Below are 72,089 nucleotides of genomic sequence, written 5' to 3' on the forward strand. Positions count from 1 at the left end.
GTGATGGGACAAGAAAAGTTTAAAATAAGTCTAAATATTGCATTTAGCTTAGGTCGAACCATAAGTATGTCCCGCACTCCCGCCCCCTCTCAATTCAAATAGACTGACCACTTAGCACTTTATTAGCAGATCAAGTCGAGCTAGTTTAGTTTGGAAATTGATTGCTCAAACTCTACCCAAGCAAGTCGAGTTAGCCAAGATTAATTAGCTCTTAGAAAGACTATGTGATTTGACTTAAAAAATTGCATGACCTTCGTTATACAATCAACATTGAATTGCAATAAATAGTCAAAATCACACCATAAGCCAATTTTAACCTCTATCAAACAAACAACTAACCTAACCCATTTTTCAATAAGTTTAACTTTAATTAATACATTTGCACCAAAAAAGACTTTAATTAATACATAATAAATTGGAATTATAAGGCTAATTTGACAACTTTACAAAATAATTCTTGGTTATATATATTTTAAAATTTAAATGTCAATTGTAATTTCTACTTAATAATTTAATAAGTTGCAACTAATCATACCAGTCAGTTGTGAGTTGTGACTTCTACTTACAAGTTTCGTTCAACAATAGATAAGGCATGCACATGTTAAATAGTGTTATTGTTACTTTTGTTATGACAAACAGTTGTTAGATGTATCATACTAAATCCAATAGAAATTTATTTAATACGAATGAATGAAAATACTACAAGAACGAGCATATTACATAGAAGAATCTCTAATCTTATTATTTGTGAAAAAACTAAACTCACTAAAGAAGATAAAAACGGTAGACATAAAGTGTGTAAAACTAATGAAATGCTAATAAATGAAAAAAAGCAGTGAAGAAGCAGTAGTGATGCACGTAAACTAGTGCTTTCTTAAGGTGTTCAGGTATGTGATAAGATGATCCATCATTCCCTGAAAATAAGCATCAGCAGTACTCCTTCTTGCCTCGCCATATCCAATCCCATACCCAAAATGTTCAACCGATGATGACACAACATTTTCAAAGGACGATGACCCAAGATTTTCGTACATTGCCGACCCAAGATGTCTAGCATTAGGCGACGACGAAACAACATTTTCAAAGCTCGATGACCCAAGATTTTCGTACATCCCCGACCCAAGATGATGCCCATTCGATTCCGTGGCAATAAGCTGTCTTAATGACGAAGATCTTTGATTTCCATGAGACCCCGAACCAAGATGTCCATGTGTGTCCGAGGCAACTTGTCCATTGGTTGAAGAGCCAAGATTTTCCTGCGACGCCGAGCCAAGCTGTCCATATGAGGCATAATGTTCAACGGGCGGCGACGTATCAAGATTATTTCCTAGCACCACGGGGTCAAGTTGTCGTCCAACATTTGATAAGTCACAATTCCCAAACACCGCGGCATTAAGATCAATCGAAGGCGAGCCTCCTAAGCCATTATTATTACTTCCTAATGTTGCGGACCCATCATTATTTCCAAACGAAGGCGAGCCATGATTACCAAATGTTATTGGTGAGCCACTTCCAAATAACGGTAGCGCTGCCGATGCCGATGCCGATGCCGAGCCATCGTGTTCGAATGGTGCTGTGCCTGGAGCATTTTGAGCCAAATCATTGAAATAATGTTCTCGACGACGTATTACCTTTGGCGGCCTTTCGTGTGTAATCATCGGATTATCCTCCGGAGTATCTCTCTTACGGCCTGTTTGGTCAGTCGTCATCGGCGGTTTTCCGGAATCGTTCGCGTTATACATTGTTATGATGTTCAAGGGTTCGTTCTTGGAAAAATAATCTTGATTGAGTAGGAGAAAGATTGAAAAGTAAAGCTTGAGTTTTAAGTTGTAAGAAAAGAATGCACAAAATTAAGGGATTTAATTTGGTTTGGTTAGTTGTTTAACTGAAGAATAGAGTAGTATATATAATCTTGATTCTTGATTTGTTAGAATTTGGGAGTTTAATCCTTAGGATTGACCGTTGACTATTGTTGGCTTATACTTGTAGATATTTTATTTGAGAGCGTAATCCGTTAGCAGTTAGTTAGGCCGTTAGTTAGGTTGTTAGGATGAACAAATTAATTAACTTTTTCAAGATCTTACATGATTAGTTAATTTATGATTTAAAAATTAAGGTAAAATAATTAATTACTCAAAATTTCATCATCATTTACATATGTACAAATCAAACAAAAAAATGTATTTAGAGCTCTCCTCGACATTGGTATTGAGTGTATAAGATTGTAAGGTAATTACATTTCAATTATACAGTATTTTATAATTAAATTGAAGTTTGTATGTGTATAGTACTCCGATTGGATACTTGAGATAATGAGTTAATTGAACCAAATAACAACTACACTATAGCAATATGGAGTACATATTCAACGAAATAGTAGCCACTTCATAGAAATGATAGATAGGTATGGTTTCATCAATAGATTTTGAAAGAGGTAAAACTCTACTTGTTTTTCAATTTGATCAATAATTGAGGGCTCACAAAATGTCATTAACCAACAACGTTCCATAATATTATAAGTAAAGATGAGAAGAGATCACCACTAATAAGACTCTCTCTATTACATCTGATCTTCTCGATCTCTTACTTTTACTAATATCTTCATATATTTCTCTCTACTATATTATTTTTAATTCTTTTTTTTTTCTTACCATGTGGACCCCATATGGTTACTATTCATCTTTAAAAATGCTCATCTTATGAGCAATTTTCATTTTGCTCATAAGCATTTTAGCTTTTGCTCATTAATGTAAGTCATTTTTGTTTTAATTTCACCCAAAGTTTTTCTCATGAGCATTTTTGTGATCATATTTAATACAAAACTCATCTGATCCCCACCATATTGTTAATGCCATAATTAACGAACTCATTCATCACTTTCGTGACTGATTTTCATAGTTACGTTTTATATTGATCAGTAAAATAAAATATAGAGAGCATACAAGAATGCAAAATATTGAATCAAATGATTTAATAACATATATATTTGATACAAAGCTCAATTCCACGGTACTATCAATGCCTTAATGAACTGAAATTTAGTGATTGATTTTCCATAGTTAGTCTATTTTCTTGGATTTATGAAGGGAGAAAGATTAATGACTTGATTGCATTAATACCAAAGATTACACGACTTATATAGACTAGCAAAATAACTAACAACAACTAGAATAATGGAAGCATTACTGACATAATGCATGTAAACATGACCCACTATGGCACTACCTACCAAATTATCTCAACAAACAATAGACTAAGTCAGACTAACCATAACACTTAAAAATAGGAAATACGTTAACTAACACTATTTTGAAGTACTACAACCAACATATTTTATTTCGATAGTAACAACTAACAAGTAAAATATATCGACAACAAACAAGAATACAAGTATATAATACTGTATCCAATACTCCAATAGTAAAAACGTCTTTACTACGTACAAATGGAATACTACACAAGGAAAATTAAGATGCCGAAATAAGTAATTATTACACTCAAACATATTCTAATTCTGACGAACTGATTAGTGCTAGACGTGCACAATATTATGTATATATCCTAATTACGGACAATATTATATGTATGTAATGAGTCTAACACAAACCAACAACATTTATACAACTAATTAACACGCTAAGAAAAAAATTAACACATTAAGAAAGTATTGGATAAACGGATACCACTGAGAATCGCATGCACGTAAATTATGACTCTGAGTCATCGTTCAAACCCAAAAAATCAAATAACTGTTTCTCAAACAAATCCTCTTGATTAGTCTGATTATTAATTGCCGGGACCGGGACTTGATCACCAATCGCAGCAGACGGGACTTGATCTCCAATCGCAGCAGACGGGACTTGATCTCTAGGTAACGCGGAGGCATCATGTCCAGCAGCAGAGCCTTGATATCCGATAAACGAAGAGGCCACGTCTTGTTCTAACGGCGGTTGTCCAACCAACGTTGAGTCTTTATTCCCAAGTAACGGCACTACGCCTTGATCAATCGAAGCTGAACCATTATATCCAGTCAATGGCGTCGACGAGCCTTGATTTTCCAGCGAAGCCAAGTTTTGTCCAAGCGAAGCCAAGTTATTATATCCAGTAAACGCCGACGAGTCTTGATTTCCAAGCAAGCCTTGTTCAACTGAAGGCGGGGCATTATAATATCCAATGTCTTGATTTCCAGGCAACGGCGGAAAGCCATGCTGATGTCCAAACAACGCTGAGCCTTTGGCCAACCATTCGTCTAACTTATCAAACACATCACTATCATCATTAGTCTCATTATTGCTTGCCAAGCGTTGTCCAACCGGAAACGGGACTACTTGCTGTTCAACCGGCACTGAGACTTGACCATGTGACGCGGCCAAGCCTTGTCCATATACAACTTGTCCATGTGACGCCAAGGCTTGTTGAAACGGGGGAAGCAAGCCTTGTGCAATCCAATTTGACCCTTGATTTTCAACAACTGTCGTAGTCAACCCAAATTGATCAGTCCAAGTTGACCCTTGATTTGCAATTGGCGTCGTCGTCAAGCCTTGTCCAACCAATGCCGAGCCATACTGTCCAACCGGAGCCGAGCCATATTGTCCAATCAACGGCAAGCCTTGACTAACAGACACCGAGCCATATTGTCCAACCGAGGTGGGGTCTTGTGGTCGCCTAAACGACGGATAGCCAAGTTCTCCATGATCAAGTCCATGTTCCTTCAAAATTTGTTGAACTTCATCTATTCGGTTGCTTAAAGGTATTGGTGGTGGTGGCGGCATCGGCTGGGGCTGTGGCTGTGGTAGCGGCTGTGATTGCGATTGCGGCGGCTGCACGGTATACTGTTGAACCTTGGCCATAAACTCTTCTTGAGTATGTGCTCGGACAATAATACCCCTTTGCTTTGGCGGCCTTTCTTCACCATCATCATCATCTTCCTGAGTATTACCTTTTCTCTTACGCCCTGTTTGATCAATCGTCGGCGCCCTCGGCGGTTTTCCAGGATCGTTAGACATTATGATGTTCAACGGAGAATGGCGGGTGTACTTTTCTTGGAAATCTTGAATGTTATTTTGTTGGAATTAAAGAAATGAAGCGAAGTTATAAGCAACAGAAAATAAGGGTTTTAGTTAGTTGTGTGTAAGTGGAGTGATTAGTAAAATGGATTCTTGGTTTGTTATAATTTGCGAGTTTTAATTCTATCAGTTAGTTTGTTAATTAGTTAGTTAGGCGGTTAGGGTGTTGTACCTCCACTGCAAATTACAATAATTTGGGCAATGTACTTATGCTCGAGTCTATTTTCATTTGCCACAATCGAAATTTTTTACGTAATACATACATTTAACCCAAAATTGGATAATTTTAAGTGATAAATACGGAGTGTATGCGTTGCTTTTCATTTACCGATATTATTTTATACATTTAATTCAGAGTTGGATAATTTTAAGCGATAAATATAAAGTGTGTTGCTTTAGACATATTTTTAAAAGACAAAAAATTGACTTATAAGCTTATCCTTAAAAAGATTGAATTAGTCCCGCTTAATTTTGGTCTTTGAGAAGAACATTATGTGATTTTTGTATTGTATTTAAATTTTAAGCCTGGCTTAATTAATCAACTCAACAGTTAACATAGGCCACATTTTTTATTTAAAGAGTGCGTGACTTTCAATTTGATTACATTTAGTTTAAATTTACTCCGGCCCATAATATATATTTAAGAAAGTTATAGTAAAATAAGAAATCAAAATGGTTTAATAGTCAAATACAAGTAAAAATGCCGCCAAAGTAATTATGCTTTAATAATATCGGCTACTCTTTGTCTTCAAAATAAATAAATAAATAAATAAATATTGGAGAGAGTTTTGTATTACAAATTTACAAGTGTACGTTTTAGAAAACATGGACTTTGGCCTACTCGTGCCCAAAGTTTGACATGCTCAAACAAGTATAGCCTTTTATCCCAGTAAATTGGTAATATTCAAGTCTAGTTGAGAAAATTTTAGTGCAATTTTAGCCCATTATTTTTAACAAGTCGAGACCAAATGAAATATATATATATATATATATATATATATATATATATATATATATATATATATATATATATATATATATATATATATATATATATATCCGGTGAGAATAGGCCCGTATGTGAGAATTTATACTTATATGAGAACAGATTTTAAATTTAGAACATGTGAGTAAAAATTTAGAACATATGAGTAATAATTTAGAACATCTGATTTAAGAATTAGAACACGTGAGTAAAAATTTAGAACATCATACTTAACTTTCTGTAGCATAGCGTTTAGAACAAAATGCCTAGAAATTTAGAACCTAGACTCAATGATTCTTAACAGTACATATGTAAAGTTCTTAGAAGAATAAACTTAGCTTTTCAAAATATAGTTTTAATTGGAACATGATACTCAAATTTTAAGACCTTGAACTCAAAAACAAATTTGAACATATATGTAATATTTTTTAGAACATATGCAACATATTTTAGAACATATGTAACAGTTTTTAGAACATACGTAAATTTTTTAGAACATAATTCGTTAATATTAAACACGAATTGAAATTCGATTTTTACAACGAATTGATTCGAAATCAGTTTATTCTTGATTTCCAAGGTAACAAAAACATATAAATTGTTGTTTCTTATATTCAATTAAAATTCCTTGAAATTTCAAACTCTATAATTTTCCCAATTTGATTGATTTGGATGAAAAAAAATTTTGATTTCACATATTAAACTGTCAATTAAGCTTGGTTTACCTTTGATAAAGCTTCACAACTTGAATTCTTGACAACAATTTTTCAAAAGTTGATAAAAAAAACACATGGAATTCTTGAGCATGTGGTGATGGTGGTCGTCGTGGAGAGGAGAGAGAGTGTTGGCCATGATGTCGGGGGGAAGAGAAAGAGTGATGGTGGTGGAGGTGATGGCATAAAGGCTATGGAACAGGCAGTGGTGGTGATAGAGGAACTAGAGATTGGATAGTGTTGGTGAGGAGAGGAGAGAGAATGTTGAGGTTGAAGATTATGGGTTTAATTTATTTTCAGAATATCTACCTTAACATATTAGAATATAGATGTGTTCTCACATATAAAGTTTTCTCACATAAGAGATGTGTTCTCACATGAGCCTCTATATATATATATAACAATTTTAACAAGTCGAGACCAAATGAAATATATTTTAGTGCAATTTTAGCCCATTATTTTTCATAGTTAAATTTTTTTATCGATTAGCAAATTAAAATATAGAGAGCATAAATACAAGTACGTAAAATATTGAATCAAAATGATTTAATAACATACTTAATAAAAAGCTCATTTCCGCCGTACTATCAATACCTTAAAAAATTGAAATTCAGTGATTGATTTTGCGTAGTTAATTAGTCCATTATTTCCATAGTAATGAGTAAAATAGAGAGCAAACAAACTACGGAGTACTATATAATATTGAATCCAATACAATAGTATGTCTTTACTGATCTGTACTACGTACAAATGGAATATACTACAAATTAAAATGAAACTTAAAGTGCCCAAATTAAATGAGCAAATTACATAAAAGAATCTGTATACACTCTTACTAGCTCTTGCTTGAAAACTTAAAGAGTATTATTACATACTCATTGCATGTTATAATTCTGACGAACTAAACTGATTATTGCTAGACCCTAGACACAGTATTATGTAAATAATATTTTTCCATAATTAGCATTGTCTATATCCTAACTAAGAACAATACAATATTATTTACATAATATTGTGTCCAACACAAACCAACTACGTTTAAACAACGAACTAAATGACACATTAAGAAAGTCTCGGATAATAGGATACCAGTGAGCATCTATCGCATGCACGTAAATTATGACTTTGAGTCGTCATTCAAACCCAAAAAATCAAATAATGGTTTATCATCAAACACATCATCTTGATTATTAATTGCCGGGACTTGATCTCCGATCACAGCAGGCGGGACTTGATATCCAATTGCGGCCGGGACTTGTTCTCTAGGTAACGTGGAGGCATCATGTCCAGCACCGTACCAGAGCCTTGATATCCGACAAGCGAAGAGGCCAGGTCTTGTTCTAACGGCGGTTGTCCAACCAACGTTGAGTCTTGATTCCCAAGTAACGGCACTTCGCCTTGATCAACCGAAGCTTAGCCATTATATCCAGTCAAGTTTTGTCCAAGCGAAGCCGAGTTATTATATCTAGTAAACGCCGACGAGTCTTGATTTCCAAACAAAGACAAGTCTTGTCCAAGTGATGTCGATGCATACTGTCCACTAACCGCTGAATCTTGGTTTCCAAGCAAACGTTGTTCAACTGAAGGCGGGGCAGTATATCCAATGTCTTGATTTCCAGGCCACGACGAAAAGCCATGATGTCCTGACAAATTATAATGAATAATTCTCTGTAATTCTCATTAATCACAATGGCCACATACAATATTTATATATTAGGTATACTTGGAGGGCAAAACCAAATAACCTAAAATAACTCACAATATTCTCTAGGATATACTTTCACAATATTTACAATTATCTTGTTTCCTAAAATATATCCTAATACCCCCCTCAAGTTAGAGCATACGGGTCACAAATGCCCAACTTGCGAAGTAGAAACTCGAACTTAGCTTTTCCCAAAGCCTTTGTAAAAATATCAGCCAACTGTACCGTCGTAGGAACATATGAAGGTATAATCGTCCCATCTGTAATCGCATCCCGAACAAAATGACAATCTGACTCAATACGTTTTGTTCGTTCATGAAACACTGGATTCTGTGCAATGTATAACGCGGACTGACTATCACAATAAAGGTGCATCTCATTCTCATGTCGAACACCTAAGTCACCAAGTAGTCGCTTCAACCACTTTAATTCACAAGTCGTTGCACTCATACAACGATATTCTGCTTCCGATGAAGAAAGAGCTACAGTAGGCTGCTTCTTAGTTTTCCATGACACTGGAGACAAACCAAGAAGCACAAACCAACCACTCAAGGATCGTCTAGAGAGAGGACAACCTGCCCAATCTGAATCACACCAACCTTCCAACTGTAAAGCACTATCAGATCTCAATAAAATTCCCTGTCCCGGACTCTTCTTCAAATATCTAACAACTCGCAGAGCTGCTTCCCAATGATCAATCCTGGGATTTTGCATAAACTGTGATAAAATATGTACAGAATATGCTAAATCGGGTCTCGTAACAGACAAATAAATCAGTCGACCTATGAGGCGACGATATTTCGCAATATCATGAAAATACTCTCCCTGAGATAGTGCTAACTTGTGATTTTGTTCCATAGGGAACTCTGCAGGCTTAGCATCAAGTAAACCTGCTTCAGTAATAATATCCAATGTATACTCTGGCAAATAAAAATTCCCTGTTTATTCCGGGCTACCTCTAGCCCCAAAAAATATTTCAACACTCCAAGATCTTTCATCTTGAAACAATCTCCCAGATATGATTTAAAACTGAGCATAGCATTTTTATCATTGCCTGCAACAATTAAATCCTCGACGTATACTAACACATTAAGCTGCATTTTACCTTTTGTCAGAGTAAACAAAGAATAATCATAATATGACTGTTTAAAGCCATAAGTTTTCAAAGCTGTAGCAAGCTTTGCAAACCAGCATCGAGGAGCTTGTTTAAGCCCGTACAATGGTTTCTGCATCCTGCAAACTTTGTCAGAATTATCTTTCTCAAAAGCAGGGGGAATTTTCATATATACCTCTTCTTCCAAATCACCATGAAGAAATGCATTATGAACGTCCATTTGATACCATACAACTGTCCACTTTATAAACGGGCCCATATACCATGATACCATTTGATGCATTATGCTCTGATACCATGATAAACGGGCCCGGGCCACACCCGCCACAACTGTCCACTTTATACGACCAAGGAGGTTCCACCTCAAAACCATATGGCAATGAGGGGAGTAGCCCCTTAGCCTTATAAAGTGGATACGACTTTCTTCTTTCTTCAATGTGGGGCAACACTTTCACTCACATGTGGGTTTGCTCATGGGCTCAACATTCCCCCTTACATGTGAGTTGTCCATAATCTAGCCCAAATTACAACACAACCCAACCTGGGCTCTGATACTATGACAAATTATAATGAATTATTCTCTATAATTCTCATTAATCACAATGGCCACATACAATATTTATATATTAGGTATACTTGGAGGACAAGACTAAATAACCTAAAATAACTCACAATATTCTCTAGGATATACTTTCACAATATTCACAATTATCTTGTTTCCTAAAATATATCCTAATATGTCCATATGACGCTGAGCCTTGCAATTGATTTCCAAGCGGCGCCGAGGCATGGTGATATCCAACCGACTGCGACTTCGAGCCTTGTTGATTAGGAAATGAACCCCGAACTGTATTCCGCAGCATAAGGGTTGGATCAATATCTGAAAGATTATCAAGGCTAGCTCCAAGTTGTTAAATTATTAAGTGGTACTGATCAGTAGGCAGCAGATGCGGCTGCGGTTCACCCGGATACATTTCAACTACGTTCTTGAAATCTGCATCAAATTCATTATAAGTATTGCTCGGATCGGGAGTAGTGTCCGGATTTTTTCTCTTTCGCCCCGTTTTGTTATTCGTTGCCGCCGGTTTTAGGGGATCATTGTTAGACATTATTATGATATTCGACCAGTTGATCAAGAGATGGAGATTTCAATAATAATGGCGATCCAACGTACTTTCTTGTTAGAGTAGTAGAAAGATTGGAATATTATTTTGTAGGAATGAATGACACCAAGTTTAGTTAGTTTTGTGTAAGTGGAGTGGAGAGTAGAATTCTAAGCTATATGATTGATATATATAGAGAGAGTATTGGTCAGTTAGAATAGATCGATTCTTGATTTGTTAGAATTTTGGACTCTATAATCCTATCGTTGACCGTTGACTATTATTGTTTCCCTAAAGATAGTTAGTTAGTTAGGTGGTTAGGTTGAGCGGGAAATAAATTGGGACAATGGCGCCATGAAGCAAGTTGAGCGGGAGCATTTTCATTAGGCGTCAAAGTAGCATTAATTATGGGGTAATTCCCACCCACTTCTTCACAATTAAAAAACCCAAAAGCTGCTCCACTAAATTGTGCTTTAATAAAATTATTTTTGACAAAGAACTTCAATTTGTAGTTTAAGTAATCAAATATCATTAATAGGTTACTAGAAATTCTATCTACACTATCGTTGGACACTAAATAAATAAATATATGTGGTTAAATAACTTTCAAACTGACTAAATACGGACATTTTTTCACAACAAATGTAAATTTATTATTTCTTCATGATTATATTACAAAAATTCATTATAAATGCATAAATATTATTTAGTTAAAAAAAGAAAAAAAAAAAAGAATATTATTATTATGCAAATATAAATATCGTATTTTAAACCAAATATAGATACTACTTCTTGTAAGTAGATGTCTAGCAAATCTTCGTTTTTCTATTAATATTTTTGTACAACTTTATTAGCATTATTACTAGTATGATAGACCTTAATATTAATATTGGATAATTGATTATCATTAGACACTTAATTTATTAATCTTGCTATATACAAACACTAACTTTCGAACAATTGGTTTACCAAAAAATGAGATAATGAAAAAAAAAATAGTTACAATTTTCTACCTCTGTATTCTATTTTTAGTTGAAAAATAAAATAAAAATCTAAAAAAAAAAAAAACAAAAACAAAAGTGAGTATAAGTGGAGAGGAGAGAGAATAAGAAAATATTAATTTATGATATGAGGGGATCATTATTAGGGAGGAAAATAGTAAAATGTTATTAAAAATTTCCAAAAAAAAAAGAAAATAGAGCAAATAATAAAATACAACTTCAAAAGGGAAGTGGAGCAAGTAACAAAATATAGAGGGAGTAAGGACTAACAATTGAAATACTAATTACAGGGCTAAACTCAAATAGTAAAGGGTTAAAATCAAGTAGTTAGTGAAAGATTAAAAAAATGTACTCCGTAATAGTGGAGGGTTAAAAAAAATAACAACTAAAATAATAAAATTAGTTTTCAATTACTAATAAATATAGCATTTTATCAAAAAAATAATTACAAAGTAATGAAGTAAAGTTTTATAACATATATATAATAAACAATAAAATTATTAATACTTTATTTACTTCTTGTAAGGAGATCTACTTTAACTAATCATCGCTATACTATATTTTTTTCCATCTTCATTAGCATTAATAATATAGTCTTATTCATTAAAATTAATATTAGATTATTGATTATTATTAGCACTTCAATTAATTAATCTTGTAATATAAAAATAATGACTCTCGGTCAATTGTTTTACAAAAAAGTAAAATCATGCAAAAATAAATTTTTACAAAGTAACTAAAGAGAAAGTAAAGAGTTGTAACTCTTGAAATACTCAATGTTTGCTTCAACCACCTAATACTACTAACAACAAAATTTAGGTTGGAAAACTAAAATCAAATCCTGAAGGGTTAAAATCAAATAGTAAAGGGTTAAAAAAAAATGACATTTGGAATACAAAAAACCGCGCGAAGAACAATGGAAATAACAATATCTCATTTTACATAATACATATATACACGATTGAAAATATACATACTATATTTTGAATTGAATTTTATTATATAGTACGGATGAAAATATAACATTTAAAAAAAATATTTATATGATAAAATAAGGGAGACAAAAGAAAATTTTTAAGAAATATTAAAAGCAAAAGATGGTGAAGATGGATCAAATGAAGATAATATATGAATAATTAATCTGAAAAAAGAGTATAATTTTTTTTTTCACCAAAAAAAAAAAAAAAAAAAAAAAAATCACTTTTAAAAACAAATTCATCATTATCTGAAAACATTTTGACAAATTTATACAGACATTAAGCAGGATAAATCTTTTGATAAAAAATAAACAAAACTAAAATAATATATATACACAATTACACACTCACACACACAGAACAAAATCTGTACAAAAATTAAACAGCGTGAAAATTTGATACAAAATAGTAAAGATTAGAAATCTGAAAACTATATTCATTAAGCAATCTATATAAAAAAAAAAAAAAAAAAATTCTTGAAAAATCTGTTAAAAAAAAAACCCTCAAAATCCATTAAAAATGAAGAACATTAGATGAGATAGAAGAGAGGAAAAAAAAGACCCAAAAAATTTTACTGGATGGAAAATGAAAGGAGAGAGAATGTGATAGTTGAAAAGTGTAAAAATTTAATTAGCTTTGAAACTCTAAATTAGATTTGAATTTTGAAATGAATTTTTCATTTAAATTCAAATGAAATTTCTGAAAATTTGATAATATGGGCCCAAATCTAAAACTAATAAAATGTTGTCACATCATAGTGTATGTTGAGCCCACATACACCTAGTGTATGTATAACCTTTACGGATTATTACATCTAGTTTAAATTTATTTTAATCCCTACTATTTAAGAAAGTTATAAAAGTACGGAGTAGTAAAATAAGAGAATAAACAAAATAATTTAATAGTCTAATACAAGTAAACATAAATGGAGGGAGCTTCGTATTACAAATTTACAAGTGTACATTTTTTGATTTTTAACAACATTGACTTTGGCTGACTCGTGCCCAAAGTTTGAAATGCTAGAGTGTAGTTGATGTATTCTTAGATTTTGGTGTCCTAAATCCAATTTTAGCTATGAAGTAGTGTATAACTTATAATCACAAATATTTAAAACCTTATTCTAATTCTAATTCTACTTATTTCTAATTCTATACTAACTACTATGAATTTTCTTTTCACGATTGAAGAATCTATCTCGTACATTATCACGGTAAGGATTAGTAACACTCTAACCTGTAAAAAAAAAAAAAAAAAAAAAAAAAAAAAAAAAAAAAAAAAAAAAAGGCATAGTTTTTGGGCCAAGTTGAAAACAGAAAAGAAAGTCTTAGATTTTGGGCCATAACATGAATTTAAGTCAGTCATACGTTTAGATTGGGCTTTCGGTAAAATATTTTGGCTTCCGGGGCTTAGATATCGAGTCTCATTTGGCTTGAAATTTAGTAACTCTAAACTTACAAGCTACATTTTGATTTTGAGGTGTTTTTATGAAGTTCAACCTGACAACCATTGTCAAAATAAACCTTTTCAACATGCAATATTTGAAAATAAAATTAGAAATGTGACTTACTCCCTCCATTTCATAATGTTAGTTCCATATATTATTTTGGGCGTTTCAAAAAGATCTACCCATATTGAATATATTTCATTTATAATTTGATTTTTTTGGAATTAATTGATTGTGGATTGATGACATGACTCTAAATAAGGAAACTTTTACCTTAAATTATGCAATTATGACTTGTGCTTTCCTAATAAAAAAAAATCAGAAAAGTTAAATAAGGTAAACTAATTATGAATTATGTTGTATTTTAATGTTAGATTCCAAATATATTTGTTTTCTTATTTTATGTGATTGATTCCATATGAAACTAACATTATGAAACGGAGGGAATATTATTTATGTATGGAGGTCGCAATTAATTTTACTAGAATTTATTTATTTATTTTTAAATGTGACTTGATATTTGAATATGGAGGTCATAATTGATTTTACTAGGATTTGTATGTACTCCGTATAATGTATAAAGTTCTCTTCGTCATGTATTAGTTGTCTCCATTTCAGATTTTACCACTATGGCCAGGACTTAGGTGTGTTAAAGATGAATATATAACAAAATCTAATTTCCATTTGTCTCAATTTGTACTCCGTAATTTTTATTTTATTTTTTTCCGGTTATATTAATTCAACACCTTATTATACGTCAAGTGTTGTTTGTCAGATCCTCTAATACTTTGACACAACACACGTAAAACCCAAACATATAGTGACCTTATATGAAGGGGAAAAAAAAATTAAAACTTAGAATATCGATCAACACCATGTCAAGTACGACACCCAATCCGAGTCCGAGCAACATATCTTTCCGCACATCACAAAATAATACTATTTTCGTTCTAAATTATTTGCAACGATTAGACAATATCTACTCATACTTTATGACAAATCGTTACAAATAATTCGAAATAGAGTTAGTATAATTTCCCAACGGAGGAACCAAGTAATATACAATTAATTTGCTAATAAGAGTGTGACACCCAGCTGACCTAAATAACAAGATATGAATATTCTGGATGGCAGTCAAAGCAAAGTATTAACCTCCATCCAAAGTCATCACCAAAAAGAAAGCAAGAAAAAAGAATAGAAACAGCTCAGGCAAAAACTGCAAGATAATATAGCATACTAAAGTACATGACAATAATATGCTCTTATACTTTGCTCAAAATGCTAAGAAACCCAAAACAAGAATCAGAATAACATTAAGTAAAAGAAAGAAAAGCTTCCTTACCACAGCTTGTAAAGTACACCCTTCTCAACTCTCATTTCCTCTACATAAACCCATCTACCACTCCAACTCTTTTCATCTCACCAAAGAGTCTTACACTTCATTTTAACTAAACCTCTCTATTTTCGTCGCGCTCTCGGCCACTCTGCCTGTTGCTTAACTCAAGAGCCATATATATATAGGCAGCGTATAAATTTTTTTTTTTCTTTCACAATTTTAACACCATGGGTAAGAGTTTATTTGTCAATGCGCTCGGGCTTGTTAGTCTTGTACTTCTAATGCAAAGAGGTGATGCAACTACATTTACAGTAGGTGGTTCTAAGGGTTGGTCTGTTCCTTCTGATAATGGTAATGTTTATAATCAATGGGCTGAAAGAATGCGTTTCCAAGTTGGTGATTCAATATGTAAGTCTTCTTTTTAGTTACCCTCAATTTCATTTCTCTTTTTCTTATGAATATACTCTGTTCAAGAAATCATACATGGTACATAATTTACGTGTTTGAAAAACAACAAGTTTAACTAGTACACTTATTCACTTTTGAAACAATTCTGGTTATGTACACTATCAATATATAATCAACTACGATTACAGTAACATCACCTGATAATGTTATCCTATAACTTTCTGCGGCATTATTAGGCCATATTTTCATACAAACATTATACTATACACCTCAATAATGTATCAATTCAATCACATAATCATGATTTACTTGTTCCAGTTACAAGTTTTGATTAACTAAGAATTGAATGCATGATTTATTCGATTTCCTAGTGTTTAAGTACCCATCATCAAGCGATTCAGTGCTTCAAGTATCAAAAGAGGACTACAGCAGCTGCACAACAACCTCACCAATTGCCAAGTACACTGATGGCAACACAGAGTTCAAGTTCAGCAAATCAGGCCCTTACTACTTCATCAGTGGTAACAAAGACAACTGTAACAAAAATGAGAAGCTTGCAGTAGTAGTTATGGCAGACAGAAGTGGCAAAAGCTCACCACCTTCGCCTTCGGCCTCTGCACCTTCCCCTATGGACAACGGCACCACCTTAGCTCCTGCAGGTGGTTTAGGCCCATCAGCTGACTTGGCTCCTTCAGCTGAGTCTAACCCACCTAAGAAAAATGGTGCAGCCTCAAATGTCATGAGTTTTGTGGGTGCTTTTGGTGCTTTTGTTGGTTCTTCTGTTATCCTAGCTTTCTGATTGATCCTCCATGGTTGAAGATATGTATGTATGGTGGAGGATTTTCTTCCTTTTTTTATAATTTTTTTTATTTAATTTGTGATGATGAATGTATTTTCTTGTGATTTTGATTCTCAAGAAAGCTGGTATTTTGTGATTATTTGTTGTGTTTGATGAATAAAAGAGGTCATATTGGTCTTGTGATTCTCTCAAGTTGAGGGTTATATACTTAAATGTATAGGCAAAAATAAATGGATTCCATTATATCGTGTGAAATGTACATTTATATTCAATTTTTCTGTCCCCCACTCCCCTCTTTAAACTTCAATAAATTTCATTTATATTATCTTTCTATAAAAAAAAGATGATTTAATTTTTAAAACATCAAAATATATACATAGTAAATAATTGTGTTTACATTTGACAATGCTAAGTTATAATGTACTCATACATATCTAATTCGATACATATGATTTAGACTTCAAACCCTAAGATTTAAGGTAAGAAGCTTACCAAGTGAACAATACTTTGTAGGTTATATATGCATCATCTTATTTATTTCAATATATTTATACACCAAACTTGTGTGTATATTTTACTTAAAAGATCAGGAAAGTGCATGCTAGCAATCTATCTAAAATTCCAATATATGTATTATATCTGATTAATGATGAATATCGATGCACAATTAATTCCTCAACATATGTACAAAAATAATATTACTTCGTATTTGAAAAGGAAGGAATATACGATAATACCCAACCGTATATCGGCATATGATGTATGTTACATGGGTAATTTGTTGCAGAATTACAGTATTGTTACAATGTTACCTGAGGAATATATGCCTTGGCCCTCAAGTCCTCAACCCAACCGAATTAACAGCAGCAATAGAAGCAGGGTAATAAATTGGTCTTACGTTAGTGAAAATATTTTATAATTTGTTACCATAATCAACAAAGCACGTCTAGCTCAGTTGGTAGAGCGCAAGGCTCTTAACCTTGTGGTCGTGGGTTCGAGCCCCACGGTGGGCGTGTTTGTTCTTTTCATTCCCATATTTTTTTTTGCACACTTGAGGCTTTTAGCATCTGCTAATACTACGTAATTAAAAAGCAGGTCATGTTTTTGAAAAGATTGTCTTTTTGAAGCATAACTATATTATGAAAGTTTAACCTTTTATTGGAAAGTAGATAAATTGGTTGATTTTTGGTTGTAAAACCCCCAAGATTTACAAAGAATAAAAGTTTTGGGAGAGAACAGGTGCTCAGATAATGTCCACAGTGAGGCTAAAGATGACGATCTTGGTGTAGCAAAATTAATATAGTCAGCTGTAAACAAACATTGCGACTAGTACGACAGCATTTTCAAGTGGAGTAAAAAAAAAAAAAAAAAAAAAAAAATTGAGAGAAGGATATCCAAATTGACCTACCTATTCGAAAAGAAAATTAGAAGAAATTGGACTCACAGGGTAGCCTTGGCAGTCCTCTACATAGAATAATGGCGGACCTGCTCTAGAAAATGAAGCTTCGGCAAAACTAAAATAAAGCTTAGGAGAGTTTTTTTTTTTATATAATATGATAATGTATCTGTTTGTATTCCATGATAAGTCTGTTTTAACTCTTTTAAGGACATGAGAAGAAATCTCCGAAAGGTTTCAGATCTCCCTGTGCAAGCCAAAAGATGTGGAGCTCCAATTCCACTAGATTCTGCGTACATTATTTTTCATTACCAATAAGGTAAAATTTGAATAATTCACAAATTCTAGAGCAATCAAGGCGACTATGTCTCGGGGAATTCATGAAATTTCTCAAAAGAAAAGAGAGATAGAGAAGTCCAGAACTCCAGATGTTTGTCGATCATTCCTATACACATTGTTTGCAGCCTGCTGCACAGTCAATATTTCTACACCTGAATTCCAAATGTTCGAGCAATGAGGAAGACTGCATCTGCAACACTAGAGCCTATTCCGCCACAGGGGGGAAAAAGAGAGATAAACTCACTTTCCTATCAAAAATTTTTGCCTAACTCAACTTTTTTTATCAGCCGCATTGTGTTGTGCAGAATTGAATCTAAGATCCCAGCTACCTGAAACAGAACAAATAACTTCATGAAGTGAAACAAAAGTTTCATTCATGAGGAAGGAAATAAACAAGAACACTAACCGTGAAAACACCCCCAATAATAGCACAAATGTTGGTAAGGAAGTGTGAAAAAGATCGGGGATTTTCTGTTATCAACACCTGTTTGAAAAGAAAAGGGTTGAAGGTGTCAAGTTCAACATATAGAGGCACAACTAGATTAGGCTCGTGCGATGCACGATTTTAACAATAATTTTTTAGTTTTTTGTATGTAATATATATGTACGTAGTATAGATCATTTAAGCAAATCTAATAAATAGATAAATTAACAAAGAGTGGAAACCCCAATTCATATAATCTGTATAAAATATACGGAATAGGAGAAAATATAATGTGTATAAGAAAATGAATTAATCTGACCTTCCTTTAATTTCTCCAATTGGAAATTGTGTAATTAGCCAATTAAAATATAAAAAATGTTAGGAAAATGTATAATTAATTTACCGATTTCAAACTTTTAATTATGAAAAAAAATATATAATGATGTCATTATTAGTTTTGGCAGAAAAAATTTTTATGAGAGGTTGACATGTGGATAGTAATGATATCAGCGGTAATTACTTTAATTATATTTATAGGTTTGCACTCCTATTTCCATAGTAAGGAGGACGTACCTGCATGGGAGAGAGCTCAAAGTGAAATTTGGCGACTGGGATGTCATGACTCTGAATCAAACTACTGTGCGCAGTATATTCATACTCCTCTAATAATGTATGTTCGTTAGGTGATCGCACTTCTGTTTTTACCACTTGAAGATAATGCTCAATCTGCAGTTATCAAAAAATTAGTTGTTGCCAAGAAGAGCAATACAAAGAAAAGTATGAAAGAAAGAGCCATTATAAGTAGCGGTGAGCAAAAAATCAGGGTACCCTGATCCAGAACCAGAATATGTTAGAAACCGCAAGTTCTGGAACCAAAACCTGTACAAGAGGTTCCGGTTCTAGGTAGCAAAATGGAGAACCTGTTACAACAGGTTTCGGTTCAGGTTCTCAATTTTTTGGAACTGAAACCTGTAGGGTACCCTGTAACCTGATAAAAGTACTACTTAAGTTCAAATTATACACCAATTCTAACCAATTTTTTAAAATAATAAATATCAAGATTATAATTATGAATAAATGTATTAAATTTGCTCAACAATTACTATTAGCTTGTTTTATTTGCGAGTTATAAACATCTAGTTTTTTGTATAAAAAGTTATGTAACAAGTTGTTAATTATATTACAAGATAGGGTGCCCTGAATCAGAACCTCCGGTTCCTAGTTTCAAAGAACCTATTCAACAAGTTCCGGTTCGGTTCCCAATTTAAGGAAATTTAAGGAACCTGTTGCAACAGGTTCTAGTTTTAGGAATTTTAACAAGGTACCCTGTTATACTCACCCCTAATTATAAGAACTATAGCGCCAAACAATATCGCAATACTATTCCACTTTAAAATATATATATAAAAAAATTAAAAAAATTAAAAAAAAAAAAAAAAAAAAAAAAAAAGGGTCCCATTCATTGAGTTCTATATACGGAGCACATTATAAATTTATAATCGAATAGTCCAGCCCAAAAATTATTGATTTGGGCTTAGCAAATACTAACCTACCAGAATAATTAAAATTTGAGTATTAATTACATTAAAGCCTGGGATAAAAGATTAAGGCTTGAGCTTCAAGCCCCAAAAACACTGATCCACTACAGTGTCAGTAGCTCTCATTTCATTTGGCCTTACTCTACAATGAATGCCCCATTAATAATTCATGTTGCCATGAACAGCGATTAAGTTGCCCATATCACCTAAAATTTTCTAAATTGCCTACACAATTGCCAATAGCTGCAAGGAAATCGGAGTTATAGACAGATAAGACAAACAGAGATAGCTAGAAACTCACCGTAACCATTGAATTTGAGGCCTCGTCTTGGTTGATATATGATTTACCACTCAATCTATCATGGCTTGCACCAAGATAAGGTATAATCCTTTGGACATCAGTCATAACCCTGGGTGAAATTCTCTTACCAAATGAAAGATGGGTAATGACATGAGACATGTTCATCTTAGATGAATCAAATGAATGTGATCCAGAATGAGCAGAGACAATAAGGTTTCCAGGAACCTGCAAGGTACAGCAATAACACCAATATGATCAGAAAAAAACATATGGTCCAATTTAAGTAGAGAAACCAAGGAACAGCAATACAACAAATAATCACACATCAAGTACATATAGCAAACCAGAATATGCATACAACAATAATTTCAGGGCTGAGTAGATAAGTTTAATTACCTTCTTAACACGGACAAATCCTTCAATTCTACAGCCACCTGAAGGTGGTGCTAGCCTCTTTATGTTCTGAGTCTTATTGCTAGACTTATCTTCAAGAGCCAGAGTTTGGTTTCCCAATGGGATTGCTGAAACCAGAGATTCCATAAACTACAGAAAAAATGGGGAAATGAGAAGAATTAAATGCAATTACTAGGCAACAAAAAAGCCAAGGAAAAAAAGCCAGAACGGGTGTCCATTCGACAGACAAAATCTTGTTACCTTAACAAGAGTATCAGTGTCACGATCCCCATAGTAAGATTCGTGTTCGTGATGTCCATGCTCATTCCTATTAGAAACAAATTGAATTAAAATGGGGAATTTGGGAAACTGAGATAAGCCAGATAACAAAGGAACTCAACACTGGCATACAGTGGTGGTCATTACAGATAGATGAACAAGAAACAATTTATATTGCTTTGGATCAGATTCATCAGAATTATGAGAGTACCAAGTCGATCCCACAGCGAAGTCCAGAGAAATTATGTGCTCAGCTTATAAAACTATTGATGATTTTCTAAAAGTCCTAAAGAAGAGAAGGTTTTGTACTTTTGTTTATTAAACAGCAATTGACACCATATTTCAGGAGTTAATTCAAAGAAAATAAACTTGGTACACATCACTTCAAGGGGTAGGTAAGAAATATACACACACACCAAAGAGAATATTTCCTTTTCTGAAATAAAAAGCTAACTAAGCTCATTCGTGATGATCTAGTACTAACAAGCAGGTCAACTCAAGTACTCAACAACAAAAGGGCTTCTACCAGGCAGTTATCTAGCTGCTTTACAGATAGCAAGTTAGCAGATCAATCCTTAGTTCCCAGATATATGGGTTAACTGAAATTTAAGTCCTTGTGGGAGAGAGGAGATATTAAGTCTGAAGTGATAGGGGTTTAAGAAGGAAGTAAAGAAAAAACCAACTATTACCGAGAAAATTAACAAGTAATAAGTTAATAAAATTTGCGTATATGACAGATTCTGGCATGGGAAGGGGGAAAGATAAGCATTAAAAACCAAGAACTTTCTTTTACACTATTTTAGAGTTTGACTTGGTGGTGTGCTGTGACATGTAAGATTATGAAAATGGCAGTAATAAATGAGAATCAAATTTAGCTTACTTCACATCGCTTCCTTTGCGGAAAACTCTGATAGAAGGATAGCCTTGCACATGATGCCTGAAAATTTTCCATGAAGACAATATTAATGCAACAGAAAGCAGATAGGATCATAGGAGCAACAACTAAGTGATAAAAAGTTAAAAACAACCAATCAAACATTTATGATACAATTTTGGCAGCTCTGGGAAAATTATGTAGAGACTGAAGTCTTTGCAAGAATTTTTCAACTGTTAAAGGAATTTTGAGCTCTTAGGCTTGGAGAGACCCTTCCTAGTTCCTAGAAGATAAATCTCTCTTTTAGAGCTTTGTATTTTATATACAGGTAATGTTTCTTTCTTTGCAATATAATCATTTACTTACCGAGGAGACTATTTCAGAGGTTTTCAAAACTGGCAGGGAAGAGAAAATTGAATTGAAGAATAAAATAAATAAATAAATAAAAATTAAAAATAAAAACCTACAAATGTCATTGAAAAGGGCATTAAAGCAAGAACCACAGCATGAAATTGCAGGAGTTAAGATTTTAGTCTTTAGAGAGCCAAAGTTCTTGATTTTGGTGGTAGCACATTAATCTTTTTTCCCCGACCAAATGTTGGAAAAAAAGTCATGAGAGGTATCCGCATAAATTTAAAATACAAGCCTTTTCTCCTAAAAGCTAAATCACTGGAAGAGGATTCTTGTTGGGGATCAAAGTGGCATGAACACTTTTGCTCTCGTAACAATGAAACAAAAGCACATCACCACATTCTGAGAGCTGATCACAGACAAACAAGTTACATTTCTCCCATCCCTTTTCTTAATTAATTCTGACAGCTTATACAGTATAGAAACTTGAACAACCAAATGGATAACAGTCTGCAGCATGTTTCATACACCTCATACTCGTCTCAAAAATTCAAACAAACTCAAAATTCAAGACTCAAACTACCAACTGCTTCACATTTATAACAGAGGTGATCAAAAAACATTTAATAACACATGGACAAAACAAAAAATGTGTCCTGCTGGTAAAAACAGTCGCGTAGTACTTAAAAGGATCATTTAATATTTTCACGTACTTTCAGACATCAGTTCATCACCATGATATCCATAGAAAAGAAATATGTGGTACTATACCTCCTACACAAATCAACTTGTACAGTGCAGTCAACTTTCCCCAAAAGAATACGCCCATCAGCTTCAGGGTCATGTCTGCAACAAAAATAACAGACTCATGTTGAAAGTTATAACCAAGCACAACCTTATGGATGGATACTATACTGAGAAATGTTCCAGTGACTAATCATCATCCATTAAGAAGAAAAGAAAAAATAAACAGCATACCTCTCTCTCATGATCATCGCTACCTTTTCCCATGAAGGTTTCTGCAAGGAAAATTGAAAATGTTATATTATCATTGTGCTCCAGCAGAGAATATTGTTGAACAAGTGCAATATGGTACATATTGCAAATGATAAATTCAGATGCATAGTTGTAGTAGGCATTGGACAGAGCAGTATATATCCATTTTAGGTTCTTCCAATTCCGGGATGTTGTGAATTTAGTAATACTTGGATAGTTGGATGGAGTTAAGTACACCTAAAGTATGGTATTATTTCAAATGTATCAATAACATTATTTCACTTATGAACAGTACTATCTTCAGTTCAAACCAGTTAATGTTAGTTCTAGAGGTCTTACAGAGCTTTGGGTATCCTTGATGTCAATAACTAACAGGTTTTGACATTTTATTTAGAAAATTTTTGTTTTAGAAATTGTATACGACAAACAGGCTTGTGAAAAATAAGCATGTCACCATACATTGGTTTTGAAGACACTCCTTTGTTTCATATTAATCACAGTGTTTTCCTTTTTCATTTGTTTCATATTAACTGCAACACTTTCTTATTTGGTAAGGACCCATTACTATATTATTACTCTCCCACTAACCCCACTAGCACAAGTATTTTATTATTTCTCTTTCCTAACGATTAAATATATCCCCACTAACTATACGTTATATATTCCCGCTTTGGTCCCACCATATAATTTTCCTATAACTTTGTGCAATGCCTAGTGTTGCGATTATTACAAAACAGAGGGAGTAAAATGGGGCCTCTCAATCAGTCCTGATTCATCTGATATAAGGATGTATAGATCTTGACTTCCAAGGATCCTGTCTACAGCAAGATATATACTGGGCTACTTCTTTGTGGTCAAACAGTCAAGAGTTTAACACTTTTTAGTTGGGTAACTAACATGCACCAGCGGCAGTAGAGACCAAGACCCTAGCTCAGTCACTTATATGTAAGTCAAACATGGTTGCCATGGCCTAAAGCCTTACCACTTTTAGTTCGATGACCACATTACAAAAGTCAACTAGATGGGACTAAAGGAACAAACAGCCAAAGACCAATGGCAATCTGAGTTTCCACCCTGCAGAAATAAAATGTGGTACAATTTTTGTACTATAGTCCCAACAATGATAAGATCCAGTGCTTTACTATTCTGGATAACATGCACACAAACATACTTGCATGCGAAGTCTATTACCGATTTTCGTCCAATATTCCAATTGCATCCCAAAGATTTAAAGGGGGCAATTATTGTTGTACTATAGTCCCAACAATGGTTTTATCCAGTGCTTCAATAATCGAGATAACATGCTCTCAAACATACTTGCCTTTGTAGTCATATTACTGATTATCTTCTGATTCCATCCCAAACACATAAATGGTTCAATTGTTGCTGTACTTTGATCCTAATAATGATGTTATCCAGTGCTTTACTACTCTGGAACTGGATAACAAGCTCACAGACATACTTGCATTCAAAGTCTTTAACCGACTATTATCAACAGAGAGGTGCATGATCAATTGTAACAAAACCATTTACAATACGATGTTCCAGACTAGGAAACTTATAAGTGAATATCAAATTACAGCCTTCAGCATGGTCCTTCAGTAACTTTTACCTCAGAGCACACCCAAGTAACTTTTAAAAACTGGTCTCTCAGTATGGTGCAAATACATTTTCTGTCTAGTAGCCCTTTATTTTAATCAAACCTGGTCAAAGCTTCAACCATAACATTTTCAAGCCCAAGGCTTCAACAACTTAACTTTTCAAAAAAAAAATTTGGTCCCTTTCAATTAAAAATTTGTAAGAAAGGTAGACAGATAGCTCAAACAAAGACTGGAGTCAACACTCCATCTAAACATCTAACACTGATGCTGGTATGCAGGCAATTTATGAAGAACAAATGACACTCCTCCATCTCACTATAAATATTGCTTTACAGCATCAAGCATCAATTGAGGTGATAGAAATTAATGTTTATCAGAATTTTCTGCCTTTAAACGTTTTTAATTTACTTGGAAGTCGATATAGAGTATCAAGTAGATATATTAATAAGGATAGGGTATATAGGTAAAAAGATTGTCAAACATTGCTTTGTATTGTACAGCAAAAATTACTTTTGAGGCAAGAAAAGTAATGTTTTCTCAAAACAACACTAATTGCAAGATGGAGGGAGTACCAGTCTTTTGCTCCAGTAGCACCATGGAGCATAAAAATTAACTACCAAAATATCATGCCTGCAAAAAGAAAAACTTAATGTCAACCAACTGAAATTTCTCTTATGGGTCATCAAGTGAGCAACAAACATGCTAGACAAGAAATTTGTAAATTACTATTGACACTAAATTATAGTAGTGTCATCAATCATATTAGGGGCAGTAGTTTATGAAGCAAAAAGAGAAAAAAAAAAAAAAAAAAAAAAAAACACAATAAAGCAAGGGAAGGAAAGAAATCAAAGCCTATAACCCTTATATTCTTGGTACCGGAATTAGAATAAAATTTTCTGGGGTAATGTTTAATTTACAGCTATTGAAGAAAGGGAAACAAACTATTTTTATAACTCTTCCCAAACCATACCAACCAATGGCTATGTCCACCCCGTGGTTCTTGGCTAGCTTTCTCTGTTAAACAATCAGAAACTCAACACCTTTTTGAACAACACTTAGTCCCTTCTGCCATGCACTAGCCTGTTCATCATTTTCACATCTACTTCAAAATAACCTGCTTCATTCCCCCCTCCACTTAAAAATTGAGACTTTAACTAATTCTACAAAACCATCAAAATTTGGAGTGGGGAATCATGTTGGTCCAACCTCACCACAGCAAGGTCAATGAAGCACAGAAGTCAAGAAAGAAGAGCATAGAGATAACAGACAAGGAAATGAGTAGAGAGGTTTTTGGGGTGATTTATCATGCCAAATAATGCAAACTTTGTGAACTAAAAAAAACAGAGGATTGAAGGTGCTTCGTCCTCTTTTTCATTCTTGAATACCTCTATAACAAACGATCTTTAAATTAAACACAAGGAATGAACAGAACCTTAAAAGAACATAAAACTAATTATATTGAATAGAACTCACTCTTGTGCAGCTCTTTCAAAATTTTGCCCATTTAAAACAAGGGAACCTTCACCATAGTCTTCCTCACCATCATCGTCATGCTTAATGAGATGTGTAGTGGCTCCGGATAGAAACTCAGGGCCTATTGGTCTCAAATGCGAATCTATTGAAAACTTGCGGATTGTTTTTGTTATATTCAACCTGTTCTGCAAATCAAATATCATAACTTTAGACAACTCAAAATGTATTTGAAAATGATTAAAAAAAAAAAGAAGAGTTGAGAGTATAATAATTGTAGGACATAAAAGAGATTTAGCAGCTATCCACCCATAAGAACCACGGACAATTTTGTAACAAATCACCTAGTACCAAAGCATACTTTCAGCACCTAAGTTACATGGACTCGGGAACGGGTGTCGGACACTTGGACACGCTGGCAAGTTCCAAAATTTTAGGACACGGGAACTCTATCCAATATTTGGATACGGGTGTGGGTACACACGCCAATTTAACAATTACAAATGAACTTTATACAGAGTATTACAAAAGCTTCAATATTTTCCTTAATATCCAATAAAATTATACTTCGTATATTTCGTAATTTATTAAAGCTACTTTCTGAAAAGTAAAAACAATTAAACCAATCCCTTCTTTCTACAAAATAGAAAAGCCCAGTAGCCCAATCCCTTAGACCCTTACCCGGACGCCACCCACTTTAGATTAAATTTTACAAGATCTAGAGATCCAAAATGTTGTTCATGTTTTCCTATTTTGGAGATCCAAAATGTTGTTCCTGTTTCTATTTTTGGATAGTATTTAAAGTTTATTATACCCTCACTTTTTTAACTTTATTCATTGTACTTCCTAACTACCCTTTAAATTTTGCACATACTTTGTACTTTTTTCCACTTTCTCCCTCTAACTTTTGTCTATGATTGTACTTTTCACTTTTATTAATGTAGTTCATCCACTTTCTCCTCCTATTTCTTAAATATTGTGAAAAAACACAAACAAGAACTATATTATGGGACGGAGGGAGTATATTACATCTACACTTTTACAGCCGAAAGGTAAGTTTGATAGTGAGAAGTTGGAATTGACAGAGATAAGCAACAAAAGCTACAACACTAGGGATTTTGCAGAAAATGCGAAAACAGTAAGAAAAACCTCAAATATATTAACATCTTACGCCAAACCAATACCTCTCTAGAATCTCCCATGGACTAAAAAAATTCTAAACATAAAACCTCTCCCCTATGATAACAAAGAGCTATAATTGCCTATAGTCTGTACCATTAGATCAGTAATCCAGAATGCAAGGACTGCTTGTTAATTAACAAATATTAAGAAGCACATGAAATGGATGAGCCACTTTAATTTTTTGTCCATTAAAGCAGTATAATACAATGCCAATTGCCAAAGAAGAGTTAATGTTGAGAAAACCAAGTGCTAAATTGGTTGCTGTTATAAACTAACCTAAGAGGGGCATTATGAGTAGTCTAATACTATTAGGTTAATAGTCTTTAGTTGTATTAAAAATACAGAGAGAGGGAAAAGGAACAGGCAGGCAGATTTTGGAGTGAATCCTTAGGGGAGTTGTGACCTCAAGTCACCGGGAGAGTCGTGACCTCAAGTCACTAATGCATAAAGTTGCTAGCTTGTACAAGCCCCCATTTTCAATATTTTCAATCAAAGATTCGATTTTTTCTCTCTGTCTTCTGTGTTAATTGTGTGTGTGTGTGAGTCCAGCAAGCTTTAGTCCATTACAGTTGCGACGTAGAATTATTATGCTCTTTCATGCCCGAGCAAGAAAGACAGCCCCTACAGTCTTCATTGCTGGATTCATATGATTGCAGAAAGCTTTTTTTTTTTTCATAAAGCATAAATATCAATGGAAAGCAATAGGATGATAGTAATTACCGTCCCCAACACATCGCTCACATCCACAGAAGCAAATTCACAAGAGAGTGCCGGAAAGCTGCAAAAAGATATCATGAAATATGTCAGCATAAAGCGTTACTAATCAACATTTATAAGAAACATATAAAAGGGTGAAGAAGCAAAAGATGCTTTGGCACGATAAAGCTTAAATTGTCAAAGTTAACAGCATGCTAAAGCAACCTAAACCTAAAAAATAAAACCTTGAGTACCAAGGAAATGATACAAACAGCAACAACAATAAGAAATAGAATATTCCACAGATAAACCACTAGTAGCAGTGAACAGGAGAAAGTCATTCTTTTATTTATCTGTGAATATTGGATAATTTGGTTGTCCCGCCAGATTCATATAAACCCTCCACAGGCTTAACATAAAAACAAATTCCAATGCCAATCTGAAAGTAATTGTTAAATTTAGCTTGAAAAAAACTCCATAAAGCGTTATGTACAGTATTAATTTAAGACTTAAGGTCATATCTGTATTTTTGGACACCATTGGTATTAAGCTATAATATTTCTTATCATTGATTGGCTCAAGGAGCATTCAAAGAGCAAAACCAAGTGACGAGAGTAAAACGAATCTACTCTAAAAATATCTAACATTTCTATCAAAGTGCTTTTTAACTTTAGGATAGGTAGATATGCGAAATTACGTACACCAAATGTACTGGTCAGGATATCGCCCAAAAACCTTGAAAAGCAGCAGCATGAAACAAGAATATAATGCAGATGTAAGCAACGATTAAGAATACGATTTAAGTCCGGTTTGCACAGTTAATTATATATAAAAAAAAAATAGAAAAAGAGAGCGAGAGAGAGAGAGAGAGAGAGAGAGAGACAGAAGCTGAAAGAAGTAGAACAAACTGATTAATATAGTTGGTTCCTGTTTTATCCTACCTCATATTGAAATCAATGCGTAAGAATTCTCCATCAGGACTCTTGTCAACTACCACAGATGTTGAGGTGCTGAGAGCCAAGTAACTACTTAGCTCCTGCAAAGATATCATATATGTCGTTATCAGTCACACATTTGACAGCTGGAATAGACTTACTGGCTTGGGGGGGAGGGGGGTAATAGAAAAGGCTGACATGATATTTCCAGTAAATTATGAAAATTACTAACTTTCTATTTTTTTTTTCACAAGAAATAACTTTTGTTTTGTATTATGTCAGAATTGATGCAATTAATGTTAGCCTCAGGAAAATACATTGCCTCATTCAAAGGTAGGGTATTAAGGCCCTGCATAGCTTGAGCCACTTGCATATCCATGGCTCATAGCAGTACTTCTGCTGCAGCTTATCTCACTTTGACACACCAATTATGTGACAAAACTTATGCCATAAAGCCCATAATCACCGATTGGAGTTTGAGAGCCAAGCAACTTTATAAAAGTGTCAGTGTGTCACAGTTTTAGCTCAAGTAATTAGACAAGCTAGAGCATCAGCCTAGACTATTAGTTATTAGTTACAAAATGACAGAATGTCAGACTACTCAGATCTCAACCATTTCGAGCCTAAAACCTTCATGGGCCTCAAAAATTCAATATTAAGCATGCAACTATTCAGCTAGCCAGACTTGCCTCACTCCATAAAAGCAGGCCATACTGAACATCTTGGATGAGGGGTGAAGAGAAGGAAAAAAAAAAAAAAAAACAATGTCTGTCTTGAGGAAAATGTGAACATGATTGCAAAAATTAAGGATACCAGTCAAGAGCTACTTACCATCCCAAACAAAAAAATTATGGCAAGGGCAGCTACTATGGACAATCCTGCACCTGACAATGATGCCTCTGTTAAATCTCTCGGAATTTTTCTGCGTGCAAAATGGAGAAAAGATCAGTTAACACAGGTAAAATTTCAGATATTAACCTCTAGGTCAATGTTATTCTAAGCATTGTAACTTTTACCACAAACCTAGTTCGCCCCAGATAAATCTCTCCCACAAAAAACAATATAAACATTCTCTAAATGCCTCAACATTTCCTCCTAAGGCATGCTTGGATTAGAGATAATGCATTAAAGGGCAACATAAGTAAAATAAAAGAGAGTAGAGATAGTGGTAAAGGGGATGAGGTAGCGCCGTAGCGGTAAAGAGAATAAGGTTGTGGCTTTAGAAGAAAGAAAGAAGGAGGGAAGAGGGATGGAGGGAATTATTACCCTCATGATGGGGATAATAGTTACCCACCACCACCATACGATAACTGTTACCCCCAAATTGAAGGTAATAGTCATTTCCTACTTCCCTTCTCATCACACCACCATCACTAATGTCCCCCTTACACCTTCATTTTCTTTATTTGACTTTTAATACCCTCCAAATGCATTACCCTAAATCGAAGCATGCCCTTAGGAAAGATTTCACTAAGATACATGATGTTTAGTGTATTTCTAGAGAGAAAGAAACAAATTTCTCTTTAACTTTATACTCCAATATCCCTCGAGTTTTAATACACTACCAAAGATGTTCCCTCAAATTACAAAAAAAAAAAAAAAAACATATTACGACAATGAAAGACAATAAGTTGTCAAACTTTTAGATATATTTCTTATTTGTAAACAAGAATAAATAAGGAGTACGTTGTAATACTGAAGAATTGAACTATAAATTTAACATACTAATATTTCAGATTAGCGGGAGTAATGATGTGCATATTCCATGGCCAATTTGTAAAGCAAAACAAGAACATGCATCTTCACTGCTCACTAAGAATAAACCAGAGCAACACAAATCGACAACTACAGACAAATCAAAGTAAGAATTCAAGTAATCCGTAGTTTCCGTACAAAAAAGTTGTTTTAATATAATCTCAAAATCCAATACAATTTACAGTCCAAATTGATTTAAGTTTGAATTTTCAAATTACAACTCCAACAATCATATCAACAATGCATCCACTCAAATGCTCGAAAATTCAACCTTCCATAACAATTTCCACTTTAACACTCAAAATTCTATAAACAAAATCAAAATAAAATCAATATCAAGCTCCATTATTCTACTCAAATGTCAAAATTCAGAGCAGAAACAACAACAATTAATGATGAAAAAAATCATACACATTAAAAATCAGGTTAAAAATACAAATCGCAGAACAATAAATCAAAAACTCATAAAATAATCAAATTCCAGATGCAATTAGAACAGGAGAAGAAATCTAACCGATAAAAATCGACGGATTTGAGCTTGCTAGAAGAAATCATGATGCTCGGACAATAAATTTGCAAATAAATTGAGGAAATTGGAAATTGAGAATGAAAATTAGGGATCTGGAGAACGAAAATTGAGGAGAGAGAGAGAAAGGAAGGAGATCTCAAGGGAAAAAATGGAGCTTGGGTATCTCACTCTTTCTGAGATGAGATGAATAGTGTTAAGCGCACGTCATGCATTTAGCAGCTACGGCAGCGTGTATTTTATGGCTGGTTGCTCTATTTGATGTAGATAGTTGCGCTCCACTCCATATAAATTTTTATTTGGTCCGTCGAATAATAAATTAATAATGCAGTTTTAATGTTTTATGGGCTACTTGTAAAATAGAAAAGTCATACGAGATGTGATATCTACAATAAAATCAAGAAAAAATTGACAATAATAATCTAAACTTTGCTTTGTTCGTCCAAAATAATCCTAACTTTTAATTACTTTTTAATAATCTGAACTTTAATATTAATTTGCTTCCCATGATCCCAACCGGTCATTTAACTTGTTATAACAGTGTCAAAATGTAATTGGTCAAAAAAATTATTAGAAAAAATTAAAATTAAATAAAATTCAATAAATCCACTAAAGACCACCACCACCACCACCTCTCGGCAGCTCCAGCCACCCTCCGTTACTACACTCCCGCCACAGCACCAACGACCAGAGCCACCTCCCCCTCACCGGGCGGCAACGTTGCTGCCCTTCCCGTTGCTCCTGGTCGTCATCCGCCACCCCAAAACCCCCGAAATCCCTAAAATCCCCAAAACCAACGAAATCCCTAGGAAAAAAAAAACTCCCCGCCGTAAAAACCCTCAATTTCCACCTCGTCCATCCTCGAAAACCTAGCAAATAGGGGTTTCAAGGGTTGGGGAAGGGGTGATGGGCAGTTTAAGCAGTGGGGAAGGATTTTTTTTTAAGAACTTTGGTAGGAGAGAAGGGGTTTCGTGGTGGGCCTATGGTGGTTCGGGGGAAGGGCGACGGCGGGGGCGGGGCAGGGGAGTGGATCTGGGAGCGATGGGGGTGACAGCTTGCCTGGTCCGGGCGGTGGGAGGGGGTCGGAGAGGTGGCTGGCGCTGGAAGCTGGTAGGTGGTGCTGGTTTTTTTTTTAATTTTTTAAAATAGGTAGTTAATAATACGAAGTATTAGTTAAGATTTAATTAGCAACTAAATTAAAAATTAAACTTAATTTGACCAATCATGTAATGACACATGTACATTAAACTTTTTTTTAAAAAAAAAATTACTTGTTCAACGGATTAAAGGTCACTTGGGACCATTGGAAGCAAATTGATATTAAAGTTCGGATTAATAAAAAATAATCAAAAGTTGGGATTATTTTGAACGAATGAGGCAAAGTTGGGATTATTTCTGTCAATTTTTCCTAAAATCAAACGGTAAATACTTCCTCCGTTTCCTAATACAGTACGGAGTATTAGATAATATAGGAATGGGATATGAATTTTAAGAAGTGGAGAGGGATAAAGAGAAATAAAGATACGGATTCATGGATTAAGGAAAGAAAAGGAGAGATAACATGTACAAATAAGCCAATGTTGCAACATTTGTTAAACATACTAAAGTGGTATTTAACCAAGCTAAGCTTGGTCTAGTGGTAAGGATTGTACCTTCCAACCTTGAGGTTGGGGGTTCAATCCCCACTAGAGGCACTTTAAGTGTGGGGGATCCCTAACCCTTCCCCCCTCATTTTCAAAGTGTCTGACCCGCAAATATCGGACCAAAAAAACCGTGAGAGTTGAGGTTCGGACAGGGTCCTTCTCCTTACCGTTGAAAAAAAAAAAAAAAAAGAAGAAGGTGGTGGTATTTGTTGCAATATTTGTGGAAATGAGGAAGTACAAATAAATTTGATCAAATTAAATTCTAAGTGAGCAAAACCATGATATCATAATCATTATGTATGAGATCTGACATTAATAACTACTAATCTACGAGTATATACATATATTTTTATTTTATTTTATTGACTTTTTTGGACTATTGGTTAGAAAATGAGTGTTAGGACACGTAGTTGTCATAGGTATTGGTGGTTTGTTTTAAGTTTAACTAGTCTTCTGGCCCGTGCAATGCACGGCTTGTTCATAGAAAATTGCATTGAGAGATGAGTGAGAAAATACCAATAAATAATTATGAGTGTAAAATGTAAATGAAAACATAATTAAAGAAATAAAAATTGTGGGACTTTAATTGAAATGAGACTTAATAGAAAGAAGATGGAGGGACTAAAATCAAAGAGAGAAATTAAAAAGGTTGAATTAAAGAGGGGAGATGAAGATAAAGTGTTTAATGAAAGAGTTAAGAAAAATTGTATAATCAAAAATAAAAAATGTAAAACGACGTGTGGCACAATGAGTTGAAGAAGAAGATAAGGAAGTGTAATAGCATGATGACACATGTTTTTTTTGGTTTGCTTTTTTAAATACTAAAGTATAGATTTTGATTTTGATTTATATATTTGAATATTTAGAATTTAAGTTTGATTTTATATAGGCAATCCTTTGATATCATATTGGATATCCAATGATTTGAATTATTAAATTGAATATTGGATTTTTATTTTTATTTTTATTTATTTATTTTTTTTTTTTTTTTGGTGAAGCCGAGGGGCAAGCCCCAAAAAGGAAGCATAAAGCTAGAGTGTAAATAAAGCATAAAGGGCAAAAAAAAAAAAAAAAAAAAAGCCAAAAAAAATACAAACAAACTAAGTATGAATATTGGATTTTTAAATATGCATTATTTTGTTTTAGGGATTTCATTTTTATTTAATTATAGAGTGTAAGTATCTGATTAAAGTATTTATTGGTTTTATGATAAGGCAGTTAAAATGATTGAAATTACTAACCCTAGTTTTATACTTTGTATACATTAATAAGATTCTAAAAAGCTTGGTAGCATAATAATTTTAATTTTTGAAAGACAATTCTTTTTTTGTAATTATGATTATTAATATAGTATAAAACATATTCTTAGGGCTGCAATTGTTAGTTTAAGTTTTTGGTTGAGTTGGTCCTTTAACATGGTATCAAAGCCAACGTGACACAAAGGTGACACATGATAATGTTTGATTTGTACATAACTTTTTTTTTTTTTTTTTTTTTTTTTTTTTTTTTTTTTTTGTGAAACGAATTGATTTGTACATACTTCGTAAGTAGTACTTCCTCCGTATTTAAGTTGACACCATTCTTTTATCACGCTTGCCAATGTACTATTTTAACGATTAACATCTCTAAATCTTGACATTGTAAAATTATAAAAAGTTCATACTAATACAATATACATTGAGACGATTCAAACAAAATTCCACTTGACTTTCTTATATTGTAGCTATAAATTACAAAATATGGTCAAAGTGTAGTTTGTGATTATAGTAAAAGGCAAATGGTGTCAACTAAAAACATGGAGAGAGTAATAGATAGTCAAAATAGTTTAGTTTGACACAATGAAGAATAAGTAACTAAAACAATAAAGAACATAGGTAATTTTAATTCTAGTTTTTTCGGATGCAAATTATTTTGGTTGTAAAGTGTAAGATGTCTAAAATAAAGCACCTGCTCTTTATAGTTGAGGGTAAGCATTAGAAAAGTGCAAAATTCATTTTTTTTTTTTTCTAAAAAAAGTCTTTATCAATATTATTCCCACATTTTTGTAAAGAAAATTAGGAAGTTTAATCTTTCCATATTTGTGATTGATTAGGCTCCCACACAAAGATGATCTAAGAATGTACGAGGAGTTAAGCTAAAATACGGTCCTTGAACTTTGGTATTTGTAGCATTTTAGTCCATCAACTTTCAAATAAGGCAAAATGATCCCTCAACCACCAATGACTCACTTTTCAGGTACAAATTATCTGGCTAAGCATAGTTTAGGGATCTTTTTTGGTGCACATGTGGCAATAAATTTAATGATTTTAAATGTAAAGTTTAGGGACCTTTAGCTGATGAGTTGACATTTATTAAATTAGAAATGAAAGTTTAGGGACTTATAGGATGAGGTGGCTAATGTAATTATTATAAGTCAAAGTTTAGGGACCTTAAAGGGACACATGATGCTCCCATACAAGAGCAATTATAAGTTTTAACCCCTAAGTGTAATTTAGTTCAATTAAACTAATTTCATTTCAACTAAACCAATTTAATTTTAGTAAAAATTATTTATTTTTTAAAATTATATAAGTAAGATAATTTACGCGTGAATGTATGATCGTCGCCATTTACTTCAGTTAAACACATTTAGTTAATATGGAAATTATTATTTTTTCCTAAAAATTAACACAAGAAAAAAGAAGAAAAAAAGGAAAACCCTTAAAATTGTCTCACATAAAACCCAAAAAAAAATTAAAATCATTTAGAACACAAAACAAATAGAAAAAAAAAATCTTGAAATTGACACACAAAAACCCAAAAAATTAAAAATCTTTAGAACATAAACTCATGAAAAAATAAATTGTCAATTAATGAGAAAAGGGGGGTGGTATTATTTTTATTATAGTTTCATAAATTTATTTAGTTTTATATTACAAAGTTTGGCTTTGTCTTACTCACTCACTTCGAAAACACATTATATTTTTTGGTTTTATTTATTTTTATTTAAATTTATTTTGGTGTGTGAAAAATATAAGGGGTTAATTAGGAGTTAGGATTTGAGGATGTGCGGTTAATGAGTTTAGGTGGGATATATTGTATAAAATTTGATTACAAAAAAATGGTAAGAAGTAAAGGAATGATAAAAAAAATATAAATTATATCATGATTATCAAATTTTATTAGTAATTTTTATTCTTGCCAACTCACTTTTTTTTTTTTAAAAAAAAAAAAAAAAAAAAAAACTTTTAATTGACTATGATCTAACAACTCCCTAAACTTTTGCTTGAAAAAAATAAGTATAGTCCCTAAAAATAAGTATGTTGACTCATCGCTAGAAACCCTTGAACTTTGGCTTAGTTGGCATTGACATCCCTAAACTTTGCTGACTAGGAAGTTCCTCCACCAGAAATGGTGAGGCAAGGGTGGTTGAGGGACCTTTTTGCCTCATTTCAAAGATGAGGGAACAAATGTGCTACTAATAGCAAAGTTGAGGAACCGTATTTTAGCTTAACTCAATGTATGAGTGGCATTAGTCAAAAAATTTGTACTCGTATTGTCTATTATCCAAGAAAGTATAAATCAATTAAATTTCAGAAATAATGCAACGATGTTTGTCATTTTCCAAAAAAAAAAATAAAAAAAAAATAAAAAAAAAAAAATCAAATAATACATTGTAATTAATTATTTTTACAAGTAAAATTGATTTTCTTTTTTGGGTGTACGTAGAGAGATTATTATGACACATTGACACTTCATTCTTGGGTGTGTTCTATTTAGAGATAGATTGATATTTACAAGGGGGAGGGGATCATTTCCAGCTACAATAAAATAAATTAAAAGTACACCAAACCACAAATAATGCAAATGTTCAATGCTCCCAACTATAGACTTGTTGAAATATATTTTCAAAATGTAAACACAACCAAAGATTAACAATTAATAATACCGTGTTTTATATATAGAATATAACCAACTAATTCTACCTAATCATAACTAATAATAACATACTAACAACAATTTTAATGTTAAATTACAGACCATTTAAAAGGTGTTAAAGTTAAACCTATATAATCTAGTCTTCTATACATTCTCAAATTCCATCCTAATAATATAAGTTTTTTTTCTTCTTATTTCTTGTCTTCAAGTCAAGCCTAATAAACACCCCTGCAAAGGGGGTGTTTAAATTTTGTGAAGACAAGAAAATAAGATTGGGAATGAGGGGGGTGAGTGTGATGATCTTTATGGTTATGATAATTTTATCACAATCAAGTAATGCTAAAGAAGGTCCTCCAGAGGTAACTTTACCGATGCCGCCGCTACCTCCGGTTCCACCTTGCCCGGATGCGTGCATGGAGGTATGCATGAGAGTGCACCAAGCAACAAAGGCAATATGCAAGGAAAGTTGTAAACCTTTGTGTAAGCAACTTCAAACCCTAATCAGTGTTAGGAGTAAAGGACCACCCCCACCGCCACCAAAGCCACCCAAGAAAGGTTGATTATTAATTTTTTGGATGTGTCGGGCGTATTAACTATTTCATATTTTTGAGCTAAAACATGCCATGTAATTAATCATGTATTTTGTTGATCAAATGCAATACAAACGCCCTGAGTTGTGGTATTTTTTAGAATGTAGTTACAAATTGCTATATGAATTTATGATCAGCATTAAATAAATTTATCTTAAAGAGTAATTTCACGTTGAGAAGTTTTTTTGTTCATTAATAGAAACTGCACAACAAATTGAAATTTACAAAATTTCCTTCTAGAATGTAAGAACCAATTGCCAAAACTATTCAAGAAATAGTTATTGTTTTTTACATAAGTTTTAGCTTGCTCCATTTTTCATTTATTTATTTTATTTTTTTCTTATTTTTGAAACCTGCTCCATATTACATTTAAGTGTAAAGAAAAATAAGTAAAAGTATTAAATTAGATAAAAGGTAGATGAAAATGAATTAATAGTAGTGAAAATTGGAGGATTAAGAACCTTTTTTTTTTTTTTTTTGAAAGCGGATTAGGAACCATTTTGACAAATTTTAAAAGTACAAAAATGTCATTGACGACAAGAAAACTACCTAAACCATCAAATTTTGATAATTCAAGGGTCCCAATTGGCTTTCAATTCTAATTTTGACAAGTAAATTACCATATTCCAACTTACAACTAAGCACAAATTAGCATCACATATACAAGTAGAATATTTCTAGACTTATTCCCCTAATTAGATTTGGGGTGTCATCAGTTTACAATTAATCATAACTTTAGTAATGCTTCCAAGTTCCAACAGTGGTTTACCAAAGTAAAATGGAAGAAAATGTGCCAAACTGAACAAATGTAGACATTGCCCGAAACAAACCAAATCAGCATCCTCAACATATCATTTAGGAGTACAAACAACTAAATAAGGTATACCTATCTATAGTTAAGCATTATGGGAAAAAGTATACAGGCTGCAATTCAGCGGTTAATTGGTTATACAAATTCATTAGGCAATGCCATATTAATCAAACCAATGCTTAGTTAATTCCTACATTACAGGCTGAGTGCTTGGTATACTTCAATAGCAAGGTTTGCAAGGCAGCCAATCAGCGGTTACAGCTTCATCCCTTGGTTACCAATATATAAAGGAAAAAATAAGATCGCCTCAGAGAAACAATAAAACTACGTATACAGGCATACAGCAGTGCCGTGATGCAGAAACAATGACATCTCACTATCCTCATCTGACAATGGAGTATGTCAAAAACTCAGCAGAGGTGAACTGAAATGGCTGACGAGGAACAGGATTCCTATTACAGTTTATAGCCGAAAATGATAATTTAGCCAGAGGAAAAGGTGACATATGAAGCAAGAATTGAAAAAGCAATCAGGCAAAAACATACGGTCTAGGTCCATAAACTTTGATCTGGCGCACATGGGTATCCCTTCCATTAAGGTGATTTGACAAAACAGCAATTTGCAGCATGAAAGTATTAACAAAATTTTCCCTGTAAATATGCAAAAAACTTATCAGATATTGGCTCAAGAAACAGGTGTTATAAAGTCTTAAATACATCTTTTTGAGATCATTAATATAAACTAACACGAAGTTATTCAATAGTATGATCCAATTTCCAATTCTGAAGTAAAGCTCATAGCTAAAAAGCACCAGCTAATCAATTAGGATAAAAGCATACAATGAGATATAGGATACAAAAGTAGCAGTAAATCTGAAGAGATATATAAGAAAACATGGCTCCAGGATTTTAACGAGTCCAAACCTCAAGCCTAAATCTACTTTTGGATCAAAAACATGAACTGTAGAAGCATGTTGACTCCCAGATGATGACTAGGAAAGGATCTATTCAGAGCAAAACCAAGATAATGACATGAAGATCGATACAGCAGGTTGAAGACACAGAATACATAAACCTACTATACACCATTACAAAAGGAAAGGTCAGAACATAAAGAGAGTTAGTTGGTTTTGATGCAACAACAAAGCCTCAGTCTCAAGATTGAGATGTACAGGGATTTTCTAGTGTCAGTCTAAAGAAAAGGAGGGTATTCACATATGAAATCAAATTTTGAAGGTTAATTGCATAAACCTATCTTGTATGGGGAAAATCCAGAATCAAATGCCCAAAGAATAAAATAAGCTTTTAGAATGAAATGCACGGCATCGTGGGTCATGCACAATTGCACACGACACAACCAGTAAACGTCGAATAACTGTCTACATCAGAAGTAAAAGCAGTATGAAGACCATATATGATATTGAGATTATTGACTCAGGAAGTGATAGTCGAGGAGGGTGTGTAGCCAGTAATAAGTCTGCAGCTATGCATAACATATAATCTATGATATACTGAAAAGATCTGAGAAGAATAAAAGAGGAGCAAAAATATCACAGAAACTAGTGATGGTTGATATTTAACGATGTTGAGTGCTACACTAAAAATACATATTCCCAGATTAACACTTATAGTTATATTCATAGATAAGATTGATATTTCCATGATGTTGAATGCTATACTAATATGAAAATGCAGAGATAAGAACCTTACTGCCCTAAACCTCCACACACATTCAATCCCCGGAGGAAGAAGCACCCTATTGTGCATCCTCTCATGCTCCAAAAAGTTGGAAGATTCATTCATCAGCCAGATATGAATACAATTCTAAATAATTTATTCCTCAGAATCATTGGACTATAATAACCTATAGGCTCATCAACTACCTTTTCTGGCTATGACTATAGGAGCGCCTATAACAAGGCTAAAAATCGCTCATCTCTGTCCATTTCTAACTCCCAAGCTATGGATACTAATGAAAAATCTCAGCAGGTTTTATTTCACAATGTAACATTACAAGTCTAATAGTCTAATGCTTCAACCATGTTTTAGAAAAAGGTATCCGAAATTAGAAAAATAAAAAACAGCAAGCATTGGATTTAAAGCCACTAGCTTCACAAGAATGTATGCGGCTAAAGTGATTTTAGTTCACAAATGACTGCTATGTAAGCTACCAACCAAAGTCAGACAACAATATTAGTCAAAATGTCTCACCGTGCATCATTTCCAGATAACGAGATGTACACCCAACCAGATGGCTTGACTAACTCCACAGCTTTGATTTCCTACATTAATGTAAATTTTCCGATAAACCCAACAATACAATAATTTGAACATGGAACAATCACATTCAAATGTTTGATGTTGTAAAACTACCTTCATGTTATGAAACCCATCACCAGCACGAATCGATATCTTACTAGGTGTGTAACTCTCGTCGAGCTTAAAATCGACATACAGCACAATAAGCTGAAACCAAATTAATATTAGACAACATTAATTAACCATACCACAAAAACCAAACAAATTACGACAACAAACAAATAAAAAACGAAAATCAAATTAGGCAAAACCCTATTACTTGCAATTTTACTTTCTTCTGAAATTGAATGTTAATCATATGCGGCTGTGCTCCATCAGACCTACAAAAGTAACATAAATTTCCTATAAAACTTTATAATTACATATTTGAAAACCCTAATTGAAGATTAAAGAGAAAAGAAGAAGTGTTCTTAACTGCCAATACGTTTCGAAATTATCATCTCGGAGACATTGAACACCGTTACCAGGTTTACAAGAACTGACACTCCAAGCTGCATTCTTCGTCATCTCGCGCAGATCACCATCGACAACCAAATCCTTACTACCTCCGGCTAGCTTTCCTTCATCTTCACCTTCAGATGATTCTGTTGCCATTTTGAAAGTTCTGGAATTTTCCGGAAAAGGGAATTGATTATGTAATTCAACAATCAAATTAAGAAAAGGGGGAATGAAAAAATAATCAAATTAAAGAGTGTTGATTTGAATTAATTGAATTTAACCCAGAATTACCCAAAAATTCTGGATTTTGTAAGAAATTCGTAACCCTATATATCGATAGCAATTGAAATGAAAAGATTAGAAAGAGTGAGAAATAGGAGAATACCTTGATTGAAATTTGAATCCGCAGATAGTTTGGAAGCCCGCGACTTTTAGCCTGTCCACTCAGTTGTCCACCCCTTGTCAAGAGTGGGGAAATTTGAAAACTAGTTACAAATACAAGGCTGTTAGCTGTTGGCCCTGGTCGGTATTTAGGTGTGTGTTGGTTGATATAACTATTGTATTAATTGGTTTTAGTAGCTTGTTACTCCGTATATTAGATGATTTGAATAGCTAATTGTAAACAACTAATTGTATAAAAGTGTTGAGTAAATACGAGTAGATGTTTATTCTTAATTGTTTCAGTGTATTTAATTCTAAAAAAGCTAATTGTTCAATAAGATAATTTTAAAAACCTATTTCTAAAAGAGCTTTTTCATCCCAAAACACGATATTTTGATAAGCTATTTACCAAACACCAAAGTTAGCTTTTTAAAATGGTCAAACCTCTAATAATGTTCACTAAATACAAAACTTTTCAAAAGGCTCTTTACCAAATAAGGTCGTTGTAATAGGTGACAATTCTGACAATAAAGAGGGGGAAAAGATCCTACTAGAGGTGATCATTGGGCGAGCTGGGCCGGGCTGTAGTCAAAAAATTAAGCTCGCTTCTCAGGCCGGGTCGGGTCGGGCCAAGCTTTGGGGGGTGATTTTTTTTTTGTGTGCAAAATGGTTGGGCCGTGTGGGATTTACGGGTCAGGCCTAAAAAATCAGCTAAATATGCATAAAAACGCCTTTCCAAACCCGCCAAAAAAAATTGTTGGGCCAGGCCCAACCCAATTTCATGTTGAAAAAACCCGCCCAAAATCGGGCGGGGCTACCTTTGATCACCTCTAGATCCTATATACTCCATGCACCATTCTTGTGTCAAAAGATTTTTACGTCAAAAACTATCTACTACCTCCATCATATTATGTGCAACTCTGGGTATAATTTGTGATGTATAAAATATTTAAAAGTTATAAATAAAATGTATTGGGAGTAGTAATACTCAAACCACTTTAAGAGCGTGTTTGGTAAGAGTATTTTTTCTGTTGAAAACAGATTTGATTAAAGTATTAAACTTTAAACCATTTACCATTACCAAGTGTTTAGTTAGAAGACTTATGTAGCAATTACCATTATTTAAGGATAATGGTTTCCACCTATCTATCATCTGTTTAGAACTTAAGGTAGCAATTCGGTGTAAGAAAAAGGTACATAGAGTATGAGAGAGAGGAAAATAAGGTATATGGATTTAAGAAAAAAGGAGTATTAAAAAAGCTCGAGATAACAAAATTTCAACTCTGGTAAAAAAAGAAAAAAAAAATTTAACTCACAATCTAATCATCATTAAGAAAATTATTCTCCAATAATATGAGAGGTTATATACCCATGTATATAACAAATTCTACAATGACATAGATAAGCTTAATGACCCATATCATAGGAGTAGTTTCAATTAAACTAGTGCATGTACAATCTTCATGTGTCAATTTAGGCTTCGTTTGGCATCGTTGTGGTTTTCTGTTTTTTGGTTTTTTGTTTTTTAAAAGTATATTATATATGTCACATAATGAATCAAAAAATATATAGACTTATTAAAATCATGATAATTTTGAAAACTGACAACAAAAAAGTGGAAACACCTTTTTCTTGTTTCCTGTTTTGGTTTTTGGTTTTCAAAAAAATAGAAAACTGAAAACCAATAATGATGTCAAACAAGGCCTTGGTAATTAGGAGCAATTTAAATAAGAAGTACAACTGTACAAATACAAATCCTTTACGTTTTTCTATTCTCTCTCTCCTCTCAATCAACCTCTCCCTTTCTTCCTCTTCTTCAATGGCGATTGGAGCAATGCTTAGGGTTTTCCGACTTCGCAACGCAAGCTTTTCTCCTCGACAATCCACCACTTCACGATTTGTAAGCTTCTTTTTTTCAATCATCTCAAATTCTTAGGGTGAGGGAGTTGATCATTGCATTACTATCAGATTTAACTTATTACTTGTTATTCATTGATTTTTGATTATTAGATCTGAATTTTAACCAATTTACACTGTTTTTTGATCGATTGATTGTTATTTTATGTTTGGTAATTGTTTGCGTTGTTCGAATTTGAACTTATTTTACTGTTTAATTGATCAATTGAAATTGAATTATGTGATTAGCAATTGTTCTTTGGAAATTGAAAGTAATGACTGAAATAAATATTTGATTGTTGTGGTAAAACATGGTTAAATTACTGAAATAGGGCTGATATTTTTGGTATGATTACTTGCAATGCTAGTAAGTAATGGTTTATTGTAATTATTGGAAGGTTAGCTATCGATAGTTTGAATATTGGATTTCCTTGTTACACAATTTATTCATCAGTAAACTGCAATAGAATTTTAGTTAGCTCCTTTGATTCGCAGGTTGGTTCGATTGAGCTGTGCACTTCTAAAGTTCTAACTCCGTGCTAGATAGTCTGACTGCTGTTGTGTGTTTTTCATTTAGCTGTTGTATGATTGCTTCAAGCCTTCAATTGTCTAATGGTGAAATTGATTTGAAATGTCACGTTTCTGTATTAGATATTGTAAAAGAGTGCATAATTCGGTTATAAATTTCGTTAATGATCCAGCTGTGTGTGTTTTTGTTGGGTAACGAATAAGCTTTGCCTTCTTTGAGGACTAACCTACAAACCCCACCCAAACCCTTTATTCGTGGTGAACATCAAACCTGTGATGTGGATGCAAGAGGGGAAGCTCCTGCCAACTGAGCTTCCTTTTGCTTCTCCTTAATGTTGTTATCGTTCATATATCTGTATTAGATACTCCATATTTGTTATCTTTACTAAATGCCTTTCTTCTATTGAACAATGGTATGTGAGTCTTGGTGAATGTGGTTCTTGGTTTTGGCCTGTCTCAGTAATTGCTCTCTCCATGTCTTCTGGATTCAACTGTCTATTTTTATGCTGTTGTGACCATCATCATATGTTTATGCAATGCTTGCACCTCGTGTAGTTTGTTGCTTCCTTCTTTTAACTTTTACATTTTCTGATATACTGATCAAATGTTGTAACTTTATAAGCAAATCTTTCTTTTCCAAATTTTGCATGCTTACTCTAGTTTTTAAAATGTGGCTAAATCATGGAGGTTTCTATTTTAAAAGTGGCTATAGCCTATACATGTAACATGTTGTATCAATAATCAATTATCATCATCATATTGTGACTCTGTCGAATACATGAAGTTGCTCACCTTATTTGTGTTTAATGAGGCTATATCTTCTGCTTAATGGAATAGATTAGCACGTTGGTGTTGGCTGAACATGAAGGAGGTTCCATCAAGTCATCGTCTATTAGTTCTGTAGAGGCTGCAAAGTGTTTAAGTAAGGATAATTCGATCTCCATGCTATTGGCCGGTTCTGGTCCCTCTCTCCAACAAGCTGCAACACATGCTTCCTTGTGCCATCCCTTAGTTTCGCAGGTATGTGCCTTTTCTTATTGAATGTAGACTTATAGGATAATATCATTCACTTGGCAGTTTCAATATGACTTACAATATTTGAACAAAGTTAAACCAAACAAAGAATTTTGAGATAAGTGGTAAAACAAAGAATACACAAAACAAAGAAATGAGCAACTTATTGACACTACTGAAAATTTGAGCTAGATAGCCAATAGAAGTAGAATTTTTTATTTCACTACTATTTGTAGTCAAATCTAGTAATTTGGGAACAATAGTTTTCATGGAGTTACCTTCTGAACAGTGGTGGTTTTTCTAGTAAGAGTTGGAAAAAGCTGTCAATGAATTGTATACCATACAAACTTGTCATATCCTTTTTATTTTGTTCTGAGAAGCCTTGAGCAGCTGTCTAAAATTCTACTTTGTATTTTTGAAAGCTAATTCTTCCATTGGGTTTACTAAAGGATGCCTTTTGATTGGATGATCATGGTTACCTTAACTTATTTAGAAGTATGTACCTTGAACTTGTAGAGTGGAAAAACTTTCACAGTACTAAGCTTGTGCTAATGATATGTCTTGTAGGTGCTTGTGGCCGATTCAGATAAATTTATGCATCCTTTAGCTGAAACTTGTGCAAATCTGGTTGAATTAGTTCAGAAGAAAGGTGGATACACACATATTCTTGCTGCTTCTGGTTCATTTGGTAAAAATATATTGCCCCGTGCAGCTGCGCTTTTAGATGTTTCTCCAGTAACTGATGTAACTGGGATATCTGGGTCTCATCAATTTGTGAGGTACTTTTACTACTCCTGTCTGCTTTTGTTATCTCACAAAATAAGCATACAAATGTTGGACATTTACATTTTTAAAAAAAAAAAAAACATGTAGCATAGATGTATATGTTGAGATGGATGTGTGTTAAGTTGGTAACACTCTGAAAATTAAAATTAGGAATGTAGATATTCGGGGAAAGTTGGAGTTACAAATATTGAAGATTATGTTAGGGAGAATAAAATATGATGCATTGGTAATGAAGGTGAAGGGTTTGGCTATTGGAATTGTCAAAAGAAGTTGAGGGAGACTAAAGATGACTTGGATCTAGGGAGTGAATAATGAATGATATGATGAAAGTTGGTTTGCAAAAGCATGTAGCACTGTATAAAAGTGAATGGGGGAAGAGGATCTTTGTAGATGACCACCTAAAATAGATTCTTGGTTTATGCATCTGACCCATCGTTCTAATTTGGATTTTATTGTTATATTCCTTTTTCTTCTTGATAAAATTGCTAAGACTATTATTTTAAAACCCACTGGATTTTATGTGTGGATGACTATGACAGGCCAATATATGCTGGAAATGCTCTTTGTACAGTTAAATATACTGGCGAGTCACCATGCATCTTGACTGTCCGTGCTCCTTCATTTCCAGTTCCAGCATCTGAAACAAGATCCGATGCTGCTCCTATTACTCAGGTTGATCTCTCAGCCTTTGGTGAAGGTCTGTGTTTAGTTTAAATATAAACTTTTCTGTTGTCACACTTGGCAGTGATGGTTGCAATTGCCATCTTAATTTTGATTTAGATTATATTAAATGAGAGCCTCAGTCAGGGTGGTATTGGATGGCAACTTATACAATTCCGACTTCCGAGTCATGACATACTTGTATATCTGTGCTTGTAAGTATAGTTTTTAAGAGCTCTGATTCTGGTAATTCATTTGCAGAAATTCTGGATAAATCTAGATTTGTAAAGCGTAGCACTCAGGAAACTGAGCGCCCAGATCTTGGAAATGCACGCATTGTAGTGACCGGAGGACGAGGTTTAAAAAGTGCTGAGAATTTCAAGTTGATCGAGAAGCTTGCTGAGAAACTTGATGCAGCAGGTGTTTAAAAACATTTAACATATGTTTGTTAATTACTTTACATAACTTTGAGCTTGAGTTAAATATCTTTTACACAGTTCTTCCGTGCTTAACATTTGTAACATAGCAGGTATTTAACCTGTGTTTTTTCCTTGCTTCCTTCTAGTTGGAGCTACACGTGCTGCTGTTGATGCAGGATTCATTCCCAATGAATTACAGGTAAATCAGTGCTCCTGAATCCTTATTGTGCTTGTAGACTGCTTGATCTAAGATCTGTATCATCTTATAAAATTAGGTTTTTTGTTTTCATTGTCTAGTTCCCTGTGTTTAATATTTGTAACTTCACAATAAAAGGGTGCAGGTTGAAGCTTTTTATGAACAGATCAACTGAAACATTTTTAAATTGTATAATCATTTTAAGGACCTCTAAAATTGATAGCACTTCCTACATAAAGAGCTCAAATAAGACTTAGTTTCAAAATCTTGGAACTCAAAAAATGCCATCAAATCTACTAAGGTAAGTAATTTTGCATGGAATATAAAGAATACTTCTTAGAAAGAAACTCATACATCCTTTGTGTGTGTGTGTGTGTGTGTTGTTGGTGAGGGGGAGGAGGGGATGTAGGTGGGGTGAAGGACTGAAGGCTGAACAAATGCAAAGTATTAAATATCCTATCTAGCGCTTCAACAATATTAAATTCCAACAATATGCTGGTATAACTATGACAACATCAACATCCAGATTGCATAGAGCCATGGACGCCTTCACAAATGGGAAGGCTACAATGTAAAGTAAAATTTTAGTTGAGTCAGACAGAAAGCTTTTATTGCCAATACAATCTCTGTTTTTGATCCATATTAGATTCTCTAGATAGTTTTCCATTGATGGTATGCAACACTCAACTCAATGTTGGTGCTTATGGACTGAAAAATATAAATTTATTCATCATATAGTTTACTGAACATGTTTATTTTAAACTTTGAGTTTTATTTTTTCCACTTTGTCTTTGTCTTTGTTTCAGGTTGGACAGACAGGAAAAATTGTTGCGCCAGAGCTGTACATGGCTTTTGGGGTATCAGGAGCCATTCAACATGTGGCTGGCATGAGAGACTCCAAAGTCATTGTAGCGATAAATAAGGATGCAGATGCCCCCATATTCCAGGTAGGAAAACAGTTTTCTTATCTTTATTGCTAATGAAACTGAAGATTTATATTTGATTTTCTGTACCCTTGATTCATGAAAGTACATTTGCATCTGGAAACGCTGTATTACAGCAATTATGGGAGTGTACATCTTCCTCCCCTCCCTCCTTTCTCACTGATGAGGAATTGGAAATTGGATTGCATATTGGTGAGCCAATGTGGAACTAATGCAATATCCATACTTTAATTTGACACATTGCCACGGAAAAGATCATGTTAAGACATGTTATATAGATGCATGATAATTCAGGACTGATATAAAACTTGGCCCTCCAATATGGGAATTAGTATGATCACTTTTCTCCGTGTTGCACATAAGAACTTCATGTATAGTCGAAACTAGTATGATATGATTTATGCATGGAAATTAGTATTAGATGCTGCCTTCCAAAAATTGAAGATTATGCTTGAGGAATCACCTCTAGTCACCCTTCCAAGTTCCAACAACTCAGGTTTATCACAGAACGCTGCTATCACACTATTTTTTCTTTAAATTTGAACTTAGCATACTTTTTGTTTTGCAGGTGGCGGACTATGGGCTTGTTGGTGACCTGTTCGAAATAATACCGGAATTGCTAGAGAAACTTCCAGAGAAAAATAAAAAATTGTAAATTTTAGTGACAGAACTCACTGTATATGACCATTAAGGCAATATGACAAATTGACAAGGCCTGTCTTACACAAGGTGCTGTTATTTACAAGCCCTCAGTTTTAGTTGTAGCAGTTCAGGACCTGTGGAAACGTTTTAATTCTATTCATATCCTTGTACAGTAATGAACTAGACTTTGTATTCCCTGGAAAAATAACATACTCCATGTCAATTTCTTGTTAAAATTGAAAAAAAACCCTGCCTATAAATCCTATAATACTTGCACCGTTGCACGTTTCCGTATTTACTTACTATATTTACTTTTTTTTTTTTAACATTCACCCAACCTTTTACTACATACAAGTATCACTTACTGTTATCATACTTTTACACCCACTGGTTACTTTTTTCATAATTTAACTAGCCTTCTGGCCCGTGCAATGCACGGGTTGTTTATAGGTATATAATATAAATTTTTATTTTATAATACTACCTTTGATTTTTTTTAGTTGCAACTTTGGAATATTTTATATCTCTCACATAATACCCTAAAGTTGCAACTAAAAAAAAATCAGAAGTACTATGTTTTTATTGGAAAATGAATAGTTTATAGGAAAATTTGTCAAAAATAAGTCAACCTTGATTAGCTCAAAATAAGCCAACCTTTTGATTAACTAAAAATAAGTTGATTTTTATGAGGTATTTTCTTTTATTGAGTCTTAACCTGTTGGAAACCAGTTATACAAGTTATTTTGACAAGTGTTGCATTTTTATTGGTCCAGCGTTTTAAATTTTAATTTTAATCTTTTTACTTAATTTAAAAATATTATTAAATTTTTATCTCAATGTTTTTTTACCTCTCTCTCCTCCCCCTCACCACCTCTTTCTCTCTCCTCCCTAAAGTCACCCTCAACCCCTTATTTCCACCATTATTTCTTCTCTCATTGCCTTCTCTCTTTTTACTCCACCCCAAACGCCCACCCCACCACAAGAAGAGAGGTTGAGTAAGGCAGCAATCTGAGTGGCAACACAACGAGAAGGCGAGAGAAAGTGAGGGTGAGGAAGTAGGTGGTGGTTAGAGTGGCGGGAACAATTAATTTGGGGCTTTTAATTGATGTATTTAATTGATGTATGGGTTCGTGAATAAGCGGATTTCTTGATTGACCATGGTGAGTAGTTGAGTACTGAGTACGGTGTTGTTGGTTTCCGAATTCCGATGGAGGATGCATGATGTGTGAAGCTCCACGGTGGTAGTTGTTACAGAGTTGAGAGGTGATTTTCGTGTAGTATATCGGTATATGGTACGCTTCCAGTGGCAATGGAGGGGTGGTTATGTGAGTAATGATGGAGGTGGCATTGGTGGACCATTTTAGTAAGGATTGTCAAGGAAGAAGGAAGAGTTGGGCAGAATGAAGTCGGTGGTTGGGCAAGGATGGGTTGTGAGGGGATTAGGGGATTGAGGGTGGGAAGTGTTGCCTGGGTGGTTGGGTACTTGGGTAGGAATTCGTTCAAATGAGGTGAAGGATTTTCACAAATTTCACAAAAAAAAAAAAAAAAAAAAACCTGTTAAACAAATAGTAGGTTATTTAGCCTAATTAAAGATAATACCCAAAAATGTCGACTTATTCTTAATTAATCGAAAGATTGACTTATTTTGAGCTAATCACGCAAAGATTGACTTATTTTTGACAAATTTTCCTAGTTTATAAAGGCGAAAGGGTGAAAATTGAATGTAATTGTAGAAGATATTAAGTTGGGGGAAAGTGAACCAAACAACATTCATATATGTACTTAACTAAAGCTAGGTTTTTTATTTTTTATATTTTTTTTATGAGAAGGGGGATTAAAAAAAAAGGTTAAATGAGGTGATATGTGGCATTGGTGAAAAAAAAAAATTAACATGTGGCATCATAGGGATGATGGTTTGTGTTTTTAAATACTAAAGTATAGAAGTATAGATTTATGTATTCACGATAACTAGGTAAAACAAAAATAAAAAAAAAAGAGTAATATTTAGTTTTTATTAATAATAATCTTTTATGTCGAATGAAAAATCAGATGACTTGAACACAATCTTATAAATTTTTAAAAATTAGTACGGAGTAGTAGTAAAAAAAATTCCGAATAAGCACACTACTATCCTCCACTGCTCCTCTTTAATTTCATGGTATACAGTATACACTTCTATCCTCTGCCTGTTTTTTTTTTCTTTTTTTTTTTTTACAAGTAAATGAATTATAAGTTGTAAAAGTTACTAAAAAGAGCAGTGTTGTAATTTACCTATCATCATTATAGTGCTGCATTAAAGTAGTGAAACAGATGATGTATAAATTTATTTTCTCACTTTTGTGTGTCCAATATTATCCTTTGTTTGTTCATTCTGTTTGTGTAAAAAAATAAAATAAATCCTTTGTTATTTTTGTCTATTATTATATCCACATTACTAATTGCACATTAGGGGGTAGTTATTAAACCCTACACCCAAATCTAGGGAAATCTACCTACACCCCCCTCCCCCCCTTCCCTCATGGGCCTCATCCACACTCTCCCAGACCCAGGTGACCCAAATGCTTCCTTCCCCAAACCACATAAATTTTTTTTTTTAAAAAAAATACATTTACAATCACCACCATTTTTTCTCTCTTTCATTTTTTCTTTTCCAGGCTAAATTCATATTAGAAAATAAAATTTTTGATTTCGATCAATTTTTTTTAAAACGAATTTTTTTTTATCATGTGTAAATAGGAGGCAATTGCAACATATTAATTTTTTTGGTGTGTTATTAGATAAGAATATTGTTGGATAAAAAATTAAAAACAAAGTTCAATTCCTGCAATTTTCTAATGATTTGATCTATTTTGTACAGCTGTAGAAAGATTAATTCAGTTCATAATAGTGAAAGTTCTTTTTTACGAATGTTCATTTTCAATTTGATAAATGTTCATATATATATATATATATATATATATATATATATATATATATATATATATATATATTAACTAGTACAAAGTCACATGTTAATCAATGGTTAATATATAAATGTTCATTTGTATATTAGTATATGGGCATTAACATATTAATGTTCATTATGTTTTCATTTTATAGTTTAGATTGGAATATTATTTTATGAATGTTTATTTTTATATAGGTAAATGTTCAATCACATAATGGTATACGGTCATTTACACATTAACATACGATTATTAGAATTTTGATAAATCTTTATATTTATGCCATCTTCTTCTAATTTATACTATAGATCGATCTAATAGGAAATTTTAGTAAGAGTTTGTGATTACTTATAATTTTCATGGAAGTGATTCTTCTTACAATTACAATTGAATTATATTAATTTATCATGTTATTATTTTATTAATCTGTTTGCCTAAAAATAAAAAGTTGAGTAAAATTGTCTAGATTTTGATAAGTAAATGGTCAATTATTGCTAGATATTCATTCTCTTTTAGAAAACATGTTCAGTATTGGTATATGTTTTGATCGCTCATCTACTAATAGATGTACATTCCCATTTAGTTAGATCTTCATTTCAATATCAATATTTATTCATTCACATATCATTAAATGATTATTCAATTTAATTTTAATATATTTATATGTTCATTCATATTTTAAAAAAAATGTACATTCATATATTGAAAGACATTCACTTGGATTATTGTTTATTTTCACATTAAAAAATAATTTTCATTTCAATAAGTTTGAAATTCAATGTATGTTCAATCTCATATGAATATATGGCAATCACTTAATGGTAGCTTCACAATTTTACTCACATATATATTTCATGTTCATCTATCATTGCATTATATACTTATATATTTTCATTCACGATTATTGGAATTTTAATAAGTGTTCTTGTCATCTACTTCAAGAATTTCGTGTTCATTTCAATTTTGATTTTAATGCATGTCTTTTCTCATATATATATGGTCAATCACATATTGATAGCTTCAAGAGTTTACTCACATACATATTTCATGTTCATTGATCGTTATCTTTCATGACCATTTTCAAACTAATATATGTTCATTTATATATTAATAAATGTTCATTTTCATATTGAATTATGTAAATAAGTTCATTTATATATTAGTAGTTGTTCATTTTCATAATAATAGATGGTCATTTCCACAATAATATATGTTTAATTATATACTGATAGATATTCATTTCCATATTGATCATATTAATTGTTATACTCATCCATGTTCATATTCATATGAAAATCGGTTCATTTCAACACTTATTCTGATCTTGCTCAAATCTAATACATTATGTAATTTATGTGTTTTTGTCTATTAGTTAAATAAAGGAATCATAGATATAGTGAGCTACCAGACAAAATCAAGAAGGCATGGAGTCGCCAAGCAACATGAACCAATAACACGAGCTTAAAATTTTTGAATTTGCATTGAGAAGTTTATTGTATTTGATTGTATATGTGTGGAATTGTATTGTTTTTTTTAATATTCATTTTCATGTTAATAAATATCCATTTTTATTATCATTTCATTTTAATAGATGTACATTGTAATAATATTGATGACATAAGATATTATTTATTTTAATGTCAAATTAAAAAGATGTTTGTTTAAGTTTTAATACTTTTAATTGTCATCATATTAAAAAATGTATAATTAAATTTGAATATTTAATCATTCTCATACAAAAAGATGTTCATTTTGTAAGACCTATATATTCACTTTTAAATAATTATATGTTCACTTATAAACGTCCATTTTCGTTTTGATAGATATTTATTATGAAGTATGATATTCACACACACATACTCTGTCGAGACTAAATCACCTATTATATCATGAATTAGTTATTTTTTTTTAATAAAATTCATTCTATTATGTAATAATAAACTTTTACGTATATAAAAATAAACGTTAAAATAATACATATTCATACTTATATATGTTCATTTGCATTTTTTTTTTTTTTTTTTTTTTTTTTTTTTTTTTTTTTTTTGAAATAAGTTCATTAGACTATTATTGAATATTCTATAACATATAGTATTACTTTTATGTTACTAATTTTTATATACAGGTTCAATAAATTTTTTGAAGTTTCTTTGTTTTGTTGATCAACTAATTAATTTGCAAATGACACGTTAATCGTAATAGGTGAATTTTAATGCTCTATAATTAGATGTTCAGTTATAAATAATTATATGTTTATTTACAACCATTAAAAAAATATATTCATTTATAAAATAGTATATGTTCTATTATAGTGTATAAAAGTTTTTCAACATTTTCTCTTGTTCAATTTTGAGCCCCATTGCTATCTCAAATTAGCTCAAGCCGTTGTGCTTCCTATTATTGATCCGTGGTGGTGGCGGAGGAGGAGTAGTATCATCTCTTTTATCTTATGTTGCTTCATATAATGGAAGCCATCCTCCTCCGTCGGCCAATACGTCGTTCACCATTATGATCACAACTATTACAATAATCACGAATGTCGCAAAAATCAATAATAATCAATTATATTGAACATAATAATAATCATATAAAATACAAAAACAATAACCTACATTGTTAATAACGACACAGATAACAAATTCAGTCAAATAGGAAAAATAAAAGTATAAAACTAAATTCAAATCAATTGAATAAAAAATTTGCAATCAAATCTAAAAACACACATACAAATATCAACTAGATAGAAGAAATTGCAATTAAACCAGAAATAAAACTAAATAAAATTCATAATAATCAAAATAAAAATAGAACAATAAGAAATTATAAAAATAAAAAATAAAAATAAATAAATAAATAAATAAAAGAAAACAGAGTACTACGTATATATACATAGCTTGAAAAGAAAGCAAACAAAAAAGAATATATAACAAAAAAAAAAACAAATAATTGATAGAATTATAAGGGGGAGTGCGGGGAGAATAGCGTGGACTTGAATATAATGTTATGACGTCGTGTAAGGGGATAGGGGGGTGTAGGGAGAGGTGGCTTGTCTTGGGTGTAGGGAAAAATTTGCACATTAGGGGGTGTTTGGTTGGGCCTTTTAGAATGGATTGAAATGGAGTAAAATCCATTCTAATGTTTGGTTGAGCATTTTTTACTATGGAGTCTCATACTAATGGTATCTAACATTCTAACCCCATTCCAAACCGCTATAATTTCATACCCACCCTCAACATAAAGATTCCAAATCTATTCTAACTAGATACAAACTCTAAGTAGATACAAATCCATTTCAATTTCCCACCAAATTATAGTTGAGTAATATGAAATAAGTGTCATATTATAGTACATATTAATTAATTAAATAATGATACTAAAGTAAAATATTTGTTGATTTTTAGACTCCCTCTGTGTTTTAATAAGTGTTATAATTTGACATTTTTTTTTACTATTTATGTAATGGTTTTGACTTGATTAATTTACTAATATATAGAAAACAAATATTATTTTATATTTCATGGTTGGATTTGTTATAAGGAAAAATTACCCGGAATAATCCCACCTTTGGGTTATTTTTAAATAATCTCACTTTTATATCCAATCTGCTCCCAATGGTCCTAGGTGACCGGTTACCTATTAAAAAGGTTTTTTTTTTTTTTTTTTTTATAGTTTTAAAGTACATGTGTCACCATACAATTTGTCTAAAATTTTAAATTAAAAAAAAATTAAAAAGGGAGGGAGGGGGGGAGTCAGTCAGCCACCACCTCCACCAGCCCCAGCCACCACACGTGATCGCCGAATTGCAGCAGATCAAATTGGAGCTCGAGGCTAGGGAGAGTGACGGAGGCCGAAATCGTGGCGGGGAGACCGAACTCGAGCCGGGGAAAGGGGAAGGAGATGGGGTTTTCGAGGGTGGTTAGCTGAATTTATGGGTTGTAAAAGGGACAAGGTGTCAGGAATTGGAAGAGGAGAGGGCCGAAAACGTGGTGGGGGAAGGGGAAAGGGAAGGGGGAGGGAGGTCGAGGTCGGAACGGGGAATGGTTTCGAAGGTGTTTGGTGGTTCAAGGGGGAGGGATACGGTGGTCAGCGCATTTAGGGGGAACGGTACGACAGTCAGAGCCTGGGTTTTCGAGGGTAATGTTGCCTGGTTTCGTGAGGGCAGGAAGCGGGTAGGGCTGATTTCGGAGTCAAGTTTCGAGGGGGTTTAGGCTGGCGCCGGCGCCGTCGCTGGAGTCCTTGTGACCGGAGCTACGGGACAGGGTGTCAGCGGCAGTGGGGAAGGCATGGGCTGGTGGTGGTTTTGTAAATAGTTATTAATTTAATTAGTTTTTTCTTTAATTTTTTTTTAACTATTTTAAAATTTATTTTATTTTATTTTTATTTTTTTGACAAATCACAAGCCGACACGTGTCAAGTAACTTGTTTTAACAAGTTACATGCCGGTTGGGACCATTTAAAGCGGATTGGGGGGTAAAGGTGGGATTATTTTTAACGGACGGCCCAAAGGTGGGATTATTTCGAGCAATTTTTCCTTGTTATAATATATAGTATTATAATATAAATTTTTCTATTATTTTACTATCATATAATTAAATAGATTAATCGTCAAATTCGTGTCTCAACATGCATGTTTGATCAAAGTGTAACACTTATTAAAATACAGATGGAGTACAACACTATTTAACCCTTGAATTATCTTTAGATAATAGACTTTAAACTTCAATTTCCGTAATAAAAAAAGACGTTAAATCTTAGTTCTCACCAACTCACTCTTTTTTCCCCTCATTTTTACTTGAGAGTCCCATGACGTCACCATAGATAAATTGATATTTTTTGTTTGTAAAACGCAAAATAGGTCTCACATTTCCTTATGGCGGATGGTAACGATGATTCTAATAGTGACTGTTTTGATTGGTTGGAATCCGCTACATTTACTAAGAAATTTGGGAGTTAGAGCTGGGTTTGGAATTGAACTAGAAATGGAGTAGCTAAAAGAGGAGGCTGGCGGTGATTCTCGGTATTCCATTTTTGTGTTTTAGGTGATCGCAAAATCAGATAGTACTCGCTCCAAATTGTAAAGTATTAAACCGAAATTTACATATGGATAACGACACCACTTTTAATTTAATATTTTTTTATTTATATATAAACTCATTCAAATCAAACAAATTTTAAAGACAGGAGCCAATCAATAATCAATTTTATGAGAATTGCAGGGTATTTACAAATTACGTGAAATTATGTTAATTTAAAAAATTACGTTTAATTATGTAAATATTATGTTGCACATACTTAATACATGAGTCAAAATTTCATGTCGATGTCCATCCTTTATCCACTTATGATCTTCAAATTTTTCAATGTTTTTGTCAGTTAAACTCACCAAATCCATTTATCAGCCAACACAATTTATAATACAAAATTAATTGTTTAAATACTTTTATAATTAAATTATTGGAAAAATTGCCATAAATAATACAACTTTTGGCCGATTTTTTTAAATAATACAACCTTTGGATTAAAACCTGAATATTTCAACTTTTAGGGTGTTAATTTTAAATAAGACATAATCGTGTCATCATTTTATTGGTTTGGTCAATTTAATTAATTTGATTGATATTTTTATTGAAATAATTAATTTATATTATTATTATTATTATTATTAATTTATTACTATTATTTTTAAAAAAAAACCACATCTTCCACCACCCAGCCACCTCCTCTCACCCCTCCCCCACGCACAACAATTTCTCCGGCGACCGTACGGCCGACGCCCAACTCCCTTACCACCGACCGACCCACCACTCTCTTTTTCCCATTACCCCGACTACCTTTTCCCCTTACCCCGACAACCATATCCCCATACGGTCGGTGCACAGGTCCTGAGCTTCCCCACTGCTTTTGACGCCTGAGTTGACTCGGGGCAGCAACAACCAATGCCAAAAATCGATTTTCCTCACTTGGGATGGCAACAATTGCCCCAAAATTTGAGTCCATAGGCTGTTGCGCCTACTATGGTGGTGCGACGGGGGAAGGAGGAGGTTGGGGTAAGGGGGAAAGGGGAGAGGGTGGGTCGGCCGGCGGTGGGGAAGTTGGGCACCGGCCATAGCGTTGCTGGGGAGTTGTTGTGTGTGGGGGAGGGGGGATAGGAGGTGGTTGGGTGGTGGAAATAGTGGTGGCTGGGTGGTGGGGAGGGAGATGGGTGATTTTTTTTTAAATTTTTTTTTTATAATTTGCTAAACAATACTAAATCATAATTAATGTTTTAATTAGGAATTAATTAAATGTTATACAATTTTATCAAAAAATTAAAAATCTAAAATTATTTTTTTTTAAAAAAAATTAATATTTAGACTAATTACCTGACGACACGTGTCACGTGCAACCGGTTTAATAGGTTACAAGTTTTTTGTCTTGTTTAAAATTAACACTCCTTAAAGGTTGTAATATTTAGATATAATCCAAAAATTGTATTATTAAAAAAAAAAAATCGGCCATAGGTTATATTATTTATGGCAATTTTTCGTAAATTATTTTCATCAAAAATATGAACAATGAAGTAAATTACAAACGAAAGGGAGGCTATATTAATTGTTTAAGTTTCAGTTTCATTCAAAACAAAACACATTCGACTTACCTTAATTTCAAAAGGTATCCCAAACCGCTTTGCAGAATCACCAATCATCCACAACCCGTGAATGACAAATTTCATAATACAAAACTCACGAGAAGATCCGAGTACTCTACAAGCTTTTGTCGCGTTCACTAACTGAAATACAAGTATAATTTTTAATAATTTAAAATAATTAAAAAAACAACAAATGAGTTTTAAGTAAAAATATAGTACTGATACACAAAATATAAAAGTCGGCATAGATGCAACGAACGATGTTAGACAATTTGCAAGGACATGAGCTACGAGCAACCAATTCTTCATCAATTTTTCGTAAAAACGATCATAATTCTTTTTTTTTTTTTTTAAAAAAAAAAAATCTAAATTAGACATATGACTTATCGTTGAAAAGCTCTTGAAACAAACTATCACCTACACACTTGAATTACCTCATTATAGCTATTAGATTTAGAGATATCTGTTTTTAAAGTCAACCCTACTAGACTTTGAGTCACAAATTAACATGGTTTGTCAACCACTAATTGAATAAGCAGTTTATACTCTACTGTATACTTACCTAGAAGTCAAACTTTTTTTTTTTTTTTTTTTTTTTTTTTTTTTTTTGTCTCTTCCTCCCAAAAAATATGAACAAGACTAATTGTGATTTTACATTATTCAATTTATTAATATTGAAATTAACTTATTTTTGTCGTACTTATTTACAAGTAGGATCCGAAAGTATAGGAAATAATATGGACTTAAATAACTTAACCTTATACGACAAGGTTGATCTTAATTGAACTTATTGTACTTTTTTTTGTAATAAAGATTGATTTATAAATAAAAAGTTATACGATATTTACAATAGATTAACCTCTTTTTCAATCCCGTACAAATCTTAATTTAACCATAAAACAACTCTACAACAATTCATAAATCAAAAAAGCAAACACCCTCTCAAAAAAAGGATGAAAAACCTTTTCTTTTGAAGGAAAAAAATCCTACTTAAGAAGTAGAAAAACCCATTCTTACAGGGGAGAAACCTTCCTCCTAAAAGAAGAAGTATTATTATAAACCTACAGCAAACAAAAAAAAAAAAAAGAAAAGAAAAAGGAAAAGACACACAAAAAGCAAAGATGGAGGCTTTTCACTAGTAAAATTCGATGAAAGTCCTTCCAAAATCAGCAATATAATGGAGGCTATGTTTTTGGAGGGACAAGAGAGGATAGTGGAGAGAGGCTGAACTTATTGTACCTTTTCAGACTCAATTGGAACTAATTGAACATTGTCAAATTTGGTTGAAACTTAGGCCATGTTTTAGTTCATCTTATTTGTACTTTTTCAGGAAAAAAAAAAAAATTTAGATCAAATCAGAAAAAATAAGTTCATATCAGATCCTAAAAAAATAATTTATGACACACTTTATTGTTGAACGTGTTTTTATCACTAAATATCTTTAGATCATATAATACCTGATTGACGTACGTAGTATATTTGGAATTCAGTAAGGTAGTGTTTGGATGAAGGAATTAATTTAATTTGAAATCCTAAATCAATTCCCTGTATTATAATGCTTGAATTTCAATTGTGAAAATTGATATTATTAGGAGTTATGGACTTATGGTAGCCCTTGTATCTATGATTGCCTTCAATGGATGAAATGACAAAACATTTAGTTAATTAGTTACAGAGACGTCAAGTAGTAGTGATGGTGAAAGAAGAGATGAAGTGAGCCTGATGAAAAATTAATACTAGCAGAAGGGTTGGTAATGTGTTTGTAGGCTGATGGGCTTAGTAGAAGGAGAAGGGTTATATATATCTGGGAATTACAAATGCGATTATAAAAGTTGTCATTTCAATTTCTATGGTATTAAGGTATGTAGTTTCCATATGGATTTTCAATCCGTTTCATTCGAATTTGTTGAACTAAACGACCTCTAAAAGCCCTGAATTCTAACAATATTAATAAGAGAAACTAGGAATTTTATCTTAAGAATTTTAGTGTAGTTTTTAAAGTTCCTCCTTCTAAAATGCACATAAAGATGAGAAATTAACATCATGGAGGAGTCTGCGTTCTGCATAATATTTGGTATTTATAATTTTACTAAGTCTTTAACGTAGTAAAATATTAGGAATATAACTCTTTTTATGATATTTATATATATATGTACTGAGGTTGAGATGTGCCAAAAGAAGCGCATCTAGTGTAGTGGTATCATAGTACCCTCCCACGGTACTGACCGGGGTTCGATTCCCCGGATGCGCATTTTTTAAGTTTTTTTTTAACACAATTTATACATGCAAATATGCAATTGCATTTGTTTTTGATCAAAAAGATTGATTTACAAGCATGCTCCATTTACCAATAATTTTGTATAACAATCAACACAAATTACCATTTCTCTTTCCTAGCTCTCTATATTTTAGATAAAGCAAGCTCCTTCTAGCTTAGAATCTTACTATGAAGAAATTAGAATATTTTCTATAGAACATTGTCCGTATTTTCTTTCAATGTTCTGATCAATTTTTTCTTCTTTATTCAATCCATATATATATATGAGAAGGCGAATTTATCACCAACTTATTCTTTGGGTTTTTAATTCTTAAAGTTGGTATGCTAAATTTTATTTTGGAGTTATTAATTAGGAAGGTGGTTCAAAAGGGTTTGGAGTCTTTCGTCAATTTTTTTTTATCAAAACAATTATAAATTAAAAAAGATCAAATTGTACGTAGGCTTTCACAAGGAAAGATGCGAAACATAAAAAAACATTGCCCTAGCTAGTCAAGCTTGAAGCTTTGGAGATTAGAGTTGTGCTAAAATATGTGTTTTTTTTTACTAATCTTTATAGTAATTTTACATGATGTCTTATTATTATTAATGATATTCATATTCTTCTCATACATAAAAGCAAAAGCTTGTTTATTTTTTAATTTTTAATTTTTTTTTTTATATTTATATACGTAGTACATTTATATGTTTTTTTTTAATTAGAATAACGAATTTGCTTAGCTTTACAGCTGCATATATATATCGGCTTGATTAGAAATTTAGAATCGCAAATAAAATATTGCTAGTACAAATATTCTGATAGGGCATAGATTAAGTAATTATAAGACAATCATATGATTGTCATGAACTCATGATTGTAGTTTATGTCTGTTTATTTTTTGTCCTACAATTTGGTCGGAATCCTAACTACCTATAAATCCAAAAAAAAAAAAAAAAAGGATATAATAAAAGACCAAACCTTTAATTTTACTTTCAATTATGATGGATCAAAAGGACCAAATTTTGAAGTTAATGATTAATAATTTTCTATCTCTAAGATTTCTTACTAATTTATCTATTTATTTATTTAGACAATCGCCATTAAAATAAGTTTTTTTTTTTTTTTTAGAGATATAGGGAGTAATACCAATATACCATATAACCTTAATCTTTCTTCAAGGGAATCCTTGTATATGCAACTCTATAGACCAACTATCTATAAAATCCAAGTATTGATCATTATTTTTGTGTTTCCTCGTCTCACTTTCAAAATTATTGTAAGTTATTCCTTTATATACTATCTCCGTATTTTTTAGTTGACATGTTTTGACTTTAGCACTATTCACACACCTATTTTTAACCGTGTTTTGTGATTTATACGTAATGAAAAATTAAATATAGTCATTTGGGATCTTGTTAGATTCGTGATGATATATATATAGTTTCACAATATATATCAACTATTTATATTTTTTGCTTATCGGTAATTAAAGATATTAATGGTTAAATTTGTACAATGGCAAACATAACTAAAGAAACGTGTCAACTAAAAAGAATTGGAGGGAGTAGTAAATTTAACAAATATTGAATTGCAATGTTTATGTTTCAGATAAACTTTTGTATTAGGAAATTAAATTGTACGTAAATATCTTACAATATGAAAAGCTAATACAAAACAAATACACAAAGGGGCTAATGTATAAAAAATGAGTTGAAGAGCTTAATTTGGGTTTTAAATGGGGTAACCTGCTCAAGTAAGCAATAAGAGAATACAACATATAGATACATTAAAGTTCTTAATTAGTATGACATGAAACCTAATTTATAGTCAAATAATATTACTTTTTACATAGTAAGACCTTTGGCCTAAAGGATCTTGTTCATACATTCTAAATAACCCTAGCTATTTCCTCCATTATTATTGAATAATCATTAAATTGAATGGAGAGAAATTCCATTTTTATTCTCCCCTACTCAATTTACATAAAGAGGAAGCTACACTGACAAACTAGGCCTGCATAATTGAATATTTCAACCAATTTGATTTAATAACATTGACATTGGTACTAAGCAAAGTCCTTTTTTCCTCAATTGGGTCTCTAGAAAATCCATATCAATGCCTTCTCCTTCCTTCTGTGAAGCTAGCCCATTTATTTCCTGCATAAAATCCAAAGGTAGAATATTAATATAATGCCTTCGTTTAATTTAATTTCATTCTATATATATTAACCGTCTTTTATAATTAAACACGCGAAATTTAATTGTCATATTTGACTTTAAAGCTGACAAATACTATCTTTTTATTTGTTAAGAAGAACGGTCCAATCAGACTAAGATCGATTACACATAAGCCATGTTTGCTACACAAATCAAGCTAAGCTCTCCTACCAAATGCACCAAAAACCACTTGGTGACAAATGACAATGTATTTTTTTTTTTTAATAAAACCAAATAATACTCCGTATTGCATAACGTACAGTACATATACTTGTATATTTGATTCGTATTTACGGAGACAAATTAAACTTGTTATTACTACGATATTATCGCTATTTTTTTTTAATTTATCATTGGTGATGTCAATATTTACATACGAAGTACGAAGTAGCCTTTACATATATCCTTAGCAATAGAGAACAGTACAATTTCTAAAACATCAAATGTACCAGTAAAATATGTACAATTTTTTTGTTTTGATAAATATGTGTTATTGTTACCTGTGAGGGATGTGACAAACAGGTGTACATGTCGTCCTTCGTATGCTTCCTCTGAAAATGGTTGGAATTATAAGCCTATTGTAACACAATTTAACAAACAAATATAAACTTAATATTCTTCACAAAGACACAAACATTAAAAAAAAATAAAAATAATATTCATTATTAATTTTGAAGATGTTTGTAATTACGTACCTTGTAATAAACATCTTGGTTATCCAACTGTTTAGACTTCATGTACAAGTCGTTCAAATCATTAACCTAAGCAAACAAGGAAGCAAATGGGTGAGTCGTCAATCTAAACAAAACTAACAAGAATAAAGGATATACGTTCATACAATAAATTCCTAATAGTATATATTGATTATATTCCCTTCGTTTTTTTAAATCTTTCGTGTTTGACTAGTAGGTGACACGTGTGTTAAAAAAAAAAAAAAGGCCATGCTAACTCTTCTTTTTCTCCAACTTTATGAAATCACGAATGACCAACTATAAAACGGACCAAAAAGTAAATTCATCAGAAAGAACAAAAAAAGACAGAGGGAGTAATGATAATACGTACGTACCTTGGGACTGTGGCTAGGAGAACTAGCAGTATCCTCTAACTCCTCATCAACAAACTTTTTGGCTTGAATCTTTCTATTTTGGGAGATTAGTTTACTTTTGCAAAGCTTTCGCGTAGCACGGTGATGAGAAGATGAGAAGGAAGAAGTATGTTCATAATCTTCTTCTTGATGATCTTGAATATTATCATAGTTATTGTTGGCTAAGAAATCTTCAAAGTACAAAGTCCAACCACTCTCTTCTGAACAATTTGAAGATTGAGATTGACTCATGTAATTTGTGGAGCTCATTGAATCATCCATACTTGTATATTTGTTCTAAACAAAAAAAATACAACTAATTAATCTATATAGTATACAGTTATACTATATAGTTGTATGAATAGTGAGTTTATATTGACAATGTATTGATTCAACTGTTTTTTAACACCTATGAAACAGCTCTTTGCTGGAAGGTCACATTTATAGCAAGTATAGTTGTATTTTGTGGTTATAAAATTGTGGGCCCATTGGATTGAATAATAATTACAAGTTGCATCTTTTTCTTTTTCTTTGCAAAAAAATAAAAATAAAAATAGTTAATTATTTTTTTTTTCATTTTTACTAAAGTCTAAATGAGTAAATCAAAATCTCATGAGAATATTCAATAATAATAATTCTCATCTTTTATCATTTTTCATGATGATTTAAAGAGAAGAATCTTGTTTAGGTTAAGCAATAAATAAGCATGGCAAAAGAAGGGTAGGTGATTTGTGGAACCTAGGTTATGATGTATTGGTGCCCTACTATGGATATAACTACAAAAATGTTATAATTGTTGGTAGTGCAAGTTGGATGTCATTTGGAAGTACTTTTGCAACCACCAAGTTAAGGCACCAACTGATCAAAATTTGAATTATTTGTATTTCTAAAACTCAAATTTATAGTTAGAAGGATTCGGATGTTAACAACTCATCAAAAGAATAATATCTATATACCTAAACGGCTAAACCTAAGCCATTGTACAACAAATATTATCAGTGATGGCTAGTACTCCGTAGTTGGTGTATGTTGAATCTCATGTTGCGTACATATGAAATGTATGTCCCACGAAATGGTAATCGAGAGAAATTAACCTATTATGAACACGTAAATGGTCCATACTCTCCACCTTGATCGGTCTCTAATAGCTCAAAGTCACTTATAGATTCTTTCAATATTTTTCCATATCAATATTTTTGTGATAATTTGTTTATCGGATGAAAAAGGACAATTAACTTTGAATATATACCAAAGAAGGGGAGTCATGAGAACTTGGAATCTCTTCTTGCAACCTCGCAAGCAAGAACTTTTCATGCATAATTGAAGGCAATAACTATTGTGGGATCCATACATAGTGTACTATTACTTCTATAATTCTATATTAGAGTACACAAACTAATTTAGGGGTAATAATAATACTCTCTTTCTAAATCTAAAAGTTTGAATCACGTACGGTAAGCTCTATATTATAAGAAAAGTAAGAAAAAGTGAGTCGGTGTAAGAAAAAAATGAATACAGTATGAGATATAAAATACTGTACACCATAAGAAGTTGATAATCCAAAGAAAAAATGTACAACGGTGGATAAAGTAACATAATTCATAGACTGATTAAAAAAAAGTGTAAATATTAAGATACCAAAAAATTTGAAAAAAAAGTAAATTATATAAAAATGACTTCAACTTTATAAAACACCCCAAAATGAAAAAGTGAATAAAAAAAATATTAAGTAAAAAAAAAAAAAAAAAAAAAAAAAGTCAAGGAATAAAATATCACGATATAAAGAGAAATAAAATTTGGTCACACTACATGTCAACTTCATCAACTTAGTTGCAAGTCAGTCGTTGAAAAAAAGCAAAAAGGACCCTTATGATTTGGAGCAGATAATGTATGACTTCAGCCGGAATTATCAAACCATAATTAATTGTTGAATTAGTGGTTTAGCAACTAATATAAGGCATATGACTTGGCAATCTTTTGATTTTTTTTCTATTTGAAATTCATTATTAGATGCTTATTTTTGGGATAATATTTTAAACACAATTTGCTATTGGTTGACACTGATTCCTTATTCAATAACTGTTGACATTTCTTTCATTTCAGTTTTAAAATTTAGCATATAATCAATTAGTAGAAGGATTCTAATACAAATTTACAAATTGTATAACCATATGCCCATATCTGAAATAGACACGCAATCCTTTGATAAAGAGGATATGAAATTGGGAATCTTTTACAAAATAGTTAAGTCTGAAACTTGAATAATATACTCACGATATTATTAATTTATCATCATATTAAAGATCCTTTCAACAAATATTTAGAAAACAGAAAGTCGAAATTCATATTAATACCCTAAAAATTGAAGTTTGTGATATCAAATATCATCACACGTAAGGATGACAAAACTACAAAACTGTAATTTTGTATTATATGTAAGAACTAACTAAATAAATAAACGAGCAATAATGTGCATGCTTAGTTACCTTATACATAACACCAATTGAAGTAAATAACCTAGAGAAAAGATTTAGACAAGATTCCATTAAGAATTCTATCCAATAATTCAGGGAAAAGTAAATTTGCATAAAATATCTGTTGATGTTGTTGTATTGTGCTCCATCTCTATCATTCCCCTACTCCACCATCAAAATTCCATATAATGCCATCTATCATAACAATGATGATACAGAGTAGAAGTAATAATAGGACTCAAAACTTATTATATTAAGACAACACATCCAGCAAGTACATATTGAAGTAATTGACATGTTTTGTATCCGATCCCCTCTAGCTACTTCTAAAATACCATAAAATTAAATTTTCGTTTCTTTAAAAAAAAAAAGAAAAAAAAATATTGTTTCTTAAAAAAATAAAAACTTCTTAATAATTTGTACATCCATTATGTTATAAAACTCGTTAATGGTTCATGATATAATTTTATTTTATGTACGACTTTATTTATATTTACCTCAAGAATTACTTCAATTCAATAAAGTCACTTTATAATTTCCCCTTGATAAGATATTATGTATTGTAAGAATAATCAATATATATATAATTAAAATAAACATACATTGACAAAAATTATTCATTACTTGAAAATTAATACATTATTGATTTTATTGTTATTATGTCGAAATGGAGGCCTATATTATAGTTTCATGCATGATATCATCTATAGCGATCATTGATGAGCAAAAAAACCAATGAGTTAGTGGTTATCACCTAATTTTCATTCCATGCATGAGGATTATTATAATTAGTTTTAGGGTGAGCTAGTAGATAGATGGATAAAGAAGAATCAAACAGGTATATGAATGAAATTCTATTAGGTATAGTTTTCTTAATTGGATGAAGTTGGTTCTATTTTTCTAGTCCGATAAATTAAAGTTCATCTTTTTTGGTGTATTACTTTTAAGTTCATTCTCATTTTCATATATTAAATGATAAAGTATTTTTTTTTTCATGCATGAAATCTTCTTATTAGCTAGCTAATTCTTCTAATGTAAAGGCCTAAAATTAAATATAAGGATTTACATCAAATTTCTTCTATGATCATTATTTTCAACTACTAGAATTTTACGTGTGTAATCTCATATATCCAATATGAGATCTCATTGATAGATACAAGTTAATTAGTACTCCGTAGAATAAAAACAAGGTTATAATTAAAAAACTCTAATTATATTATAATCATTGACTTATATCATCTCTTAATGACAATTTGAAAGATTCTTAACTATTTAATATTTATTTATTTTTGTAGAAGATTTTGTTCCAAATTTATTATTTGTAAGAAATCACTAATTGTAAACTCTTACTTCTCTCCCACCCCTTATTTTCTCTCTCTTACTTGTCACTAAACCTAATATCTTCCACTAATCATTAGTTAGCCACCTGTGAGTTTAGTTGCGTCACCTTTCGTATACTTTATCATATGCTCTTATATTTGAGCCACATGGAATAATAACGGCATAGACCAATCACATATTAATATTCCCCTCCACATATATTTGTATAGAATAAAGTATTTATATGAAAAATAATTCAATAAAATTATAAAAAAAATAGAAGTAATAAAGATTGACAAGCATACTCATCTGCCGCCTGTTGTAAGAAATATTTTGATGTTTGTGGAGGTCCTTTATTTGTTGTGACAAAACACCTATTTGCATTGTTTGTAAATTGTACTAGTATAAACTTGGAGTTATATATTCAAGTTATGTCTGTCACAAGTTTGGTAGTAGTCAATCTAGTCATGACCTTGAACAGCAATGATGGAGTTATGTGGGTAGTATATATACCTCATTGGTTCATTGGATGGGATTGGATCGGATTTCGTTTATCTTGTTTTCTACTAAGCTAGTTTACGCTATATTTTCATTTATTATGTATATATACGTGATATTTCAGACAGAAAGCTTATTATGTTTCATATTAATATAAGAGGAACAAAACTTATTATATTATAAATACAATTTGTAAGTTAATATTGTATGTATAGTGTGGGAGCTAACGAAGAACAACCAATAAGAAAGCTTGCCAAATAATAATGAAGATTACGCGACTCGAAAACTCAAGGTTGTTTGATGATTAAATGAGCTTATTAAACTCAATGATGATAAGACTGAAGTGACAATACATTTTTACTTATCTAACGGTTGAAAAAATATCCATTAATTAGACCTATCAATGATATGCATTATTTTAAACCTTTAGTCTTCTCCATATTTAATATCGATGTGTATTAAATCATTTTAACCCCGAAATTTAAAATAATAGAGGAGCTTTGCATTCACTTTCATAAATAAATAACCATCCATAAATGTTTTCCATACATTTTTTGGCTTATGATGTTAGTTAAAGGCCAACTTAATATTGGCATATATGTTTGTGTATAGTTCATGGTACAATAATTTTTCAAAGGTTGCCACTTAAATTCATATACACAATTTATTTAATGACATCAGCAGATCAGAGAAGATAGTTAATTGAATCACATGGATATACTTTCAGGCTATTAATTAATTAAATATGCATACAATCTTACAGTTGGAGTAGTTACTAACTATTACTAGGGCAACTTCTACACTTGGCCTTCGAATCCTACGTCAACTTGGAAACTTCGTTGTCTAGATTTATACATTCTGAGCAGTTCCTCTTTGAAGATTGATAATTAATGGCAATGAATTTTTATGTGGAATTGTATTAAAAAGTCACATGTCAATGTTTTATTACTAGCTATCACCATTTAGAATGTATACTCCGTACTTATATTAAATGATGACTAATAGTTCGTCCAACAATGAAGAAATACATATGAAATTCAGAAGAAGGGGAAAACAAAAACAATAAGTGTCAAGTATGAGTTACATTTTTTACAAATTACATAATAATTATCATAATTACCATATTTTATTATTGTCTATCGGATCATGAAAAGTCATACTTTGTACTTAAATTACCACTATTACTTTGAAATGAAAGATAAACTATTTCATCAACTAACCCAAGCTTAAAACCTAATTTCATAGAATATTTTAAACATATCATTAACGACATTAAGTAAAGCTAGGCACGGGCTAAGTTGTGCAGGGACCATGTGTCAAGCCTAAAACAGACTAAGGAGAAATTGTTTAGTGCTAGGCTCATGCTTGTCTTTCATAATCAAAGCCCATGTTCCCTTGCACTATTCGAACCACATACATAATGCGTTGTGTCGTGTTAAGAACCTCCTTAACAGTTTTAAGATATTTTGTTAATTAGATTTTAAAGTGAGTGAATAGCTAGCTTGCAGGTCAGCTCGCTGTATTTGTTCTAAATTTTAACTATAAAATCCATATGTACATGACTCATGACCCTTGCAACGCGTCTTGTAGCGAGCCTGGACCCAAGTAACCCGGGTGCTGACCTGACATATTCCTAGCTCTATCTTAAGTTATTATTATTATTATTATTATTATTCTATATAGTGCTTGAGGTTAGACATGGGGATATGTCTACATCCTATTGCATGTTATAAACCCAAAAGAATTCTAAAATTGTCTTGGTCTAAAAAATTGAACATAAAATGGGCCATGAGTTGGAGAAATGGAGCTATCAATGCCCAAATAAGAATCAACAATGCACATGGAGCATTCAAGCACACGTGTACCCAACAATTTCATACCACATGCTATAACATGTGGAGTTGCAGCCCAAAACAAATTGACCCACCAATTTCATTCATCTTATTTAAGAATTTTGTTGAAACTTGTAACAAGACAAATGCTTCCCTGACTAGGCTTTAATTTCTAAAGATCCACATCATATCATATCATATAATTTGGCCAACTTGTTTCATTATAGATTCATATCTCGTGTGTCATGTACTTTTTTTGTTTTCAAGATAATTATTAAGTCTATACTGACCATCTGTTTTGATCGAGTCTGATTACATACAAATTTAGTTATTACAATATTAAATAAATAATTATTTTGATTGTAACTTAGCCCAATAAATTGATGAAAACTAACTTTAACAACTTAATTTTACCAAGTTATTGAAAGCAAATTTTATCAAGTAAAATAATCATAAAATTATGCAATAATCAACTTACTATTGAAATTTCGAAATCTAGGAAGTATTTTATAAATTTGTATGCAATTGAGCATTTGAGCATCAACTTAGGATCCGACCCTCTTGCTAAACTCCAATCATAAAATACAACATTAAATCAATTAATTCTGAACGCTGTAATTCGTAAATTTATTTGTTAGTTAGTAAATTATAACATACTACATATTTTTTCCCCCTTTGAGAGGATTAGTTGATTGGGTTGATATCATATAATTTAGAGTTTATAAAATCTTCTTTTTGATGATGACAAATTAAATAAATGATGTTTCCTCACTATCAATCATTCAATGATCAAGTGATTACAATGGGAACAATGAAATAGATGATCATAAAAATCACGACAAAAAAGTTTAAGACATCACAAACCGATAAAGTCATACTTTATCAATAATTTTGTAAATATTTTTAAAAAAAACATATTCACAAAACAAAAAATTTAATAAAATTACTAATTTAGTACGAATTTTTGGTTATTTTAATGGTGGAAAATAATTCCTTGAACAAGTGGGATGTGAAAACTGTGCTTTGAGTTTATTGTGCTTCTATAAAAATTTGGATGGCGAGGACTTAGTCCCTTCTTATCCCAACTGTATAATCAACTGTCAAATAGTACAACAAATTTGTCCTTACAATTTTCTAGTATCTACTCTCTCATAATTCAAAAGTTCATTTTGACTTATTATTCTACTCTTTGCTTCATAAATCTATCACATTTATTGTCAAAATAAAAACAAAATACAAGTAGGTTTACAATAAAGTCAAATCACAACCAACAATGGATAAGCTAGAGTATAAGAAACGTAGAGATAGAAAGGAAGGAAGCTCGCAATACATCGATCTCTTTGAGACTCATTTGACTTAGGGCCTGTTCATATTTACTGAACTGAATTGAACTGATTGGAGCTGATTTGAACTGAACTGATTAGAGCTGAAATAAATATTTTATGTGAGAAGGAAATTAGGAGCTGAAATGAACTGAACTGATTGGAGTTGAATTGAACTGATTGGAGCTGAACTGAACTGATTGGAGCTGAATTGAACTGAAATTAAGCTGAAGAGAACAGGCCCTTAGAAAGATGCAAAGCGTTGGTAAATTGAAAGAATTGCCAAAACTGACTCTTGTGTACTCTTTTGCTCCTAAATTTGATCTATAAAAATAAAAAATTGAAAAAAAAGAGAGGTGATTTTAATTAAATTGAAAACTAGATTTGAAGAGCTTTCCAACAAGTCACACACCAATTAAATTTCAACGAATAACAAGGAGATTAAGACGTTTGAAGATGAATTATTGTCAGGAAATTTTGTGTAAAACTACCCTAAAGATAAGCTGATTTGTGAACAACTACCCGTTTTAAAAAATATTGTTTATAACTACCCATAAGATGGCAAATGTTTGTCTACCACTACCCATAAACGGTTTTCGTCCAATTGAGCCGTTTATGGGGTCC

At 32.3% G+C, this 72,089-nt stretch overlaps 5 protein-coding genes and 2 non-coding genes across 8 annotated transcripts; 4 read left to right on the forward strand and 3 right to left on the reverse strand.

Annotated features, from left to right (window-relative positions):
- Nucleotides 1-15,353: 15,353 nt before the first annotated feature.
- On the forward strand, nt 15,354-16,923 carry LOC145576849 (early nodulin-like protein 9). Its single transcript, XM_081634554.1, has 2 exons — nt 15,354-15,852; nt 16,224-16,923. Exons 1-2 carry the CDS (start codon nt 15,672-15,674, stop codon nt 16,649-16,651), a joined length of 609 nt encoding a protein of 202 aa, XP_081490680.1. The 5' UTR covers nt 15,354-15,671; the 3' UTR covers nt 16,652-16,923.
- Nucleotides 16,924-17,591: 668 nt separating this feature from the next.
- On the forward strand, nt 17,592-17,664 carry TRNAK-CUU (transfer RNA lysine (anticodon CUU)). The gene has a single exon. It is a non-coding gene; the product is annotated as a tRNA-Lys (tRNA).
- A 502-nt stretch (nt 17,665-18,166) lies between these two features.
- Nucleotides 18,167-31,979, reverse strand: LOC145576851 (protein disulfide-isomerase 5-3-like). The gene is made up of 15 exons (XM_081634555.1): nt 31,696-31,979; nt 30,258-30,348; nt 29,433-29,527; nt 28,516-28,573; nt 26,617-26,801; nt 25,716-25,773; nt 23,525-23,565; nt 23,318-23,392; nt 22,202-22,258; nt 21,304-21,370; nt 21,046-21,192; nt 20,650-20,874; nt 19,384-19,536; nt 18,793-18,870; nt 18,167-18,715 (listed from the first exon to the last, which is right to left on the reverse strand). Exons 1-15 carry the CDS (start codon nt 31,734-31,736, stop codon nt 18,638-18,640), a joined length of 1,449 nt encoding a protein of 482 aa, XP_081490681.1. The 5' UTR covers nt 31,737-31,979; the 3' UTR covers nt 18,167-18,637.
- Nucleotides 31,980-38,631: 6,652 nt separating this feature from the next.
- Nucleotides 38,632-41,940, reverse strand: LOC145576853 (anaphase-promoting complex subunit 10-like). Its single transcript, XM_081634557.1, has 7 exons — nt 41,811-41,940; nt 41,403-41,591; nt 41,247-41,307; nt 41,042-41,134; nt 40,880-40,950; nt 39,215-39,319; nt 38,632-39,121 (listed from the first exon to the last, which is right to left on the reverse strand). The coding sequence occupies exons 2-7, from the start codon at nt 41,579-41,581 to the stop codon at nt 39,052-39,054; spliced, it is 579 nt and encodes a 192-aa protein (XP_081490683.1). The 5' UTR covers nt 41,582-41,591; nt 41,811-41,940; the 3' UTR covers nt 38,632-39,051.
- A 1,641-nt stretch (nt 41,941-43,581) lies between these two features.
- On the forward strand, nt 43,582-49,150 carry LOC145576852 (electron transfer flavoprotein subunit alpha, mitochondrial-like). The gene is made up of 8 exons (XM_081634556.1): nt 43,582-43,706; nt 45,068-45,250; nt 45,812-46,023; nt 46,570-46,727; nt 46,952-47,110; nt 47,256-47,308; nt 48,112-48,252; nt 48,818-49,150. Exons 1-8 carry the CDS (start codon nt 43,626-43,628, stop codon nt 48,902-48,904), a joined length of 1,074 nt encoding a protein of 357 aa, XP_081490682.1. The 5' UTR covers nt 43,582-43,625; the 3' UTR covers nt 48,905-49,150.
- An 11,494-nt stretch (nt 49,151-60,644) lies between these two features.
- On the forward strand, nt 60,645-60,715 carry TRNAG-CCC (transfer RNA glycine (anticodon CCC)). Its single transcript has one exon. It is a non-coding gene; the product is annotated as a tRNA-Gly (tRNA).
- Nucleotides 60,716-62,605: 1,890 nt separating this feature from the next.
- LOC145576854 (vascular-related unknown protein 4-like) lies at nt 62,606-64,491 on the reverse strand. Of its 2 annotated transcripts, none has more exons than XM_081634560.1 (4): nt 64,002-64,491; nt 63,631-63,696; nt 63,436-63,486; nt 62,606-62,875 (listed from the first exon to the last, which is right to left on the reverse strand). In XM_081634560.1, exons 1-4 carry the CDS (start codon nt 64,299-64,301, stop codon nt 62,750-62,752), a joined length of 543 nt encoding a protein of 180 aa, XP_081490686.1. In that variant the 5' UTR covers nt 64,302-64,491; the 3' UTR covers nt 62,606-62,749. The 2 variants fall into 2 exon arrangements, with proteins under 2 accessions (XP_081490686.1, XP_081490685.1); XM_081634559.1 differs by having other exon boundaries at nt 63,436-63,510.
- Nucleotides 64,492-72,089: the final 7,598 nt, after the last annotated feature.

Source organism: Chenopodium album, chromosome 13, assembly GCF_948465745.1.
Source record: "Chenopodium album chromosome 13, dcCheAlbu1.1, whole genome shotgun sequence".
Classification (NCBI taxonomy): domain Eukaryota; kingdom Viridiplantae; phylum Streptophyta; class Magnoliopsida; order Caryophyllales; family Amaranthaceae; genus Chenopodium; species Chenopodium album.

Bases quoted from the DNA above. Each gene is read 5' to 3' on its own strand.
- LOC145576854 (XM_081634559.1), bottom strand. From the start codon at position 64,301: ATGGATGATTCAATGAGCTCCACAAATTACATGAGTCAATCTCAATCT. The intron at 63,697-64,001 runs GTACGTACGTAT...TTGTTTGCTTAG, and splicing joins CTCCTAGCCACAGTCCCAAG to GTTAATGATTTGAACGACTT. The intron at 63,511-63,630 runs GTACGTAATTAC...GTGTTACAATAG, and splicing joins ACCAAGATGTTTATTACAAG to GCTTATAATTCCAACCATTT.
- LOC145576852 (XM_081634556.1), top strand. From the start codon at position 43,626: ATGGCGATTGGAGCAATGCTTAGGGTTTTCCGACTTCGCAACGCAAGC. The intron at 43,707-45,067 runs GTAAGCTTCTTT...TTAATGGAATAG, and splicing joins AATCCACCACTTCACGATTT to ATTAGCACGTTGGTGTTGGC. The intron at 47,111-47,255 runs GTGTTTAAAAAC...GCTTCCTTCTAG, and splicing joins TGAGAAACTTGATGCAGCAG to TTGGAGCTACACGTGCTGCT.
- LOC145576851 (XM_081634555.1), bottom strand. From the start codon at position 31,736: ATGATTTCTTCTAGCAAGCTCAAATCCGTCGATTTTTATCG. The intron at 26,802-28,515 runs GTAATTACTATC...TTTGATTTGCAG, and splicing joins TGAGCGATGTGTTGGGGACG to AACAGGTTGAATATAACAAA. The intron at 18,716-18,792 runs GTTAGTGTTCTT...GTTCTGTTTCAG, and splicing joins TTATTGGGGGTGTTTTCACG to GTAGCTGGGATCTTAGATTC.
- LOC145576849 (XM_081634554.1), top strand. From the start codon at position 15,672: ATGGGTAAGAGTTTATTTGTCAATGCGCTCGGGCTTGTTAGTCTTGTA. The intron at 15,853-16,223 runs GTAAGTCTTCTT...TCGATTTCCTAG, and splicing joins CCAAGTTGGTGATTCAATAT to TGTTTAAGTACCCATCATCA.
- LOC145576853 (XM_081634557.1), bottom strand. From the start codon at position 41,581: ATGGCAACAGAATCATCTGAAGGTGAAGATGAAGGAAAGCTAGCCGGA. The intron at 40,951-41,041 runs GTAGTTTTACAA...ACATTAATGTAG, and splicing joins ATGGGTTTCATAACATGAAG to GAAATCAAAGCTGTGGAGTT. The intron at 39,320-40,879 runs GTGAGACATTTT...GCATATTTACAG, and splicing joins TTATCTGGAAATGATGCACG to GGAAAATTTTGTTAATACTT.